The sequence below is a fragment of the Melitaea cinxia genome, chromosome 7 (genome assembly GCF_905220565.1).
Source record: "Melitaea cinxia chromosome 7, ilMelCinx1.1, whole genome shotgun sequence".
NCBI lineage: Eukaryota > Metazoa > Arthropoda > Insecta > Lepidoptera > Nymphalidae > Melitaea > Melitaea cinxia.
In genome coordinates, this window is record NC_059400.1 from 3,462,990 (window position 1) to 3,535,078 (window position 72,089).

Sequence of the window (72,089 nt, forward strand, 5' to 3'; positions counted from 1 at the left end):
AAATCTAAATTCTACAACTAATTAAAGCTAAGTAGTATACTTGTTGTACCTATATATAAAAGTAACTTCGTTATTTTTATATATCATATTAAATGTATATTGTAGTCATTGCACTTTATATTAGTCATTTTTTAAATATTGTGACATCAACAAGCAATAAAAAGTTAATGAAACAATTTATAAGTAGATTCTTAAAATATGAGGTATGAAATTAAGTATCTTTTGTATTGAGGCCGTAGACTACGTCAAACAAATATTGCCAAGAATAGGCACCCTTTTTTATATCTCCTCCAATCATTTATAGTCATACTAAGCTTTACCGAGGCCCATATAAAAATGATAAAGAGTCCTCCTTGTGCAACTGCTTTAAACTTGTTAAGTAAATTTACGTCATTTTATGTAATGTAAGGCTTTCTATAGCCCGATTGTTCTAAATTATTTACATATTTGATATTATATGTGTATTAATGTATCGTTATGGCTGGTTTTTGTGTTATCACTAGGTTTAATTATAGTTTTGTGTTATTACTAGATTTATGTTATAACTAGGTTGGTGTTTAAGATACACAATTTTCACGTACCTAATATTATTTCGATTAGACGTAATTTGATAGATTTATTTAGTAAATTCTTAAATTTAAATGCTTTCTTAGAAATATATACATGCATTAAATATATAAATATTATATATTATATATTAAAACGTTTAAAATGTATATTAGACGGTACATAGATAATACTTGGTTAGATATAATTTGTATTTTCTTAAAAATAAAAACTGTCTATGATCAGAATATCTCTATTAGTTTCATTTGTCAGTTCTGAAAATTTGAAATTTGACATTTAGTACTCTTGTATGACAAGTAAAAATGGAAGCAAGTGTGTTATGTGAAACTCCTGGCTGCAAGTCACTTGCTATGTTACAATGTCCAACCTGCATTAAGTTAGGCATACAGGGCTCGTTCTTTTGCAACCAGGAATGTTTCAAGAAGTCTTGGAAAGCACATAAGATCATACATTCATTGGCGAGTGAGTGTTTATAGGTTATGTTTGTAGCGGATTAAGTTTGAATATTTTATTCTGATTTTGTTGTAGAGGGTGAGAGTACAGATGGTACTGAAGGCGAATACAATCCGTGGCCGTCTTACACATTTTCGGGTAAGCTGAGAGCTTTTCCTCAAGGACCGAAGCGAACCGTGCCACCTCATATCGGCCGCCCAGATTACGCCGATCACCCTACCGGTTTTCCGGCATCAGAAAATGCCGCGAAAGGCTCTGGACAGATAAAAGTACTTGATGACGAGGAAATAGAAGGAATGCGTGTCGCTTGCCGTTTAGGCAGGGAGGTTCTGGATGAGGCTGCAAAGTGAGTACTATCACAATCTTTTATTTTATTGTTATTTTAAATTTAATTCGCCTTAAATTCATAAATAATCACTGCTCTAAGTATTGCAGTGAAACTAGAATAATAAAAAGTAACATTAACAACAAAATAAAGTTCTTAATAACATTCTTTTAATTGACTAGCCCAATGGCGCAGTTTGCTTGTTGCTCGGGGGTTGTGGGTTGCTGTTGTGCTTTCTGCTCCGGGGGTTGTGGGTTCGATTCCCACCCTGAGTCTGGGTGTAATATATATTTATTCACATATGTAGTATTTATATGTATGTGTATCGAAAAAAAATGTATATATAGCAGTCGGCTGTTACCAAAGGAACACAATGATTAAGTTGGTTACTTTAGGAACAGATGACCAGACTCAAATTAATAATCATCTTTAACAATTAAATCTACACTAAATCTACACTTTAGTGACTAAATTTTAAAATCGATCTTTTGATAAAAGTTACATTTAAAAGTTAGTTATTACATAGTTAAAGTGAAAGCATCAGTTTTTCTATCATGCAAATAAATACGAGTGAACCATACAAATAACTTCAATTTTGAATATGTCTTATGTACTTTTATTGTATTAATTGCTTAATACTGATATTATATATTTTATATGTGATAAAAACATACTTCAGTAAATATTTTTAATTTGCAGAGCTTGTGATGTAGGAGTAACCACAGATGAAATTGATCGTGTCGTCCACGAAGCCTGCATTGAGAGAGAATGCTATCCGAGCCCTCTCAATTATCACAAATTTCCTAAAAGTTGTTGCACATCTGTCAATGAGGTCATTTGTCACGGAATACCTGATTTACGTCCTTTAGAGGTAAAAACTATTTTGTTTTGCTTGGGCTTATCTAACTTGTGTGTTACAATTTTTGAAGAAAAATTTCTTTACACACGCTTGACTTAGGGAGTAAGCTGGTGAATGTGTGACGAGAGTGTTACAAAAAGTTACTGAAGATAGAAAGAGTTACATTTCGTAAGTTTTATTTTAGTCGTGTGGTCTAAAGCACACTCGTTTTTTCTCTAATTAGAAGTAAAGTAATGACTTTAAAACTTTCAAATTATTTTTAAATAGATTTAAAAAATAAGTATACAAAATTAGGACATTTAAATATTAATTAGGTTATATTAAGTTACTTAATGTCTAGTGCTAAGGGTACATGAAGTCATATAATTATTGATGTCTTTTATTTTAAATGATGTCACAAACAGTATTCATGTTTTACACTCAACCAAAGTTTGAGAATGTGAAAGAAAGTGCTGTGTGGCTACGGCACTAAAGAATTTAGCCACCCCCTCTCTTCCCGTGGGTGTCGTAAGAGGCGACTAAGGGATAACAAGGTTCCACAACCACCTTGGAACTTAAGAAGCCGACCGATGGCGGGATAACCATCCAACTGCTGGCTTTGAAATACACAGGCCGAAGACGGGCCGCAGCGTCTTCGGTGCGACAAAGCCAGTACTGCGGTCACCAACCCGCCTGCCCAGCGTGGTGACTATGGGCAAAACACATGAGTTCACGTTATTTTTGGCGTAAACTTGTGGAGGCCTATGTCCAGCAGTGGACTGTATAGGCTGTAATGATGAATGATGAAAGTTTGAGAATGAAGGTACGGATATCAAACTGAAAATACATTTCCCATACACAAGTACAGCAAACTTGTTATTTTGGCACAAAGTTGAGCTATAATCTCATCTACAACTGAATAGTTTTATTTCCATTTTGATTTTAAAGCATATGAAGGAAAAGGCCAATATAATATTATTAATTTACATAAGAGAATTGTGACTGTGTGTGTGACTGTGTGTGTGACTGTGTGTGTGTGTCTAGTGTTATATTTATTTCTATTACAGGATGGTGACATATGCAATGTAGATGTGACAGTCTACCACAGAGGCTTCCACGGCGATTTGAACGAGACATTTTTTGTTGGTAATGTTCCGGAATCGAGTAGAAAACTCGTGCAGGTCACGTATGAGTGCCTACAAAAGGCGATAGAGATTGTGAAACCAGGTGAAAAATATAGGGAAATAGGAAATGTCATACAGAAACACGCTCAAGCTAATCGCTTTAGTGTGGTCAGGTCATACTGTGGTCACGGAATACATAGACTATTTCACACAGCTCCGAATGTGCCACATTATGCAAGTAAGTGAATTTTTATAACTAACTTTGTTTGCAAATAAAAGAAAAAGAAACCATTTCAATTATTGTTAATACAGCATACAATATAGCAACATAGGTAGATTTAAAAAAAAATAGTCAAGTAAATATGCATTATTAGAGATAATTGAAAAAGCACTCCTCAGATCTCGATCAAATTTTGACTGGCATGTTGGTTCAGTTTGTAGTGACCCTGTTTTCTGCTCCGGCGGTTGTAGGTTCGATTCCATCCCTGAGTCTGGGTGTAATATATATTATTTATATGTATGTTTAACGAAAAAAAAAATGTAGCTATACCAGTCGGCTGTTACCTATAATACAAGCATTAAGTTGTGTATGTTGTAGATATTTATTTATTTATTATTATTATACTGAATGTCACTCCGCCCGCCCAATACATAATAGATACATATATTATAATAACTACTTATATAAATAATATAGTAAATTTACTTATACTTACATATATAAATATAAGCGGGTGGAGGAATACGCCCCGGCAGGGAGATCAAACGGCCGGGGGTTAGGGCTGTAGGCTGAGAAACCGGCGGACAATCCTAGCCGAGTCAAGTAACACCGCCTTCTGCATCCTGGCTGCGAGCGAACCGTCCCGGATCCCCAGTTGCCTCAGATGGTGAGCGAGGCTAACCGGGATCAAACCGTTGGCAGATATTACGATAGGGATTATTTCAGCAGACCCCACACCCCACATGTCGACAATCTCGTGCGCCAGATCCAGATATTTACGTTTTTTCTCAGTCTCGGCTTTCACGAGGTTCTCGTCATGCGGGACGGTGATGTCCACTAAAAATACCCTCGACCGTGCCCTGTCCATCACCACGATATCAGGCTTGTTCGCCAGTATCGTCCTGTCTGTGGCGATAGGCAGGTCCCAGTAGAGCCGGACTCCGTCGCGTTCGAGTACTGGCACCGGTGAGTATTGGTAATACGGCATCCTCTGTTCCAGGAGACCGTACATAAGAGCAAGCTCTTGGTGGAGAATCTTGGCCACTTGGTTGTGTCTGTGCAAGTACTCAGTATTAGCAAGCACGGAACAACCCGAAAGCACATGCCTGAGTGACTCACCGGGATGACGACAGGCTCGACAGAAGTCGGGAGTGCCATCCTTCAGGACGTGCTTTCGGTAGTTGTTCGTCTTGACCACCTGATCTTGTATTGCACAGACAAAACCTTCGGTTTCCCCAAAGAGGTCGCCGAATCGCAGCCACTGCACGGAGGCCTTACTGTCCACGTGTGGTGCGTGAAGCGCCTTGTAGAACCGTCCATGCAGTTCCTTCTCCATCCATACGGTCTCCCGGTCAGAGGTGCTCAGTACGACCGGTTTCTGCCAGTTCTCTTTGGCCAAGGCTAGGGGGGTTAGTCCTTTGTCACACATTGAAACGTCACCATGCAAAGCGCTGTCCCGTCTCGTTTCAAAGTAGGCCCTGAGGCTGCACACCTCGCGGTTATGCATAGTCTTAGCGCTTAACATGCCTCGACCACCACACTTCCGCGAGATGTACAGTCTCATGACCGACGACTTAGGGTGGTGCATGCGATGGTGCGTCATAGTTGTGCGGACTCTTCTGTCCAGGGCGTCAAGTTCGGTCTGAGTCCATCTGAGTATGCCAAAGGTGTACAAGAGAGTGGGCATGACCCAAGCGTTATAGGCTCGGACCTTGTTGGCTCCAGACAAGTAGCTCCGAAGAACTTTTGTCAGTCGTCCAAAAAAGATTTCACAAACTGCCTGTTTCATGTCCACTTCCTTCACCCCTATGCATTGTGACATACCCAGATACCGGTAAGATTCAGCTTCGGAAAGGGTCTTGAATGATGTTAATTCGAGACTAAGCTGCGACGATTGAGTCACCTGACCCCTGTCCACATGCACGACCGCACACTTATCTAATCCAAGCTGCATCCTGATGGAACTGCTGAACTCCGTAGTGATTTTCAGCAGTTCCTGCAAGCGTGCAGCGTTAGGTGCCAGCAACTTGAGGTCGTCCATGTAGAGAAGGTGGGAGACTTTAGTACCTCCTCTCCGAAACTGAAAGCCTGTCCCCGAACGCTCCAGCAGGGTGCTTAGAGGGTTCAAGGACAAGCAGAACCATAGTGGACTCAGGCAATCACCCTGGAAAATACCCCTCCGTATCCTGATTGGGTCATCCGCACCCGTCAGTCGCTCGCCCTGGAGAGATAGGATCGTGCTCCATTGCCCCATACATACTCCGAGGAAGTCTCGAACTGCCTGGTCAACCTTGTACAGCTCGAGGACCCTCAGGAGCCATGAATGAGGTACCGAGTCGAAAGCCTTTTTGTAGTCGATCCAGGCGGCCGAAAAGTTCCGACGGTTGCGTCTGACAAGCTGGCCCGCCACAGAGTCGATGAGAAGGAGCTCCTTTGTACCGCGACCGCCTCCACGACATCCGTTCTGAGCTGCAGACAAGATATTAAACTCACCAATATGTCGTGAGATCTTACAGCTCAGAACGGACGTCAGTGTCTTGTAGATGGAGGTCAGACACGTTATGGGGCGGTAGTTGGTGGGATCTGCGGTGTTGGTGGACTTAGGAGCTAAGTGAGTGATCCCGGTAGTGAAAAGGTTCGGGAGTGTCTTCCGATCTATTGCCTCTTGGTATTGTCGAGCCAAGGTCGCATGGCAGACCGAGAGCCCTTTCAGCCAGTAGTGATGCAGACCGTCGGCCCCCGGACTTTTCCAGTTCGGAGCCCGCCGGACCGCACCACTGACGTCCTCCGTAGAGATGGCGATTGGGTTCATCGGTTCGATTTTAGCACATGCGTCCTGAACCGCCGCAATCCAAGGGCCCTCCTCGTGCTCCACCTCCCCTGACCATATGTTGCGCCAGAAGGCGACGAGGTCAACCGTACTCGGTTTTAGGGAAGCAGAGCTCGATATCGGGTTCTCCAGCTTTCTATAGAACCTTTTCTGATCACTCACGAAGAGGCGATTTTGTCGAAAGCGCTCAACTCTCTCAGAGTACCTGCGAATGCGCTTTCCCCATGCCGCGATTCTCTGCTTCAGGCCGTCGATGCGCTCCGTTAGTTTATCGGCTATGTCAGGCTGATCGAGGCTGATGCCTAGCCCGTTGAAGGCCATTCTAACAGAGCGCACAATCCTTGGCCTTGTGTTGCCCGACCTGAAAGCTAGCAGCCTACCAATGAGGGCCCTGGCCAGGTTGATACGGCGTTCTATTCTCCTCTTCCAGGCTGGTACGTCGCTATTCTTATGAGTAGCGCGTCCAGACTCCTGGGTCTTGGCTCCGACAAGGCGGTGCACCGCTAGAGCGGCGCCGAAGAGAATAGAACCCGTATCCTCCAAGCTGAGGCTGCCTTCCAAATAGGGCGGCAACAGTCTTTTGGCTGCCTCAATGGCATTCCGCGTCGCGGCATTGAGGGGGAGGCGAGAGAGTCGCGGTCTCATTTCCAGAGGAGCGCCTCGAGTCTCGGAAATCGCCTCTTGCAAGATCCCTCTCATCTGTTCTACTTTTTGGGCGACTGCTCCCTCAGTGATCACCTCCACAGGCGCTTCGCTACGAACGCCTTCTTGTTGCGTTGACACTTCGTTGCGCACCGTGGACACGGGTTCGACTTCAGGAGCAGCCTCACGTCGAAATCGTTCGAGCTCGGCGGCGTCAAATATGCCCTTTCGTTGGATGTACCGAGCTCGATCTGCCAGGTTCTGTTCCGTAACAGTTAGCGTAGGCTCAAGCAGTAGGAACTCGCGGTGCATTACTGCCCGGTAGCCAGTCCGCCCGGTTTCACGTCCTACAGCCCTATAGTACGCACGCATGACACTCTCGTTCATTTTCGGTGTCCATCTCATGCGACGTACTCCACCAGCGGCGGGCAACGAATGCTGAGTCCCTTGGGACTCTGTCGTCGCCAAGCCAACTGGCGGGGATGGTGGATAACCCAACCGGTCAGGTGGTGGTGCCGGTCGGCGGGGTTGGCTGGCGGCCCGCATACTGCCACGTCCAGCGCCAGCTCCAGACGCGCCCTGGCGTCCCCCAGGCAGCGGCCCTATGCGCCTTTGTAAATCATCCTCCATCATAGTATTTTTTTGAGTGCTAATATACTCACTTGGAGAGGCACTCACGCTCTCCAAGGAGGCTGCGCGGGTGTTATGCAGCTTTTGTTGCCCTTAGTCGCCTTCTACGACACCCTAGGCGTAGGAAGGGGTGGTCCTATTCTACTCTGCCGGGAACCACACGGCATTATTATTATTATTATTATTATTATTATTATTATTATTATTATTATTTAAATTTGGTAGTCCCATGACAATCATCACCATAACAAAAAATACAGTCAAATTGAGAGCCTCTTCCTTTTTTTGAAGTTGGTTGTTAAAATAAAATAAAAGATACCTTACGCTCAATAAATTCCATCTGTAAGAAAAGAGTTGCGTTTGCATGTATGACTGATGTAGAGGAATAAAACTATAAAATAATACAATATTGCTGCCAGTATCAATTGGGATTGCCTAAAAAATTATTTCAAAAATTTTCATTGCAATTAATTTGATCTGTTGCAAGTCTTATTATAAATATAGATTAAAAAGTTAATAGAAAAATTAAGTTTTTTTCTAAGTTTTTTTTTGACATCCAACGTCTAATAAATCAATGAATGCCAGCTGCTTGCACGAGAGAGGATCACTCATTGTAGCGTTACGCTCATTGCACCGTTACGCTCATTGTACGCTTGTGCCACATCTATCTCTCTTCCACTCGATTGGCCTATGCGTCCGAAGAGATGTTTTGTTATGACGTTGTCACGTTTTAACGTGACAACGTCATAACAAAACAGTTTACTATTGTCCGTAAACCAACTTTACAGACAACATATTTAAAAAAAATAACTAACTCCGACGACCTCGACCTTTTTTAAAGTCAGTTAAAAAATGACAGATTTTAAATGATGATGACTTAAAAATTTATTTTCAGAGAACAAAGCAGTAGGTATAATGAAACCAGGACACTGTTTTACAATTGAACCCATGATCAATGAAGGTAGTTGGCGAGATGAACAGTGGCCCGATCAGTGGACTGCTGTTACCGCTGATGGTTCGAGATCTGCTCAAGTGAGATTTTTACTAATTTATACTACTAGGTCTGCAAACAAGCGTATAGCTAACATGATGCACAGCTTATAGGCACCTGTAACATCAGAATCATTGCAAGCTTGTTGCCAATCCTACTCCTGACCCTTCCCGGGAGCTCTGGCTAGCTTACTCGACACAGGATCACAATTTGAGAGCAGTGTTATTACAGCTAAATAGTTGTGATCTTCTGTAAGGCTGAAATTGTTACCCAGATGGGCTGCTCCAGATTTTGAGCAGGATATTTCCTGCTGTGCTCTACGTCAAAATTATATCCCCCCCTCTCTATATATATAATAAATAAAGACATTTTCTTTTTTGATATATCTTAATAACAACACCTTGAATATTGGAATAATTGAAGTTTGAAGATTAAGTTTTGAATTGTAGAACAATTTTTAGCTACCTTATTATATTTGAAGTGAAGTAAAAAGTTTTAGTTAAAACTTTTTACTTTTTTTTAACACACAAATAAAAGATAGACGTCAAACTTACTATATTGGAAAAAGTTTTTATCTTCTAATTTTTATGTAATGTCTTATATTAAAACTTTTTTTTTAAATTTATATTTTAATATTTTATTCAAAATCTTTAGTTAATAAATTATCTATTAACCATAATTTTACTTTGAAGTTTGACTTCTGTATCATTACATAATTTTTTTTTTTTTGGTTTCAGTTTGAACAAACATTACTAGTGACGGAGACTGGTTGTGACATTCTCACACAGAGGGCGTCCGGTCGTCCTTGGTTCATGGACCAACTTGAAAAATTTAATTAGTCTAATACAATAATTCATCCACTGAGATATACACTCAAAATATTGTTGTGCAGTATGAAATGAAAACTATGCAAGTTTTAAATTAAAGTATTTGAAATTATTATTTACAATTTTAATTTGACGTTGAATATCAAAAGTACAAATGTACAGATTTCTACAGATAAGTAGAACATGAATTTTCGCCTTTTTAGTCAATATAAACTCTAAAATTATTTATAAAAAAAATATCACTATCCTAGCACTTTGTCCGGCAGTTATACGATTACTGGTTTAATAGTTTATTTTTTCAATTAAGTTTCCTAATTAATTATTTCTTATTTAATTATTGGGTCGGCGAGAAGCAGTGGCGTGCATAAAGTTATTAGACAGGGTAAGCAGTCAAAAAAAAAAAAAAAAAATTTGAACAGCCACACTGCACTTACTTTCTCGCAATTTTTTCCTAATTTATTTTAATTTTGTTGGGAATAGAGGCTTTTAGATCATTTCAAGAATAGACAAGTAAATTATTGGACACGTAAAGTGCATTTATACTAATAATGAAGGCATACAAATACACGTACAGTAACCAACTGATACCTATTAGACTTGGGTAACTCATGAGTGAGTGATACAAATGAAACATCAAACAAATCAGTTACTGGATAGACTAAGCAACCTCATAAGGCCGGCACTCTGATAATTTCGTTTGTGTCAAACATAGGAAATCATTGATAACACTATTAATTAGTTACGAAATTGTATTCTTAATGAAAGTACTTTTTTATTTATTAATAAATGAAAAATTATAACGTCATTGTTATTTATGTGTTAAATTGATACGCCTGAACAATTTTTAATTTATCTGTACAATCGAACGTGTTTATTTCGATGCACTATTTAATTTCATCAAACACGTCTCCGTTACATATTTCACAAGTAAACTTATTCATAACTAATATATTAATATTTTCGCAAATAACAAGAACGCATAAACGAAAAATTAAAAGTGAATTGTCATAATATTACTCTGTGGAATGTTGCAATTACGCGACCGTGTCAAAAATCATATTTATTAGTACAAACAGTATCGAATTCAAGACAATTTAATTTGAAAGGTTATTCTTAGGCAGTGCCTAATTTCGTTGTTAAACCGACCAATGTTAAAAACACAATACTTTAATCGTATTCCATATGACGCGCGCGACATAAAATTGTAAGATTATATAATGTCTTACTGTCATTGCTAACATTTATTAAGCGATTATAGGCAGAAGTTTCATAAAAGGTTTTTTTTTTGTAGCGGATTTAAATTGCATTATGATTTGTCTTTTTCAAAAATATGTATTCAAAAATAATTTTAATGTTATTGTTTTATATACCATTTTTAGTAACATGCCAGGGTAGGCAGTGCCTTTCTGCCTATATGGAATGCACGCTACGGGCGAGAAGGTTATGTGCTTGCGATTTGTCCTTGCTGGGATCATTGTCATTTCGATGGGTCCTAAGTATACTGAGTCAACTAACAACTTTTGACTATTTCATTTTTTTAAGATATTAATAATATTTACTTCATTTCCTATCTACCTATGTAACAAAAAAATAAAGTTATTAGGAGTAGAGTTGACTCAGTATACTTAGGAGCCATCGATTTGAGCCATTAGATTGTAAAGACTAACATTGATTATGTTATCAATTTAGACGTGTAGTAGATATTATCTTGCATTTGAAGTAATTCTTCTCTTTCAAATTATCCTGTTAGTTTTATTACGTTTTTGTATACGCTTAAATTTTAAGCAATTGAATTTTTGTTTTTGTCGTTGGTCTTAATCAACTTTTTATATCTAATAAGAAAAATATATAGGTTGGGAAACAAGCGTACAGCTTATCGGATATTAAATTTTTACAGTAGCTTATAGACACCTGCAACGCCTGAAGCATGCCCGCCCTCCCACTGTGAACTCTGGTCACCCTACTCACCAACAGGAACACAACACTGCTTTGAGCAGTATTATTAAGCTGTGATCACATATTTATTTGTTATTACTAAATGATTAATAATTATTTAGATTTTTTTTAAACTAAAACTTCCTTACGCATGTTTGACTGGTAAATGCGTGACGAGAGCGTTACGAAATATGTGATCGGACGACGTGAACGGAAGTTGAGGAGATATATAAGTTAGTGATGATAGAAAGTTTTTCTTCAATTGTGTGGTCTAAAGCACATTCGTTTTTTTTTCATATAACGACATTAGAATTTTTATTGTCACTCAAGGTATGAGTAGTCTGGAAGAGATCACTATCTAGTGATAAGACCGTCCGTTGCATGCAACGTAATTTTTTTTTCCCTTTAAGCTTTATTCTTATGTAATTGTTATATGTTACTGTGTACAATAAAGTAAGTGTCCATAGTACCGTCCATAATAAACATGATACAAAAATGACAATTTTTAATGCCAAGTACAATAATATAGGAGCTAGTGATGCAATATAAAATATCGTATTTAACTACTAGCAGGTAATTGCAATTTTTCTGACTCAAATGTAAATTATTAAATATTTGTTTTGCTAATATAAATGCAAAAGTGTATTCAATTATTTTATTTACATTTTGTACAATAACTTTAAATGCTGTTTGATAGCAAGTTCCACAATCACAACAAATAGTAATTCTCAGTGGATGGATATTAGTGTAAATTTGTAATTTCGAAGGTGGTTTCGTTGATTTATTAATAAACATCACATGTTGATCTGTCGTGTTTTTTAATAAAATATTATTTATAATTATTATAACGTGTAAAAATAAAATCGTTTCAAATAAAAATGAGTGAAAGCCCCGTTTTCTCAAGTGTTTATATGTAGTTTGAACAATAGAAGAGGCTAGTTATTTTATCAAGGAAAGTCTTATGTTAATGCGCTGTGGTTTCTCTGAATATTATTTGGAGTTTTTCTATCAAGTCTCAATTTAAACATTTTCTTTGGTATTCCATAGACAAAATAAGATTTAGAATAAACTGTTAAAGAAGCAAAATTTATATTTATACGATTTAAAACATGACATTTCAATTAAATTTCCTTCATGAATGGGTATAAATAAAGCCACACGTTATTAGTTATTTTATTTAGTAAAAATGAACACAAATTTTGTAATTAATACTTAAAACTAAGATTTGAGTATTTACCTACGTTGTCATGCTTTTTGTAATTGATGTATCAACATTGCCGAAGTTATGGTGAAAATTTTCAAAAGTACATGTTTCTGTCAATCTTAATATAATCTAAGAATGTCAATTTTGATATTTTATTTATAGGCAAATCAAATGTTTTATTTTCTTTTTGTAATGTCTCAAAATACCTCACTATGGAGATGTTTTCTATTGAATATGGTTTTTAATTTGTGATAGTTAAATAAAAAATGAAATAAATTTTTGTCCGACACGTAATTATTTTTATTTAATACATTTGGCATTTAACAATATATATATTTATAAATAATTAAAAATTAATTCTCTAAATGCAAAAATAAATAAGTTAATATCTTAAACTAATATTAAAATTATTTACATTTAACATTGAAGTTGTTAGTAAAAAATCATACTCATTAAAAATAGACGACAGCTTATTATACAGCACTACTTTTTGTAAGAAGTAGCTTGGTCTATTTACCTTAAATGTCATTTTTCTTATTAGTCAACATTAATATTAGAATTGTAAAAATTGTTTCATGATATTTGGTTCACTCTTCATAATCCTCAAAAATTGGAATGTAATCATCACTTCTAGACCTCATTTTGAGTCCAAATTGACTGTTGTCACCTGTCATTAATTGTTCTATATTCTTTACAGCGTCTGTTTTCCAGTCAAAACTGTCTTGCTTTCTTGTGACTTCTTTTGTATGTCTCATATTTGTCAGTTTTGCTGTTAATATTTCTTTCTGAAAGAGTGAAATAAGTATTAAGCCTGTATAAAAATTTATATTCGGCTAAGATCCTTCTGAAGTTATTAAACATAGAAATACGAACCCTTACAGAACAAACTGTATTGTTTTTTTAAGTAAAACTTCTTTTCGCACGCTTGACTTATAAGATGGTGAATTCGTGACGAGAGCGTTACGAACAGTGTAATTGGGCGAGGCGAACAGAAGTTGAGAGGGAGGAGAAAGCGAGACAGAGAAAGTTACGTTTCGTATATTACTATAGGGGTAACTAAAGGGGTCGTCCATTAACCACGTGAGGCTCGAAGGAGGAAAAAGTTCATGAAACATCACAAGGAGGGAGGTGGGTTACATTGAGATATCACGTGTATTTATTTTTCGTTAAACGTGCGATTTCTAACAAAAAAACAACCAACAACCTCAATGACTGTCTAGAAATTTGTATTAAAATGCTTAATTTTTCAAAATTTAATCAAATTATACTTGTATTTAAATACAATATTCTGAGAATTACAATTTACTTAGCAGAAAAAAATACTCGTGATCTTGGTATGGGAAGGGTGGGGGTCGGGGGGTTAAAACCTCACCAAATATCACCAACGGATGTAGGGGGTCCGTGATTAATGGACGAGCCCAAAGAAGTTTTACTTCAGTCGTGTGGTCTAAAGCAGACTCGTATTTTTTTTCCTAGTTTCTTTTATTTTGACTAATTTGACTATACGTAATATTTATATTATTATGGAAAGTATATTGTCTAATTTAGGTATTTTCTATATGGCTCTGATAAAATGATTTGGGATATTTTAACCGACTTCAAAAAAAGGAGGAGGTTACTCAATTCGACCGTAATTTTTTTTTATGTATGTTCGGGGATAACTTCGTCGTTTATGAACCGATTTTGAAAAAAAAAATTGTTGGAAAGAAGATATCCCCGGGTGGGTGCCATGATAAGGAAACCAGGATCTGATGAAGAAATCCCAGAGAAATCGAGGGAAACCCAAAACTCTGCATAACTTTTTACTGGGTGTACCGATTTTAATGATTTTTAATATAATCGACAGCCGATGTTTATCATGTGGTCACATTTAAATTTCATCGAGTTCTGATTACAACTTTTGGAGTAATCTTTGATAATGCGTATTTACTTGACTATTTTTTAATTTACCTACGTTGTATTACTTGTCGATATAATTGAAGTCGGTTTTTTTCGTTTGCCTGAAAACACAATTATACTATTATATTCGATTCTTGATTTTTTTCATTTTGTATTTAATCTGATACGATTGTTTTATAATCAATTCACTATTGAAATAGAAATAAATATGAAGTAATAGATAATAAAACAAAGTTACAGCTCTAATGAGCCCCGTTCCAAGTAGGTACCTAATTTTAGTAAAAATATTTATTATATTCCTCTTTGCCAGATCAAAATTAAAATTTCAAATTTACTAGATGAATATATTACCTGAGCAGGATTGTCCACATAGCTAGCATATATTCTTAATACGGGTTCACCAGTTTTTTCGTCAAAGATAAGTTTACTTTTTGGTGGGATTTTTGCCTTGACCACGGTTTGCTGAGGAGTAGTTTCTGATACCCTCTTTTCTGTAACTGCAAATAGTCTCAACGGTGGGCGGCTGGCTAAAGTAGCTTTTTCTTTATTAAATTCTTGATCTTCACTAATTTTAGCTTCTACAAGTTGTCCAGCAAAAACTTCGCCATCTTGATTTACTTTCGGTTGTTTGTCACTAGCTCTTAGTAAAGTGTATGCAACATTTACTGATTCAGCCGGTTTTTCGAATGGAGAAGCTAACAAATTTGTCAAATCATCAATATTGCTATCTGTTTTTTCATCTACAAATAACGGTTGTGTTTCCCGTTCTGTCGTTGTGGATGTAGTAGTTGTTGTGATATTTTCACTTTGATTATTTTGAGCTTCCATAGAGGCCGCTCTGACATCATTTATCGCTGAATAGAAACCGTTGGCTATAACGTTACCCACACTTTGACCAATTTGAGCGTAATATATGGGAGTTGTTCTTTTATCATCTTTATTTATTTCAACAACATTTTTAACTGTTGTTGTCGGTGCTTGAATTTCAGTGGTTTCCGTTGTTACGTTCTGTACATTCTGTGGTAAAAATTCTGTTGTTACATCGATTTCAATTAAGTTTTCTGAAACGTTTTTAACAGAAAAACCTTGCGGGACTATAGAAGCAATAGAACTTTCTTGGGTTTCTCTTTGAACGATGTTTCTTTCATTGTTATTACTTGTGACGAACGACGAAGGAGCTTGCTTTATTATTTGTTCGTTTTGTAACAGGAATAGCGGTGTGTGGGTTTCTGGTATTTGTGTTTGTACTTGAGGCTGTACCTCTGGTGTGTAGGGTCGGAACTCAACTGAGGGATACTGTTCTATTATTTGACTTTGAAGATTATGTAAAAATATTGGATCCTGTTGGTAATATGCGCTTTGTGGTACTATAATATTTTCAGCTCCACTGTGGAAGAAGTCGTGATGATTCGTGAACCCGTGGAAGCCCTTAGATGAAAATAAAATCAACATTCAATATATATTTGATAATAGCATCTACAACTACAACAGTAAGATTTAATATCCATCGAACTTATAATATCTGATATTTTGTTCAAATTAACTAGTAGACCTTTTGGCCAATTAAACAATTACGAGTTTATTTTTTAATGCTAGATTAAAATAATTATAAGTATTAATATGTTAAACCTGTATTGCAAATTGCTGAGGAATAGTGGTAGGGTGCGGTAGTTGAAAACCGTATTCTGAAGCGAGCTGCAAAGCTGTGTTTTGTTTGACAATGTTTTGTAGATCAGCTGCTGACATGGACTGAAAATTTAAAGACAATTTTCGATTTTAAGGTCAAAACACTTAATATTATTTATACTTAATATTGTAAAGCGAATCCAGCGAATTTTATATTCAATATTCCGGAGAATGTAAATAATCTAACAAAGCCAGTATTTGCACGAGGTATATATATTGTATACTAATTTTGCGAAGCATAAGTTTAGTTAATAATAAGTTTTTCACAGATTCTTTTAATTATTAAATATCTTCACAACAAAGTTTTGACACAACTTATTTAAAACTGGCAGACGTCCTGCCCGGGCAATTTTTGTTATTATTATTATTTTTTATTAAAACCTTCCGTGGGCCATAAGGAACATTCGAAAAAATAAATTAGCCAATTTGGTCGAGCCATTCTCGAGTTATGTGCTTAACAACATCCATTTTTATTTATATAGATGTCTGTTTTAGTATCAAAACCGTGGATAAATAAAATACTCAAAATGACCGTAACTAAATAGCGTGTTTCTTGCGTCTGTATACTTACAGATGCTTTCGAAAATCCAACAGGCGCTTCAATTTTTGGATTAACTTGATAAACCGGCTGATCTGAATACTTTTCTGTCACCTCATATGTTGGTTTAGGCTGAAATATTTTTATATGTGGAAATATATTTCTTTTATTAGCAAAATATCTTCATATATGAATAAAGTTTTGTACTATATTCGGATAAACATTGTTTTTTATCATATTTAAAAAAATTATATCTAGACACCTTGAACTAATCTGATCTATGGCTAAACAGAAACAGAAAACAGATCTTAAATCCTGATCTTAAGCCCATTAAGACCTTAGGTAGATCCATGCCAATAAAGGACAGTTTGTTCGACGGTTTAAACTAAAATTATGTGTAAATAACGATGTTTGTAATAGCAAATTCAACTGAGGTAGGGCACAGCAGGAATTTCCTGCTCAAAATATGGAGCAGCCCGACTGGGGTAGTACCTCGACCTTACAGAAGATAACAGCTAAATAATACTGTTTTCAAGCAGTATTGTGTTCCTGTTGGTGAGTAAGGTGACCAGAGCTCCTGGGGGGATTGGGGATTGGGTCGGCAACGCGCTTGCGATGCTTCTGGTGTTGCAGGCGTCTATAAGCTACGGTAATCTCTTACCATCAGGTTAGCCGTACGCTTGTTTGCCGACCTAGTGACATAAAAAAAAGCACGGTACACAACATTCAGAACAGTAAAATGAGATATAACAGATTTTTTTTAAACATCGAACTTACCGCTTTTGAAGCGTCATTAGCACCAGTAATGTCAGACTCTGCGACTACTATAGGCTTCTCGGAGAGGCTGAGGTTGGGCGCTGGTATGGTGTGGATCGCACCTACATTCAAACAACTCTGAACCGAATTGTCTTTGTCCACAACTTGAGACGGATATTACTTTTACAATAATATGGTTTATTGAAATAAGTTTTTAAAAGTGAGATCTTATTAGAGCTACATAATATGCCATGGTAGGAGTAGATCATCCTGCTCTAAAAGAAATTGTATAGCGATGCTATTTTTTTTTTTAATGTTTAAGCTAGGTATATATATATTTTTATTAATTTTATTTGTTATTGAAAACGAGACACGTAATAAGTAATATCCGTTCATCTAAGTCGTGGACAATTAAATATTTACAAGTGCAATGTGCACAAAAGAAACTGAGAAAAAGGCGGCACTATGAGGACATACCTACCTTATGTTGTAAAAAAATGCAAGCTGTTTGAGGTCGTAAGAAACATTAGGCGAATTCGTTGCTTTTTTATGAATGCCGAACAATTATAGAAAGCATTGAGAAAGGAAGAATTTGTGAACTTATTTAACTACTGAAATATAATAATTACATATTTTTAAAATGAATATTTTTTTAAATAGTTTTTTTATTCATAATTATTTTCATCTTTTGTAAAGCTAATAAAAACCAAAAGTGTAAAATAGGAACGCAATGTATATACCCCTTTTCAATTTACCATCAATAGAATGTTCTAGAATGGAATCGAAATAGAAACCCTTACTTTTAAATACTAATTCAAAAATAAACAAGAATAAATATAACCCATGTAGCTGCTGAAAGGATAGTAAAGGGTGTTATTAGTGCAAGTGCGTTTTAGCCAGTCAACCTGTACCGTCAGGATGCACAATCGCTGGTGGAGAAGTCGGTCTCACGAATTCATACTCAGCTGTTGGACTAGGTAACGGTAGACGCGTTGTTTTCCAGTGGTTATAAACGTTGCGAGTCATTGCTGGGTTTATATTATGCTTTATTGTATATCTGGAAGAAAAATTCATCATAACTAATATTGTTTTTCGATCATTTAATGTAGACATTCTACTGTCACTGCTTATGTAATACTAATTTTGTGTTTTCCTTCTGTTAGCTTCTATTACTTGTGACTTAAGAGTCGCATGAATGGAATATTTTGATTATTATTAAGTTTGATAAATACCTACATTTAAGTATATCTTTTACAAAACCTATGTTGATATTGTGAATTTTATTTGAATTTCAATTTTTTTTAAATCTTATCTTTCTACTATTGGCTTAATGTCTTCTAATTGTGCTAAATGGTTGATTTAAGAGAATCAACTTATCTAATCTTTATCTATCAGACATGTAAGTATTACTTACCTAGGAGGTGTATTTCTGTATATTATGTACGGTGCTCGTCTCGAAGCAGCTGGAACGATTCGCTGTGGATATCCAGGTCTTTGGAAGATTATACCCGGCCGGAACGCAACTGGAGCTCTCATTCTGTTCATCATCGCCATGCGACTGATGTACGCCGCGTGTGAGAGTGTCCATAGCGTGATGAAGAATATACTTCTCTGAAAAACATGGAGAGAAAATAAAGTACAGTAGATAGATATGGCATATGAATGCTGAGTGATTGATCATCAACATCATCATCATCATTCCAGCCTATTGCAGTCCACTGCTGGACATAGGCCTCCACAAGTTCGCGCCAAAAATGCGTGAACTCATGTGTGTTGCCCATAGTCACCACGCTGGGCAGGCGGGTTGGTGACCGCAGGGCTGGCTTTTTCGCACCTAAGACGCTGCTGCCCGTCTTCGGCCTGTTGTTTCAAAGCCAGTGGTTAGATGGTTATCCCGCCATCGGTCGGCTCCTTAAGTTCCAAGGTGGTAGTGGAACTTTGTTATCCCTTAGTCGCCTCTTACGACACCCACGGGAATAAAGGGGGTGAAGAAGGGGGGAGTGATTGATACTGATACTTATTAAAGTAACATTTGACCAAATGTGTTACCTACTTAATAGTTAGCGTTCATTTACTGACTTAAAAATAGGATGAATCCGAGCGATATCTTTCATAGAATTTTGTGTATGTACACAAATTTTTGAAGATTTCTAATTAATTTACGTTTGTACACAAAGTGGTTAATCATCAAAGTGATAACAAATATTTTTAGAGTTTTAGCAACTATTAATAAGCACTTATATATACATACATAGATAAGTGCTTATTAATAGTTGCTAAAATTGCTATTAAAAAATAAACAGTTCTAGTGACAAGAATCAGTATCCATTTTATTGTATTTCTATCCACACTGATGTAGTTTCCTCCAATGACAACAAATAAAAAACTTTTTTGCTTCAGCCTGTAATATCCCACTACTGGGCGTAGGGCCCCATGTAGGAGAAGGATCAGAGCTTAATCCACCACGCTGCTCCAATGCGGGTTGGCGGATATATACCCTACTATGAGTAACGATCGCTATCAGGTGTATATGATAACAACCGGGACCGACGGCTTAACGTGCTCTCCGAGGCACGATGGGGAGACCCACAAGAACTGCACAAACACCCAGACCACGGCAAACACCTGTATGGCCAATACAAATGTTTGTTATGTGCGGGGATCAAACTCGCAACCGCCAGCACAACGGGTACAATCCATGGCTGTGACCGTTGCGCCAACGCGGCGCTTTAAAAAAACTTTTTAAATAATGTGATAATGATTCCGTTTTGGTAAGCAAAATTATAATCTCATATAAAAATAGAGTAGAAAATTATTAAGAATAAAAACTAAACAGAAACAAGTAGTTTATTCTCACACAATTCCTTCTACATACTCATAAGATAAGCTATAAAAGTCAGGAAAGACGCATTTACACGGCTTTCAACCGGTTTCGTTGTTTCTCTTAGAGGAGAGAACGCATTCTCAATTTTACAAAAAAGGTAAAGAGTCATATTGTTGAATTAGCGAACGCTGATTATTTATAACCGTATGTATGACACATACACGGAACAAGATATTTGATGAGGTTTCATTAATTTAAAATCTATATACATATACTAGCTGACCCCGTAAACGTTGTTTTGTCATATATGTTATTAACCGTCTTAAACCTCCCCCCTCCCTTGTAACTTAGAGCTATGAGAAATAGATGTTGGCCGACTCTTAAACCTACCAGATATGCACACAAAATTTCATAAAAATCGATCAAGCCGTTTCCGATGAGTATTGTAACTAACATTGTGACACGAGAATTTTATGTATAAGAATATATAAAAATAGTTTAGACTCTCACTGATCACGAAACCTCAAAAACGGTAGAGGTAGTTTAGAGTTAGTAGATGTCCGTTAGGACCGGATTTTTTGATAGGGCTGAATTAAGGGGTTCTAAGGGCTCTCAGGTTTGTATGAGAGTCCTTAATTTTTTGTGAAACAAGCTTAAATTTTGGCAGAGAGATAGTTAATATTTACCTAGTAGACGTCCTCTAAGGACGGATTTTTCTACTAGGGCCGCATTAAGAAGGTCTAAGGGCTCTCACAAGTTTTATCAAATTTCCTCCATTTACTATGCTACAAACTTTAAATTTGGCAGTGGGATAGTTAATAGATATTAGATATCCACTTAAACAGACCTCGCAACTAGGGCCGCATTGAAGAGGTCTAAAGGGCTATTGATATATTTTATGGACGTCCTTAATTTTTTGTGCTACAAACTTGAAATTTTGAGGGAGAGAGAACGAATTCTGCGATAGGACTGGATTTAGGTGGTTGTATAACAAGTCTTCAAATACAAATTAAAATAATTTGTAATTAGAAGCGTGAAATTTAATTATCAGACTACTGCTTAAAAACGAGTAAGAGCGTGTTTTAGCTTTTGTGAATTTTTTTAAGTTAAATGGGTAAAATAGGAGATGAAATTTGTATGGAAGTTCTTGGCCTTGAAACTGTCTTCACTTATCACTTACATCAACATCATTGATATTTGGTATGTAAGTGCGTCTTATTTTTGCATTGGTAAATCTTTATTTCTGAACTGCTTTTGAAATTGTAAATATTACTTTAACCGTTATTCTAAGACACGGTTAGGTATTGATTAAAATAAATAAACAAATAATTAGTCCAGTCTTAATGTATACTTTACACCTCAATATATCTTAAACTATTTTTAGTCATATCGGAAGTACTTAATTTTATAATAAGTAAATTTAAGACGCATGAATTGTTGAGTATTTTGATTGCATATAACATAAATAAATAGGTATTCAAGCATTTGTGATAATTCTGTATGGTTAAATAGGAGATAAGTTCCATTACTGTAAATTCATTAAAAATGGCTTAAGAAGAGAAGAGAAGACTGCTTTTCGCACGATTGTCCCATGAAGCTTGATCGCCAGCGAGTTCTGCCAGCAATCTAGTAGTTCTAGAACACGCAAAGTGAACAAAAAAATGTCCTAATTTGTTGTAATATAATGAGTATACTATACTATTTTAGGTTCTCTTTGTAAATATTATTAATATCTTTGCGAGCGAAGCCGCGGGCAAGTGCTAGTACATTACGAAATCAAAAATCCAAACTGAAAAGTACTTCACTAAAGTAGCCTTCGAAGGCGTTTTCGAATCTTCATTTTGGCAAGTAAAGTTATAAATTGTCTTAATAAATAAATTATTGTTAAAGTGAAGCTACCCTCAAATCGGGCTGTAGATTCTGAAAAGAATACATGCAAGACACTCCGAATTTTTTTTCCTTTATTAAAATATTTAAAAATATCGTTTTATTTCAGAAGTATTAGTTAAGATCTTGTCAACGACGAGCTTGATTTGGTTAGTGGCACAAAATTAAAAAAAAAAAATGTGTAGCTGCGTTTCGTATGGTTCTCAAATGGTTTCAATATCTTGGCTAATAATTTCAATCCTGCAAAAGTGTACAAATAATATTATCAGTGCAAGGCTGGTTGCCACTTTACTAAAAAAAGTACTCTATCCTCTATCGTCTCTCAATCATCGTTAGTCATCGTAAAGTCAAGTAAATATTTCAAGTTTATCGAACCTTTTACTGGCCAATAAATACTTAATATTGCTTACGATAATAAGCAATTACAAAAAAAAAAAACATTTTCATCAGTTCATCATTACTTCAGTTCACTTTCGTAAATCACAAACAGTTTGGTAGATATAATTGTTTCAATCATGCGACTATTGTAGTGAAACGAGGCACGACGACGCGCCGTATAGGCTTATTCCAAGCGTCCTTAACTTTAATAGTAACGTATGTTTTTCTTTTTACACGTATGATACGCTTCAGCTTCTAACATCCCACTACTGGGCATAGGCCTCTTTTCCCGTCTAGGAGAAGGATCAGAGCTTAATCCATTACGCTGCTCCAATCCGGGTTGGCGGATATATTCCCTACTATGTGTAACGATCGCTATCAGGTGTACATGGTAACAATGGGACCGACAGCTTAACGCGCTCTCCGACACAGGACAGGGAGACTCATAATTCCAGTATTTATATTATTTGAGTACTTCAGTCCTTCATTTGACTCCTAAAACATGTTTATTACGTTTTAAAGCGTATAAAATTCCTCAATAGAAAAAGCATTAGTCACAAAAAAATCATAATCTCTAATCGATCTTGAATTCGCAAAAGATAATTAATTTAGACGCATATACTTTTAGTGGTATGAGATTAGGATGTTTATCAATATCTATATATTATAATATACATTATAGTTTTATAAGTAGATGAATATGACTACTAACATGGTATTTATATAATAGTTCGATAAGTAGCAATAGTTTTAAGAGGCTACATGATTGACATGAGTAATCAATCATCATCACCAATACATATTAAAAAAATGTAAATGTAAATGTTTGTGCGCACTTATCTCAGAAACGGCTTATCCGATTTAGATGCAGTTTTCACTAATAATTGTCGTAAGCTTCACTTAACAGAGACACATTAGTGTTTGTTTCATGTCAGTCGGTTCATAAATAAAAAAAGTTATGCTAATTTAAAGAATCACGTTGCCATGTAAATACTGAAACGACGGTTTTTATAATCCAAAATAAACCAAGCGATATATCAAAAAATACTGTACAAAATTACTATTCAACGCGGGCGAGGTCGTGTGCACAGCTAATTATAAATATATAATCGCCTTCCATATTGTAGTATGCATCACTTAATTTAATATAATTGAATTGTTATTGATAGGTAAGTGTTTTATATACCTACCTTACTTGCCACAAATGAATCAATAGTATCATGCAAGGAACTTACGAAAATTTCGTTTGTTATTTTAATAATAATTGTAATAAAATAAATGTAGTTAGTAAAAAAAGTATTTTAGCAACTTTTCATTTCAACTCTTCAATAAGAAAAACCAACCCTGCCCAACGTGGTGACTATGGGCAACACACATGAGTTCACGCCATTTTTGGCGCGGACTTGTGGAGGTTTATGCTAAAGTGATGATGATTATGATGAATAAGAAAAACATTGATATTGTAAAAAGAAATAAACGAGAAATATTGTTCTGTTATTTTACTCATAACAGGAAAAATTAGTATTGTAAATTTATTCTCGCTTACACACTTAGTGCATCATTACAATAACATGTCAATGATCTTGTTAGTTATTACGAATGAATTACATAGAACACGTAACTGAAGAATTCTTTCACTGAAAAAAATATTTAAAAAAATTATGACCGCGTGCGAGGTGCGCTGCTTGCGTGCAACTCCGTCATACGCTTAATCTCATATTTTATATAATTCAGTTGTATGATAAATTATGAGTAATAGCTTTACGCTATGTACTTTCACTTGTGTCTTCCTTACATTGCTGCTAATTGTGATGTCACAAATTACACTGAACTTAAATTTTCGTTGAAAATTTAAGAGTTTTCAATGTATTATTAATAATTAGTATTGTTTATAATTAGTTTTAGCACTCACCCTCCTTATACGAGTCGCCGTGTGTAATATTAAATGCTCAAACTAACTCAGGTTCGATTTTGAAAGTAGTAGGAATTTTAGGCCTACAAAAATTTGTACGTTTTATTCGAAAAATATTTAGGGATCTAAATTTAATTCGAAAAATATTTAGGGATCTCCGGTCTTTTGTGGCCACAAAACTTATAAATGTAAAGGACCTGTAAACCTGAAAATCCGGCTCTGGGCTAGGTATTTTTATTAATAAGGTTTTAATAATGCAAGACGTGTTATTATGTGCACACATAAATTACTGGAATGTTTATGTTTTATAATGATATAGAATTATTTAGTTGATACCTTCATTAGTTTTTCAAATCTAATATACCGTGTGCTTTTTGTCGAGTTGTTTATCAAAACAGAATATTATTTTAATATTGCAAAAAATTCGTCAGAATGCACGTATATTCAATTACCCGTTACTAATTAATTCTACGGCGATACTAAAATCTGTTGCGAAGTTTAGAAGAAGAAATCGGAGAACTCTACAGTAGACTAACAGCTATTCGTTTTGTAATAATTATGTAGTAATTTTATATTCTAGAAACGACTAAATTATTTTTTAAATAATGTTCTATTACAGAATTTAAATATGTATATTATAGTCTAGTCCTCTTAAATGTTGTGACATTTAAAAACAGTTTCGTTACAGCAGTGATTCATTAATATTTGAACATGATAACCTTATAAATAAAAATATAACACCAATATAATTAAATATAGCTTTAGAACAACTCCATTAAATCGGATCCCTTTTTTATATTATTAAATGTTATTGTTGATACGTGTTTCTAGGACCAAAATTTAAACAAAAAATCGAATGCATCCACAAAAAAAAAAAAAACTGTTGACACGAAGTTCACCAGGTCAGCTAAAAAATATGGAAATATCATACCCAAGAAATACGTGTAATGTGTATGAAAATTGACTTTTGACAAATTTAAACCATTAACAATTGCTATATGAGCAGAACAATACTAAATTCAGAGCATTACGTGCAACAAATAAGGTAGAACGATAACGGTTTTCTTCAGTCTAATTGCTGGAGCCGCTAGAGAAATTACATACATGATGAATTCTCTGACCAACGGCTTACTGTTATTACAACTATAATTTTTTAATGTTTTCTTTACGTGTTGCATAGATAATATAATATTCAATAAGTTTTTTTTTACTTAGTCATTGTAGCTATGTGTTGACTATATAGTTTCTTAAAAAGTTTTTATATTTTTTTTGCATTTCTTGCATTTTTTTTTTCTAGTTTGTTTATTACTTACCTCGTTTTATATTTAAAATAAATAGCTCGCCTTAAAATGTTCATGTATTTCATTTGTTGCAATGGTTTTTGTAATCCTTGTTTTTTTTTTCTTTGATTTTGAGGCTGTCTTACAAGTTTTTCTTTTTTTAAATTACTTTTAAGGAGTTTCAATTACTTTGTAAATCAATCATAATCTATTAAATAACAAGACAAGTACGATTTTATATAATGATAAATATAAAAATTCACGTTGTCGTAGTTAGTTTTTTTTTTTTTTTTTTTTTTTTTTTTATGTCACTAGGTCGGCAAACAAGCGTACTCACCTGATGGTAAGCGATTACCGTAGCTTATAGACGCCTGCAACACCAGAAGCATCGCAAGTGCGTTACCGACCCAATCCCCAATCCCCCCAGGAGCTCTGGTCACCTTACTCACCAACAGGAACACAATAGTGCTTGAAAACAGTATTATTTTGCTGTGATCTTCTGTAAGGTCGAGGTACTACCCCAGTCTGGCTGCTCCAAATTCTGAGCAGGAAATTCCTGCTGTGCCCTACCTCAGTTAACAGTTAGTATTTAAAACTTAATGTTTTTATACTATTCACGAAGATAGCCGTTAGAATAATATTTAGTTATTAAATTTTACCAGAAATATCCATTCTAAGTATACAAGGATGGATTTAAACGAGTTTCTTAATAACTTGATAAAACGAGTACTTAATTTTTTTTTTTTGTTATGTATCTTTATATAATGTATTTAAAGGTCTCTACAACTTGCCTAAACTTTATTTTTAACCACCTAAGCGTGCGTGTACTGGACATGATCTCAGTTTTTCTCGAGATGTTTTGATAGGTATCCGATTTTTGAATGTTTTCTAGTCTAAGAACAAGCAGAACAACAGGTATGTACGTATGTAAAACTAGTTATATGAAAACAAGTAAAAATCCTCCTAAGACAATTTCTCCCATATAAAACCAAACTGTACTAACATAAAGAGAACGGAATACTGCTGTGTGGTTACGGCAGTAAAGAATATAGCCACCCTATCTGATCCCGTGGGTGTCGTAAGAGACGACTAAAGGATAACACAGTTCCGTGAGATTGAATAAATGTATTTTATTGACGATTGAAAAATTTAAACGAGGTATACATATGCCTACTATAAAGTGTGAACTAAGAGTACGAATTCAACAATCCGACAATCAATAGGTATTAACCTATCGTATGTAAACACGTTCACACAAACACGTCCTTAGCACATATTTGTTATAGATTTTGTTGAGAAAGTGAGTGTTTCTAATTATATATTTCAAGTTCAGTGTTATAGGATACGGGGACATTAGCGTAAACAGATAATTAGATGATGATAAATACTCGATGTGTGAATGCAATGTGAAATCTAGATGGACCGGTCTGCTCTCTACACTCGAACAGTATGAAAAAGAAAAGCTATTTCCCTGTTCTCTACTTTTTTTATACCTTAGGCTAGTATCTAAATATAATTGATATTTTAAGTCAATATTACTAGTGGTATTTTTATTATATTGATTAATTAATTATTTATTACTTATAAAACTAGTTTAATTAATTATATTTAAGTTATATTTATTTTAACAAACATATAATTTACTTAATTATATAGTTATAATTATTGTTACGTAAATTTAAATTACATCAATTTTATAAATAGAAATAGGTTTAAATGTCTAGTATACTTTATTTTTTGTACATGTATATTAAAAATTATCTAATTTGCCATAAGTTTTAAAGTGACACTTATTTCAATTAACAGATAATTACTGCTTTTTTTAAAAAAAAACATTTTTATAATATAACAGGTAAAACATAAGTTTCACTTTTCGTCATAAAAAAAACTGTCATAAAAAATCACTTACCTTAATCATTTTGAGTTTTAAATTGGCGCTAAAATTATAACTTATTAAATGTTTATCGCATGGTCATAGTCACAAAAAATATACACTTCAAACACAGTTTAAAAAAAAAAAGTTACGTCACTAGCAAAGGACAGTCAAGTTGTAATAAGGCATGAAATAGGTCACCTTTAGTTTTTATTACGCCCCCCTCAGCTCAATCCTACTACTTGACTGTAGCGTACAACTGACCGTCAGGTATCTGGTAGATTATGATCGTAGAATTTTCTATTTTTTTTCTTTTCTTAAATGTGGTTTATTGTTTGTCATGCAGCGAAAATGTGTTTTTTCATTTTATTTTTATTTCATAAACTTATTTAATGATCGTTTTACATTTAAATTATTTATATATTGACTACCTGTAGCAAACTAACGAATATGAATTTAATAAGTAAAATAGAATAATTTTAAATGTTAATTTGTAAATATTTTCAATTTTAGTTAAAAGTGACAAGTAGGTACCTATAAGTAGAAAAAAATATGACAAGCCAGTCGAGGGATAAATATTTCAATTATTATACACTATACCTATATAATATATTGTTTTATATATTTAATATTAAAAATATGATTATATGATAGTTTAAATAAAATACTTAGAAAAATATTTGTGAATTTACATAGATTCTTTAACTCTTTTTAACCGACTTCAAAAAAAGGAGGAGGGCACTCAATTCGACCGTATACATATATATATATATATATATATATATATATATATATTTTTTTTTTTTTTTTTTTTTTGTTGGAAAGGGGATATCCCTAGTTTGGTACCATGATAAGGAAACCAGGATCTGATGATGAAATCCCAGAGAAATCGAGGGAAACTCTCGAAAATTCGCATAACTTTTTAATGGATGTACCGATTTTGATGATTTTTAATTTAATCGAAAGCCGATGTTTATCAATGTGTCACAATGGTCAAATTTAAATTTCATCGAGATCTGATTACAACTTTTGAAGTAATCTTTGATAATGCGTATTTACTTGACAATTTTTTCGTCTACCTACGTTGTATTATTTGTCGATATAATTGAAGTCGTTTTTTTTTTCGTTTGCCTGCAAACACAATTATTCGTAGTAGATTATTTTATAATAATTATTTTACTACATAATTAACTTTTTTTAAGTTTCTGACGAATATATTATATATTCGTCAGAAATTCGTTAAAAAAAGTTAATTATTTAATATCTGTATTAATTTTGATATCTGATTATTTTAAATAATGAAATAGTCAGATACCGTGAGTAACATGGCATAGCAATTTATTGATTGATTGTGCGTACCATTGATGGATGAAGGGCCCTTTATCTGTTTAAGAGTAAAGTCGAAGCTTAATCCACGACGCTGATTTTTTGCGGGTAAGTGGATAATTTCACCACCACGAGTAATGATCGTCATTAGGTATTTGTGATAGCAATTGGCACCGACAGTTTTAGACACTCTCCAAGTCTCGGTGGAGAGACCCACAAGGACAGACACTCAGACCGGAATCAAATATTTTTACATATAATAATAATAATAATTACGAGCGGGAATCAAACCTGTGAGCTCCGGCGTTTAGGCGACTACATATACACTACAACACTAGGACGACTATCGTAGTCATTGCAATGTCAATAATTCGTGATTACACCCATGGGTGGAAAGTCTGTTATAAGGAAATGTTCTGATAGCAGGTTTGATCGGTTACATAAATCTGTGTTCCAGTACTTCCGGAATATAGTTAGGAAGTAAGAATTTATCAGCGCTAGATTATCGCCCTATTAATATTTAAATAAATTTATATCAGGTTCCGCGTGGTTACCTAACTCTACCGATATTGTACATGTTTGTCAGAATGGATGTTGTTTTCTTTCACGCTTAAAATATCGAACTTATTGTAATGCTGATCATTTTCTAATGCTTACGCAATTTCACTCATTATAATGAAACAATTTTTTCGGGTTTTATCGCGGTTTATTATCATCATCATTACAGCCTATACAGTCCACTGCTTGACATAGGCCTCCACAAGTTTACGCCAAAAATAACGTGAACTCATGTGTTTTGCCCATAGTCACCACGCTGGGCAGGCGGGTTGGTGACCGCAGGGCTGACTTTGTCACACTGAAGACGCTGCTGCCCGTCTTCGGTCTGTGTATTTCGAAGCCAGCGGTTCGATGGTTATCCCGCCATCGGTCGGCATTTTAAGTTCCAAGGTGGTAGTGGAACTGTGTTATCCCTTAGTCGCCTCTTACGACACCCACGGGAAGAGAGGAGGTGGCTGTATTCTTTAGTACGAAGTACGTTTATTAGGTTTTTTAATCCCCGACGTTTCGGATACTTTACAGTAACAATGGTCACAGGAGAACTGATAAAATGCGAAAAAGTTGTTTCATTGTAATTATTGTAATGCAACTGGATGTGTAAGATGACTGGAAAACCAGAACAACACAAAGTATATCTCATCGTATACGTATTGAAAAAATCGATTGTTAAACCTTCTCATGACAATGTAGAGTTGTTCTCATCTACTTAAGAATCCTATTTATTATTGTATAGGTGGTCAAATATTTATTATTGTATAATAAACATTTATTTATTCATATACATCTAAGCTTACAAACAAACAAAAAAAATCTAATTATCTCGGCTGTCTCTGTTGAGACGTAATGTTTGTGAGGGAGTCGCTGAACGTGTAACATAGCGTAACGAAAGAAAGGGAGGGATCCAAAATGGTAACATTTTGTGAGAGTTGTTTTATGGATGGTCAGCACTAAAAAGATTCAATTCGAACCATTTCGGTTCCTGATATTCGCGTGTTCGATCAAGCAAACTCTTAAGCTCTACAATATTTGTTTAGATTCAAGAAAGAGTGCCCTCTACTATGTACATAAGAATTTAATATAAGTAATACCTACAGATATACGGGTTAGACCTCTATAGAGTACTGACAGTTGTCAATAGATGGCGTTGCATTTTTAAGTTATATATCTTATTGTTATGTGTTTGTTACACAAAACTTTAAACTGATTTTGAAATCTTTGTACGGAATATGTTAATGCTCCGCTTTAAATTTAAATTTAATCATCAAAACTTTATTTGACTATTGATATTCAAGGAAAACACATATACAGGTATATTAATAGCGTAACAAACGAGAAGGTGATTCAATGATTTACATATCTTGAGTAATTACCATTGTCTTTAAAAAATATGCTGTTGCTGGATTTAAAGTATAAGGAGTGTGAAAGAAAATAAATAAAGGCAAAAAAGCAGGCAGAGATATTAACTTCTGGGTCTTTAGTTAGGTCTTTAGTTGGCCTGCGAGTATCGTAGAAGTGAAATTGGTGCACCGAGGATTTAGTACACAAACATAAAAAATATTTGTGTGTTTTACGAAAATAATTAAAAATTAATATGTCGCTTTAGTAATATGAAACGAAGATGTTCTCATTTGCGTGGTCTATTATTTCAATATTAATTGCCAGGGTCTGCCTCCTGACTAACACTCCACTACTTTGCTTGATGTTGTGCATTATTCGGTTTTGATCATTGGTTCTTTAGTCCTGCTTGCGACATCTAGCAATTGCTCTGTTGGATGTCCTAGAGGTCTATTTTCCAGGGCAGACATCTCAAGGCACATTTTTTCTGCGTAATCCTCGGACAAGCGCACGACATGGTCGTATTTTTTTTAACATCTATAGGTAACGGTGAGGCATCAGTTGAGCCGTACGCTTGTTTTCTGACGTAGTTCTATGAAAAAATAATATTCTAGAAACACAGTTCAGTATTAAACTGTACATTGTTCTATCTATAAGCTTATTTTTTATGTAACGGACCCCGAAACTGCCTCGAATGAAGGAGTTGCGTACGCGGTTAAGCCCCGATACGCGGCACATCCATCTCGACATCTTCATCTTCGCGACATGAAGCTCTTGAGTGTGCAGAGATATTGCTGGTCAGCACTCGCTTCTGTGTTCACGGACCTCAGATAATGCTCTTGTATATCTATCCCTTGTTCGTGAGCGGTATCTGTGATCACAGGCCACACTTGCGACCTTCTGCCATTTGGCCCAAGCAGCGAGCTATCGAGTTTGGAGGTTCTGATCAATACTCCAGGACTTTTGCAGGATGGAATAAACTAATATAACAAAGTTGAAGAAAATTGGAGAATATTCCTTATAATTGCCAAGTAATTTGTTACAATTAATTTTATTATATACTGCTCAGGGTGATCTACTATTCATTTCAACCAACATAATTATATTCTTAACTGCGTACTATTGAATAATATAAAAATAAATTATACTTTTTATTTTCACTATATGAAGATTGAAATTTATATGAGGGTTTTGACGAATATACATGAAATGTGAAGGTTTATTTGTTGGGCAGGTAAATTATTTTACCAAAAAATATTATATTAAAGTGACACTGTATATGGATATTATGGCCGAGGGGGCTTCTCTACTGTTGAGGATTTTGGGAGTGACTTGAGCGAGTCAGGAAAACGTAATGAGGACAGACTTGCACATTATAAAGCCAACTAAATCCTTAGGGTGACCAATCAGATTAGTAATAATTGATTGTTAGAAAAACTCAAGCTTGTCAGATTATTATGCTATACAGATATATTATAGCAGACAGATCGTCTAAAAGGATCAAATACAAGTTTGTTATGCGTTTAATAAGCCAATTTTTTAACTTTTATAAATTTTTCAAACATACACATAAATATATATATTTTTTTATTAACGATTAAAATAAAAACAAAAATTTTATGAAATATTTATTTACAAAGGTGTAAAAAACTTACACGTGACATATAAATTATTATTTGAGCGTAATTTATTTACAATAACACCAATTTAAGAACTAAATACATACAAAATTTACAAATAAGAAATACAAGTAGGTATTTAATACTGTTAAAAATAATCATTTGAATTATTTAATATTTCACAATTTAACTCGCTTGAGATATTGTTTTGCAATCCCGATTACAATAGCATAGATTAATTTCTTATTTGTCTTCCATTATTAAGACAAAACTTTCCAAAAAATAAATCAATTTATTATTTACATAAAGATAATGTTGACACTTCATTTATTTAACTTTTGCTCAGCCAATTTAGAATAGAATTCAAATTTTTACATTTATAATTTATATTTTAATTTATACACATAAATTAAAAATAAATTTTAAAAATATGAGTATAGTTGTACATTTTTATAATTAATGTAACTTATAAATTATGGACTAAGAGAGTTACAGCTTTAAAAATAGGTTTTGTTATATTAAACATCTAGGGAAGAGTAGGTAAATTAAAAAAGTATTAGAATAGTTATAAACATTCCCTATTATAGCTATACTTTTATCTGTAGTTATAGTGGAAAAACTTTTCCAGTTCAAGTATTGTCGGGGGAGTTGTTATACATACAATCGTGTAATTTTCTTTCTTAATACAAAAAGTTTTGACTTTTGAACATAGAAAATACATTCGAAAAATTGCAAATTTTTAGCCAATATTTCTTTAAATAAATAATTTTACAATCGAGTAAAATTTTTTAATTAATTGACTCTTTGATTAATTTGAGAAATTGCTTTTAATAAAAAAAAAAAATATAATTTTCTTATAATATTTTTGGTTTAGGTTTCGTTTTCATCGTCAACGGTCTTATTCTGTTTCATGAAAATGGATATATTAGAATTACAACTATTGAGGAATGTGTAAAATTAAATTTTTACACTCAGATCATGTTGAAAATAAAATCTGCATTGTTTTTATGCGTGGTAGTATTGTAAATTTTCGCCGGTGATAACCGATCCGTACACAGGAGTATCTGAAAACAGAAAAAAAGAAATATTATTACAATGTAATGATAAGAAAGCATCAGATCTCCAGAGCAGACCAGGGAAATAGTTTTGATTTGTTACCATTATTTTTCGACATTATTATATACACATTAAGTATGTTAAAATTTAGGTATATAAATAATGTAAATGGTAATAAATAAACGCTTCACACTCAACGGCCCTTGTAGGATTTTCTCCTGTGTCAGGGGTCCGGAAACACACAAACGCAAGCACAAACGCCCAGACCACGATAAACATCTGTATAGCCAATACAAATGTTTTTAGTGAGCGGGGATCGAACCCGCGACCCCCAGCGCAACAGCCAGTGCTGCGACCACTGCGCCAACGCGTCGTCAACAATTTTTGACATGTACATGAACAGGAAATGATATTTTTTTATGATGGTAACATATAGATTATTCAACGATTAGTAGAGTAGGATTTGAATCTTGTCCCATAAATCTCTTCAGTCACTCAAAACATGTGCTATTAAGGTAAGTTATATTTTCATAACTATTAAGGTAAGTTATATTTTCAGTGAAAAAAAAGTCCAGTCAAATTCTCTAGTCATATTAGTCGGTCTGAGTCAAGTCAACATACCTCTCCGTCAGTCAACAGTCAGTCGTCAAACTTGGACGATCCTGTTTCCTCGAAGAATAAATTTGGTGTCTTTTTTCCTTCTGGTATTCTCAGTTTCAGTAGAATTCTTCGGAGATTCGGTCGTGGTTGTGGTTGTTGTGGTCGTGGTCGTGGTGGAAGTCGTGGTGATCATAGGATCAGGAAGGAAGTCAGCTGGAAGTACACCGATCTCGTTGTCAGTGACAACGGGTGTCGGTAGAAGTGGCACCAGACCTTTCCGTACCATATCGGCAAAATCTTTATTCAATCTGGGCATTTCTTCCGACGACCTTTGATTCTCAGCTATATATTTGTTCAGTTTCTCCAAATTCGAATTAATCTTTTTGAGTTTTGATGGCGTAAGACCTTTTGTGTACTTGTGAATAGGTTGGGCAACGGATAGCTTTGATGAAGCGTAATTGTATGGAGGGTATCTTGGACCGTAGTCGGTGTAAGTGTCAACCATGGCTGGTTCGCCGTAGGAATTCACAGCACCCCATGTCATTGGTCTGAATGGGGGGACGGACTGCGGTGGTGGAGGTATATGATCAACGAACGCGTCATCGTGGATAGGGGGAGGAGTCGAAAAAACGTTCTTGATAGCGGAATATACTGAATTCAGGATAGACGGTGGAGGTTCTAATGGGGTACTTCCCGACGCCTGACTCTCGCTCGGTATTGCATCTCCCACCGGTGTCAGGATAACCAGACCAGCGTGGACCCCGCTCAGTTTACTTCGTCCTGTCTCAGAAAAATGTCTTAGTCGGACACAAGTTACGTCAAGTCTTACACAATGATATCAAATGATGGATGAGCTCCTTTCTAATGCAGTATTGATTGGTCAGTATAAAACACAACGAAGCCAATGAAAGGAGTGAATGCTTATGTAACGATTTGTATATTTATTATCAATACCTTTCTTTGGTAGTCACTTATGTTGGTGTAATCAGGTGTTAAATTATACGGTAGCAGTATGGAAATATCTAATAGGTAGCTCTACCGCATTACTATAATTTGATGTACTTCAGGTTTAATTTTAAATTGTATTAAATCAATTTAAATATAATAATGTAATATAGTAACGCCGTTTTATTATATGTATGTTCAAAAAAAGTGTATCATAAAATCGTAAATAGTTCAATCAAACTTAAGTTAAAAGGTTTGAAAAACTGTTAAAAAGGTTTTGGAAAACTACAAGTTAAGTTACAAGTTAAGTATTATAATAAATATTCTGTTTATCTATATAAATAAATAAAATTGGAGTGTCTGTTTGTAATATTAAAATAACATTTTTTTACAACTGAATTGATTTTTTTAGCTGAATGAACGGAACAATATTTTTTTTTTCTAATTTCCACGCGAATGAAGTCGCGGGCACAGCTAGTTTAAATATATAATGACAGTGTGAATTTTTATTCATTTAATGGACGTAAAGTAGTAACGTAGAAAGTAGTAATAAAATTGATCAAAATTACGTCAAACCAAAAACTAAAAACAAAAATGTAATAAAAGCAGCGATACTTATACAACTTCTTTTTAAATAATGTTCATTAAATACAACACAATCTGTTACATAAAATTGATAACAAGATTATTGACCTAGAAATACAGTTAATATATATATATATATAAGCTCTGAATCTGTCTTTACCTGAGACAAAATTACATAACTGACCTGACCTGCTATACAATTACCTAACTGATAATCTGATCGACTATTTCGTAATTTCATGTGTATAAAAAATACACAAGGAATAATGAGATACACATACATATGTAAAGTATCTTATGATTTCTTTAAAAGTAACAAACGTATAAAAATGCAATCGAGAACTCAATATTGTAATACAATGTATAAACGGCCTTATCTAACCTACCTACTGATTTTTTTTAATCTTTATATTATGTTCAATGTTATGTTAGGCATTTTGGTGGAGCAACGGAGAGCATGAAAATAGCGGATGCTATATCTCTTATAAACTGAACGTGTGTTACAAAGGAAAGCCATGATACTATTATATGCAATATTAAAAAATTTGAAATAAAGATTACAGTTCTATTATATTTCTTCTTTTTTGAAATTTAAATGTAATAGGAATTTATATTATCATGAGCATTCATTGGACAATTTTACGCAAAATGATAAAAGTTATGCTAGCGACAAACTTAAAACTTAAGCGAATTTCAGTCAAAATTTCGACACACATATCTTTGAGAATCTTTTTTTAGTAAAACGCCACTTAAATCAAAATACGCATGAATCCGCGAATGGAAGGTACTTTCCTATAATTTGCTATAAATGCTTTGTAACAATTATTAATGTTACGGCAGAGTGATTCTTACGACACTGATCCTTACAATTTGAATCAAAATGACACCTTTTTTAAAGACGTTTAAAAATAGTTCGACCGTATCGCTCGATTGCAATACCTATATTACGAATAATACGTAACATTGTAGGTCAATGGAATGAGTATTAATATTTATGTCCGTACGTATATTTGTTGAATTTTAATTTTTGTGACATAATTATTCTTTTTTTCGATCGTGACGTAATACGTGCATGTTGAATAATTCTGTTTGATACATTGATTTAAGCTGAAGTATTACTCAATATCATATATTCACATATAATATATGTAAACGTAAGCCGGTAAACGGCTACCCATAAAATACTTGACGCGAATTTTTACGATTCCGGACCCTTCCCACCCCGAAAGTGTGACGCTATGTCACACTTTCAGTGACCACCTGACAAATATGATGTCACAAAAGCCAAGGCTAAAGATAAGTTTACTACCTATAAATAATTTCGAAAGAATGATGCAATGACCAAAACGGCAATGTGAAAGAGATCTAGAAATTTGCAATACTTTCTATATAAATGACGTTAAGCAAATTGATGCAGAAAAGATTAAAGAAATGATATATTAATTAAATTATGATAATAATGAAACAAAATTTCATCACATTTGTATAATTTAAAGCGGAAAAGTTTGAATTGCCAAAAAAAGTGTCCCGCTTTTAAGTCCTCATTTAAATGTATTTTATCATGTCAAATAAGACATCACTTACCCTCGTAAATGATATAATTAAACTTAGATTCGTATGGTTTAAAACGATTTTTTATGTTTTTTAATGCCCAAAACAGTTTTAAATAAAATAATCCAATAATTTAGCAGTAAAGGATTGATTGGACAGATTTATGCATTTTTTCGCTTTACAGCGATAACATCTAGACAACACGGGTGTTATCTAGTTAACAATTAGGACTAATTAAAAGAACCGCCACATGAATATAGCACTTATGTCACAATGGCCTAAATGACATGATTTATAGTATATATAAACAATAGCCCAGTACCCTTCTGTGTATGATTATATCATTATACAATAACATAAGGCTTCCTGATGTTACGTAATGGTATTGTGTCAAACTGAACAGTATGTTTCCCTGATCTTAACGAATTCAAGCTCTATATAATCCTGTTTGAGGTCTTTGTAAGAGAGTTTATTCCGTGATGTAATCTTGTAAATAATACAAAAGGAAAGAACACATTTTGAGTTAAAAGGAGGAAGGTGTATATTTATTCACGCAATATTTTACTAATTTAATAATAAAACCCAGTTTTTTTTAAAGGGTAACTGCGGATTTTCTTGCCAGTTTGTCGCTGCAGAATCTACATTCATAATCTGTGGTAGCTTTACTTTTAACTATAAATTAATTAATTAAAATTAATATAATTTTGCTTTGTTAAATGGCGATTCTACGTTGATTTTAAAAACCTACTTGAATTACGTAATTCCTTAATTTGATTAATTATAATTCCGCCCCAACATAAATTTCTTGCATTAATGCAGAAAATACTTACAAGTATTCGTTTTAAATCAATCAATTTTCATACTTATTAAAATATATTTATTATTTTTTAATGATATCTTATAAAGTATATTTATAACTAATTTTTTAACCTAATTATCGCATTTATATCAAACACTCATCGTCAATACAATGGCGGTAATTATCTTGAACACTCACCATAAACAATAGTTTTCACTTTACAACACTGCAGTTTGACAATAACCTTTTCACTACTATCACAAAGTAACAATACAGAAACCATTTGTCTTCCAATAATTATTAACAAGAAGTCGAAGGTACTTCAACTCATTAACGTATATTAATTTTAATACTTAGAGTAAATTTAAAAATAGTCGTTTGTTAGACCCTACAAAAATCAATGATTATAAAAAAAAGACAATCAGTAGTGTGGCTTATGACTAATGTTAACTTTCTAATTATAGTTTGAGATATTTTTGAAATTTTTGATTGAAAATATCATCAATTTTGAGTTTTCGAAAAACCTACAAAATTTTTCCATACTAACTTTGGTCTGATAATTACTCATTCAGCAATAAAAGAATTAGCCGAACCTTTCGTGATTACGAAGAAAGGAGGAAACATTTGTCTATTTTTTAAACTTTAAACTGTGGAGTTATAGATTTTATTGATTCTGATTCTGATATCATTAGAAAACTGTGCCATATGTAAAACACTAGCTTTTAGCCGTGTCTTCACTCACATCAATTTTTTTTTAATAAAAAGTATACTATGTCACTTCTAATACCTCCAAAAATATGTGTACAAAGTTTCATAATGATCAGTTAAGTAATTTTCGCGTGAAAGCGTAACAAACAAACTTACATTCACATTTATTTATTAGTAGGGATAGGGATAAGCTAAGCTATAAGAAACATAAGTCAGTTAAAAATAGTTTAGGGTTACAAAGAGTACAAATAATTACTGACATCGAGCATTTGATTATGATTATGAGCATGTTATTATAAATAAAATGTTAAGGAATATTCAGTTATTGTATATTCATACACAGATATGACGTTGGCACAGTGGTCATAGCAGTGGCTTTTGCGCCCGTGGTCGCGGGCTCGTTTCCAAAAAAAAAAAAAAAAGAGTACAAATAATTACTGACATTGAGCATTTGATTATGATTATGAGCATGTTATTATAAATAAAATGTTAAGGAATATTCAGTTATTATATATTCATATAGAGATATGACGTTGGTACAGTGGTTACAGCAGTGGCTGTTCCGCCTGCGGTCGCGGCTGCGTTTCACACTTATAACAAAGATTTGTATAGGAATGCTGATGTGTGTGACTTGTGTATGGTGTGTGTTTCCGGATCCTTTAGAAAATCCTAGTGGGGGTCGTTGAGTGTGAAGCTTTCATTTATTTAATAATTGTGTTTGCTCGCAAACGAAAAAAAAACCGATTTCAATTACATCGACATGTAATACAACGTAGATCGACGAAAAAATAGTCAAGCAACTACGCGTTATCAAAGATTACTCAAAAAGTAGTTATCAGATCTCAATAAAATTTATATGTGACATGATAAACATCAGCTTTCGATTAAATTAAAAATTATCAAAATCGGTACACCCAGTAAAAAGTTATTACGGATTTTCGAGAGTTTCCCTCGATTTCTCTGGGATCCCATCATCAGATCCTGGTTTCCTTATCACGGTACTAAACTAGGGATATCCCCTTTCCAACAAAAAAATAATTATCAAAATCGGTACATCCAGTAGAAAGTTATGCGGTATAATACAACGTACGTAGGTCGACGAAAAAAGCGTCAAGTAAAAACGCATTATTAGATATAACTTGAAAAGTAGTTGTTAGATCTCAAATAAATTTAAATCGGTCTACCCGGTCAAAAGTTCTGATGTAACATACATAAAAAAAAAAATACAGTCGAATTGAGAACCTCCTCCTTTTTTGGAAGTCGGTTAAAAAGGTGTAGAAGATAGAAGATGTACTCGTAAGTAGACCATTCTATACAAACACAGACTTCCTCTTTTGAAACAATCGACCTACTAAATAATCGAAATAAATCTTCCACCGATGTCCACATATCAAAAATACCGGTTCGGTGATATAATTCACTTTCACTTAAGGGCGATATTTTGAACAGGTGTGCGTTCATTGTATGTCTTCCTGGACTTAACCCGCGGTCACAGAGCAGTGTGAAAGGAGGAAGGGTTATATAATTGATAATAATAATCTGGGTCGTGAGCCTGTGATCCTAATGATGACTAAATACTTGTATTTAGCCACAGTGTTATCTAAACAGTTACTTTTACTTTTGAATTTTGCAATTGACTTGTTTAATTTTGTAATTTTCGATTTGGTGTTACGACTTTCTTTTGAAATATGTAGTTAAATATTAATATGATTACTATTCTAACCCCCTCTCTTCCCGTGGGTGTCGTAAGAGGCGACTAAGGGATAACACAGTTCCACTACTACCTTGGAACTTAAAAAGCCGACCGAAGGCGAGATAACCAACCAACTGCTGGCTTTAAAATACACAGACCGAAGATGGGCAGCAGCGTCTTCGGTGCGACAAAGCCAGCCCTGCGGTCACCAACCCGTCTGCCCAGCGTAGTGCTTATGGGCAACACACATGAGTTCACGCCATTTTTGGCGTGAACTTGTCTAGGTCTATGTCCAGTAGTGGACTGCGAAAGGCTGATGTGATATTCTAACACTGTGACGTACGACATTAGACGTACAGACAAAAAATACTATAAATTCACCGCTTAGAAACTAATAAACAAGTAAAACTTTTTTTTTCATATAATGTTAGGAAACGGATACCTAATATAACAAATTTTTTCACAAACACGACATTAAATTATAGGAAATAATATAAACATAAGCTTCTGTATTCATTTATATTTTTCTATATAATTATATTTTACTATTAGTCACAATTCAAGAAGAAAAAAATAGATGTAGCACAATTTGTCATACCTTTGCTTCATTGAGATCATCGTAATAGTATGACGTAGTTGACTCTATGAAAAAGCAAACAACCCGTAACGTTCCTCTTTTTAATTTGAACGAAACGTAAACCTAAGGTTATTGAGAATAACCTCTTATTACGTATGGAGGTGAGTAAACAGTAAACAGTGAAGTCACTTCATAAGCCACACGTGTTACGTTATAGGACGCGGTTAAAAATGAAAGTTTTTATGCTAATCTGTGACCTACCCAGTTTTGGAAGTAACATTTTTTAAAGGTTTAGCGTAAAAAATTGTTATTTGTTAAAGTATTAAAATAAGTCAGTAAATTGATGTAAATTACGTGTAAATAATTTGATGTATTATTTTAATTTTGATATGACAAACGTTTTGACTGATAAATATTTAAGTTGTATTTCAAACTGTAAAGAAAAATGTGTACCCAAATAATTGTTTTCTTTATACCTCGAATAGAACTTGAAATTAATATTGATAAGGAACTTCGTTCCTATCTGGTGTTTTATTTTTCAATATATAAAGCTCTCATCGGGATGACGTCACAAACTACATACAAAACAAACTCCAGATTACAACTAACCTTTCTATGACATAAAATATTTGTCATAGCCAGGGCTCGCACCTGTGACGCAATACGTTAATACGAGTACATAACCCATATTAGTCATTACAAGAATGACGCGTTGAAACCTCTAGCTACCAACCTAGTCAATAGACTTATTCAATAATAATTGTTTGTTCTCAAACAAAAAAAGACTTAAATTCACATCGACAAGTACGACAAAAACACGCATTATTAGGTGTAACTTAAAACTTATTTGTCAGATATATGTATGTTTTATGAATAAGACCAGATGAAAAATCCCAGGTTTCGATTGAAATAGAGTCATTAAAATCACTATAACCAGTAGAAGCTATGAGGTATCATACATAAAAATACAGTCAGATTGAAGCCTTCTCCTTTTTTGGAATTTTGGTGCAGTTTTTAATTGAAACTCTAGATGTTAAAATAAGTATGTATAATATTCGTAACCCGCCTGGCCAGCGTGGTGACTATGGGCAACACACATGAGTTCGCGCATTTCTGGCGCGAACTTGTGGAGGCCTATGTCCAGCAGTGGACTGCAATAGGCTGGAATGATGATGGAATGATGATGATTCGTAAAGATTTACAAACAACGCAATTCAATTAATTTAATCAATTAGGTAATTTAAGTAATTGGATTACTTTAATTTGAAATTTATGTTTTTGTTAAAAGCTAATCATATTTAGAGCCTTTTTAATTTTTTCAGCGATGTCGATAATAGTTAGCTAGAGAAGCATCGGTTTAAGCAGCAGATTTTTTTTTAGTTTGAGACTTTTGGTTACCTTTATTTACTACCCTTATTGATTATGTTTCTCATTATTATTAAAATATATTTAGTTAATTATTAAATCGATTTAAGGTACAACAATTATTATAATCATACAAACTAAATTTTCCTGTCTTATTACAAAGAAGGCAAATCCTTTGTATACAATAATACTTAAATATATAAAATTCGTAAATTCAACAGCAACAATTATAGCGTTTCGGTTATAATAAAACATTAAAATAAACACGACGCACGTTTCTATTGAGTAGTTTACATAATTTTAGTCAAATAAGGCGATAATGAAGATATCATCTTTATCCACGTAACTCTTAAGATGTTTTATTGGTTTTTACACAAAGTATGGAGGAGAAAGTTTTATAATGGAAGATTCAAATGCGAGGTTATTGCGTTGTCATTTTTGCAGTTAGCGTTTGTTCAATTCAAGATAATGGATTATTTTTAAAGTGTTACTGTTGGTATTTTTTGACTTCGATAATCATCGGCGTGAAAGTATAAAGAATATGCTATAAAGGTGTGAAATGAGGATCGTATGAAAGAACTAAGACCCTATGTTTTATATAGGTGTATTTCATCCCAAACTTTATTAAATTACAGAACGCAGGATTGAAAAATCTATCGAAAACAAGAGAAAGCGGATGTAAGTAAATTTAGTTATTGAAATTTTAAGCAATTATAATAATTATGTTACGAAATATATGACGGGTGGTAAATGACAAATTAAGTCGGATTACACTGAGTAATTAGAGTTTCGCGTTATGTACCAGTTACATGTAACTGTACCAACCTACATTCTAAGCGTAACTAATTAGGTAGTTTGCTGATTTTTTTTTAAACAATCTTAAAAAGGTTTTTTTGAACCTTTCAAAATGTTTTCTCAAAAAAAAAAAGACAAAAAACTATTGTACACATTACAACACACATATATCAACAATGATACTAAAATTTTATAAAACCTCTTTTCATCGTAGTGTCATAATTATATTGTACACTGAGTATAAAAATAAAGCTACGTTAAAACCAATATTTTAAATTTTTCCCACAATTACCTACCTAACTTTCTTACTCTCTCGTAATGTTTTCTGTATTGCGTCACAACATCCGTCTGTCTCTACTTAATATGTGAATGACTTTTATAGTTCTAAATTATGAATTGGCAGAGTAACGTTACCACAAACTTTGCTTATAAGTACTGATATGTAATTAAGATATTTATATTTGGACTAGGCGTCCGACTTCTCGGCGATAAGCATTTTATTAATTTAGGAAAATAGACGATTGATATATTATATGTATTGATTGCTAGACATTTGTATTTGAACTGAACTAAACTGAATCAGCGTGTTACGTTACACTGTTGAGTAAAGGCCTTATCTCTTTAAATTTCATAGAGGAAAGGACGAGGATTGACGAGAGAGTTGTATTAAGACTAACGAGTTGTAAGCGCCATTGTCGTGGGTATGTAATGACAATGGTATTAACAATAATCGCATTAGTTAACATTATTATTCTACCTAATTGTATTGTTTTATTGATTTCTACTTTTCTAACGTATGCTCAATAAATTTTTGTTTATGAAAATTTACGATACCCAATTTTTATCACATATAAAACTAGTTTTCCGCCGAGCCTTCGCCCACGATTACACGATTTTTACTGTTTTAACAACTTTTTTTGTCTTTGGAATAAGATTTTTAAATCAACCATTTTATGTTGTTATTTAGGCTGCGAAATTAAAGACTGTCAATTAAATTTAATATCAATAATCGCCTGGCTGAATATTCTTATAGAAATCAAATATAATAACCTTTCTCCGTTCTCCTTTTGCTATATTATTTTGATTGAGCTAACATTCGTAAAAACTAAAATATAAATCATTATTAAACAGTTAATTTTTAGACAAACTTTTCTTCTATATTTTACGCTTTATTCTTTCTTCGATAAAATTAGTAGCTATAGTAACGCGACAAACAAACTTATATACATGTATTGAAATAGCTAGTGAGTCTAATTATGTAGACAATATTGTCTAAAATATGCAAAAATAACAATATAACGAAGAATCTCTTTGGCAGATCATGTCTGTATATAAGCTCTTACCGTCTAAATGCGATGGGTACTTTTGAGGCGCGAACCCTGTAGGGCCGGCGGGTCCTGTGTGCGAGTAGTGCGCGGGTGCAGTGGCTCCATACGCGCTTGGGGGTCCGTACTCTATGTGAGTCGTGGGAGGTGGGCCGTATACTACTGTTGCTGTAATTATTATATGAATTGATTAAATATTATAATAATAATAATATATAACTTTTTTTTTTTTTTATTTCACTAGGTCGGCAAACAAGCGTACGGCTCACCTGATGGTAAGCGATTACCGTAGCTTATAGACGCCTGCAACACCAGAAGCATCGCAAGCGCGTTGCCGACCCAATCCCCAATCCCCCCAGGAGCTCTGGTCACCTTACTCACCAACAGGAACACAACACTGCTTGAAAACAGTATTATTTTGCTGTGATCTTCTCTAAGGTCGACCTGTATTCTTTTCTCTCCCTTCTTTCTATATTTACAAGAAGAACTTTTAAGCAAATTAAGTAGGTCAACGTTACTATGTCAGATTTATACTCGCGGCGTTGTGGTTGATTTGAGATTGATTTCATAACAGTATATAGTATTAAAAAGTAATAGGTATTATCTAATTGTAATTAGGGAGATAGTAGAGTAGATACATGTTTATGGTATGTTTAAATAAAATTATGTAGATGAACGTACTATAATATTACGAACTTGTTCAAAAATCCTTCTCCTACATGGGAAAAGAGACCTATGCCCAGTAATGGGATATTACTGCCTGAAGCGTTCAAAAATGTGAGTTTTATTTTCGTTAGCCAAATTATTAAAATAAATTTGAAATATTTACAGTTTTTTTTTTTAAATTTTATTACTAGCCTTCTATCGCTTATCATATCTTTATAGTTGATAGGTTTTCGCTTTACGTCTAACACTTTCTATCTTGCCGGACGTATGGCGACAGCGAAGTCTAGTTCTGAATACATTTGCATGAGAAACGTCTCTTGATTACACTTTAGTTTTATTTTTATATTTTACATGACAATAAGATATATTTTAGGAATTTTAGTCATTTTTAGTGTACATTTTACTGCTGACGAAACCTTAGCTAAACTATTGTTATTTTTGAATGCTTTAACGGCAGATTTACGTGGGCAAGGGAGCTTATTACTAAACACATTACTTAGGTCATAAAATGATAGATCGTGAGCACGCATAATTATAGTTTTTAATATTTTGGTTCTATTATTTATGTCCAAATAGACATTAGCTCAAACAATTAAAATTTAGATTGTTAGATTGTTTTTTGTCCCATTTGAATGTTCGTATCAAATGTACTCACTGATTTTGTGATAATTACTGACTTTTTAAAAATTAGTAGATTAGATTTGATACTATGTTTTTGATACAGGAATCTTTCGGTTATTGTCAGAATTATCGAATCAGAATATTGTTCAGAATTAACTTTCAATAATATTTTCTATTACACAACACATTTTTTTTTACATGTATTATAATATCTGTCCTAATCCTAAATCTTAAGAAATTTATTACTATAAAATAGTATATACTTGGAGGACGATGGATGGATAAAAATACACAATATTGTCATACTTACATATTGGTTTCTTCTCACTAACAGCGGAACTAACGATCTTCTTTCCCAAGTTGCTGACCACATCGCCCTTAGATGATATCGCTTTACCAATGGTGGCAGCTAATGCACCACCGCCCTTGATGAGCTGACCCTTCAGAATGGTAACACCACCAGTAATAGCCTTAACGGCTTGGAACAGAGTGTGGAGGATAGATTTCTTTAAGCCCCAGTAGTCAACTTTTTCACCGTGCTGTAGAGAAATTTAAAGCATTTTAGAATCTATTAAATGATCTTTGTTTAGTTTTGCTACTCTGACAGAAATCTATGATCAAATTAGAACAAAAAAAAAAGATAAAAAGGCATAAATGTATTGGAAACAAAATCGTTTGTTTACTGAATTTTACTAAGAACACCACTGAAAGATCACTCCGTAATAAGGTTGCCTTAATACAAATCAGGTTGTCTTTTGACCGCTTTTTAGCAGTTCTGTATGTTTTCTTACTACATATGAGTACAAATTTTACTAGTAGGTAAATTAAATGCCATTACCAGTTCTTACTAATTATCTTTCTATAAATTCTTTATATTAATTTCACTATTAATAAAAATATCATTCTTACCGGTTCATACGAGTATCCCTGCTCATGTCCAGATTTACCCGAAGCAGACGTTATGAATGTTGACGCACCAGCTGACGCCTGACCAAGGAGGCCAACCTTACTCTGTAGACCAGATGAGGCTTTCGAAATCACTGCCGATGTTAGGGACTGTGCTGAAGATCGTTTTGTCCTAAAGAAAGTCAAAATATAAAGTGAAGAGTTGCTTATAAAGGTTAATTTATTTAAATTTATTGTTGTTTTTTTAATTTTGGTAAAGTGCTGAATAATGAATAAATAATAAAAGTAGTGATAATAATCAATATTCATAATAATAATAATTGCACTATCACTGCGCTACAAGAATTATTGATAGAAAATTAAAGATTTATTTTACCCCATAATAGTTCTAGGGTCTGACGAGCTTAAATAATATCGTTCAACTCGCGTTATTATTCCATGGTTAACATTGTTGAGGTAATAACATATTATTAAAACCTTTTATTTTAATTAGTCATAAGTATATTTGTAAAATACCAAATTATGAAACATAATTTTTTTTTAAATAGCTGAAAATTTCCGTCACAATAAGATTGTTATCGTATAATACAAGTATGGATGGAGTGAATACGAGTGAATCGTATTATTTTGTAAGAAATTCATGATTCAAATTCGACGAACCGAAGACAATAATATGTGGTTGGTTTACGTATATGAGTTAATACTGTTTTTTAGGGTTCCGTACCTCAAAAGGAAAGAACGGAACCCTTATAGGATCACTTTGTTGTCCGTCTGTCTGTCAAGATCCTTTTTCTCAGGAAGTTGTGGAGGTATCAAGCTGAAATTCATATCGAATAGACGGGTCTACTGTCCCTTAGAGCTGTGAAAAAATCAAACTTCTAAGCCAACGCAATCAAAAGATAAAGCCGTTTGTTGCGAATTTTCGACACTCGCAATGGAATCAAAACCTACAGGGCACTTCCATAAACTCAGAATCTTGAAATTTGGTAAGAAGCAACGTCTTATAGCACAGATAAAGGAAAAATTGCGAAAAGCATAAATTTTTAGTTACATCATTTAATAAAAATATTTTTAATAATATTGTTTGAACGGAACCCCGGTGCGCGAGTCCGACTCGCACATGGCCGGTTTTATTTTATTTTTTATTCCTTTAATAGTACTATTTCATAGTATTTTATATATATATTTTATTTATTTTTCGTGTTTAACACTTATTCATTATTGAATAATAATGAACAAGCATTGAACTGTTTGTAAACATTTAATAGTATACTGAAGATAAATAAATATATAGCGTAATGGTATTTACGTTTAAACATCCTTATATTATGCATTTTCAACAAACCAGGATTTTCGTAGGTTAGGTATAAATTGACAGCCCTGACAAATACATATACATATACTGAGGTAGGGCACAGAAGGAAATATACTGCTTAAAATCTGGATCAGCCCCACTGGGGAAATACCTCGACCTTACAATTATTAATAATACTCCTTTCAAGCAGTGTTTTTTCCTTTTGGTGAGTAAGGTGACCAGAGCTCCTGGTGGGAATGGGGGTAAGGTGGGTAAAGTGCTTGCGATGCTTATTGTTGTAGACGTCAATAAGCTACAGTAATCGCTTGCCATCAGGTGAGCCGTACACTTGTTTGTCGACTTAGTTATATATGGTAAAACCGGGAGAGATGTCGCAGTGGGATAGATGCCTCATGTTCTAAAAACCTAACATCCCGAACTCACAAATAAAAATTAATCGAATAAGTAGGAGTCGAAGACGCCCCGTACTTTAGATATCTATAGATATTCGTGTGGCAAGGACGCGTTTGGATCGTGTGTGTAATTTTCTCCGTGGCGAAATTTACAAACACGTCAAAGTTTTAAAGGTTAGTATTTAAGGTTGTATAATTTTATAAATAGTAATAAATTCTGTTATATTTTTTATCACGTCTATATACTGGGTCATTGAGTCTGCATATAGTTGTAAATAGATGCTATTTTGTTTATAATTTATTTAAAAAATACGTGGGCATCTATCCCAATCACAAAGGATAGTTGCCCTGATTTTTTGAGGTATAGGTGACCTTAGCTGGGAATCTATCCCTTCATTCACCATATACAGAGTAAGTTTATATGTATAATTTTTTTTGTGTCTGTTATATTTTTTATGTATTTAGGTATATTTATTTTTGGATGTTTCACTGATTCTAGCAGAACTATGCCACGAAAATATAAAAGAAAGGAAGAAGTGCGAGCTCGAGTATGTTCTTGGACTATAGAAAACCTACAGTCAGCTTTCGACGAGAAAGTATGATTGTGCAATGTGCATGTTGACTCACTCTCACATGTTGTGACATGTTGACGCACTCGATATGAATATTTTAGACCAAAAATTAAGAATTTTTATTTTTGTTGAATAAATGATTGTAAATATTTAATTAAATTTATATATATATATATATTATATATATATATATATATATATATATATATATATATATATATATATATATATATATATATATATATATATATATATAGTAATCTGTGTGATATAAAAATTATATTCTAATTATAACGATTAAAAGATATAAAAATCATAAAAAAAAATTCATTGCTATGGCCCATGTTTCTTGGAGACAATCGATGTTTTAGGAGTAGCCTAACCTAACATTTGGTTTTTAGTTTTTCGTTTACACGGTTTAAAGGGCATCTATCCTACTCACTATTTTCATGGTGAGGCAACTATCCATATAGGTAGGCATCTATCCTCAAAAAAAAGGGTTCACGAAAAGCTAATTTCTGCTCTGCATTGGCTAGGTTAAAAAAAAAGTCATAATTCAACATAAAGGATTGAGCTAGCTACATTAATAAAAATTATTCGTATAAAAATCATATTTTTAAAATTAGGTGGCTATTTCAAAAACTGAGGCATCTATCCCGGTTTTACCCTATATACTTATTGTTATTTCTATGGGGATTATATATTATTTTACCTCATGATTTCCTCTGCTGCTAAACCTTCAGCGAGCAATTCTAACTGCTGTGGCGTCATTCTGCTGATAGCTGCCATGTCGATGATGTCCAGCTTTAGCGGTGGTGCGGGCGCTGCCATCGAGGTGGCCATGCAGACCATGCAGATCCAGAACTGGAGGACAATGTTTAATTAAATTTATATTTAAATATGATGATTTTAAATACTGCAATTATATGAGTACATGTAGAAAAGGTTATGTATAATAAAAATGTTCAGATAAAGTAAAAAGTGAATGGAATGAATTATAACTTTGATTTACCTACTTAAAATAGTTTTAAGTTAGGCAATATAATAAGTAATTCAACAAAGAGCAGATATAAAAATATGATGTGATGTGAGTATTGATTTTTTATAAATTTTGGCGTAACAAAATAAATCAATTAAATAATTGTGTTTGCTTGCAAACGAAAAAAACCGACTTCAATTACATCGACGAGTAGTACAACGTAGATCGACGAAAAAATAGTCAAGTAACTGCGTGTTATCAAAGATTACTCAAAAAGTAGTTATCAGATCTCAATAAAATTTATATGTGACCACATGACAAACATCAGCTTTCGATTAAATTAAAAATTATTAAAATCGGTACATCCAGTAGAAAGTTATGTAGTATAATACAACGTAGGTCGACGAAAAAAGCGTCAAGTAAAAACGCATTATTAGATATAGCTCGAAAAGTAGTTGTTAGATCTCAAATAAATTTAAATGGGACAAATTGGCACACACCACCTTTCGATTAAAAGAAAATTTGTCGAAATCGCTCCACCCAGTCAAAAGTTCTGATGTAACATACATAAAAAAAAAACAGTCGAATTGAGAACCTCCTCCTTTTTTGGAAGTCGGTTAAAAAGAAAACAATTCGGTTAGTAATAAATTGGGTTATACCGGTAATACACATATGTTAGAGAAAATGAGTCGTAAGTGTAAAAATTAACATTTATATTCTGTTGTATGATTCAATATTGTAGCGACACTCATATTATTAGGTAATTTACATTAAAAAAATCAATAGAACACGCAACGCATACGCATTTTTATTGAAAGTCAATAAAGAATATCACAGATATGAACGAAGAAAACTAAAATAACAGTTATTTATTTAAAAAAAAATTCAATCATTACTAAAATCAGCTCCCAATGATTTCATAACATATAATAAAGTACAAGGCATAGATGGTGATAAAAATAAATAAAAAATAAATAAATTTCTACAGATTAAATATTAAAGAGAGAGTTCTTAATGTTACTAAGTAACGTAATCTTAATGTTACTAAGTTACTGATTACGAGCGTTTCATACTTTACTATGTATGAAAATGTGAATAAAAATTAGTTGCCGAAATTTATCTACGCGTATAATACTTCCAAACAACTGAACCAATAATTGAGTATTGCAGTTTGTACTAGTTAGTACAAAATAAGTTTTAAAAAGACAAACAATTTTTTTTTTTAAGTAACAAAGGACGATCGCTGGTTAGCTAGTCAATAATAAAATATTAAAACAAGACAATAATTTGGGGTGATATAATATTTTCTCCCTAAAACTCATTTTGTCTTTATAATGAATTTTGTATTCGTATTTTAAATAGTGGCATGCGTCTTCCGTATAATATTATCCGGTCACGTCCACAGGTAAAAATGAAAGTAATCGCCGACCGCCGAATGTAGTATGACAAATGTATGACGAATGTATGTAACATTCTTACTAATATAAGTATATCGGTCCAAATGACATCACTCGATATAAGAAATATTGTTATGTCTGTTTACTTTTTTAAAACTTTATTGATGAACGTGTTTTGCAAAAATTTAATTGTATGTGATGTTTATTTCGTTTGTTTCCCAAATAAATAAAATAAATATTTTTTTTAAATAACGTAACGTGCCATTAATAATCTATACTATAATTCTAGGTATCATTGGCAAAATATATCTGCTCTTTTAGCGCCATCCACAGCATTAACCCTTAATTAGGCGCATGGGGTCACGGCCATTTCAAATTGAAAAATATATATCTTTGAGAGATTTGAACGCGCCCACGCTCACTCTAGCTTCCTAACTTCCCTCAGGGTACGCAAATCAGTCGCTTCTAGAACATCTACGCATATGCACTGGTCGCTTTTCTCTAGAGCGCTGACCCCATGCGACCACTTACGTGATTTTTTTTTGCGGAGGTAAGTTTTTATTTTTATGTTTTTACTTCGTTTATATTCGTAAATTGGTAATTTTTTATATTATTATATATGTATTTATATACCGGCTATTTAATTTACCTATTTTTGTGTTTATTTGCACAGACTTTTTCTTTTATTTTCAGTTTATTGATTTTTTAAGTGGCTAATAATAGGCAGTTATTGGAATGGCTGGAGGTGGCCGACAATGAGCAAGATGTCGCTAGTTCTGCTTCGGAAGACAAATTAGTAAACGGCAACGCTGTGAATAGTTCCCATATGATTCTGGTAGTAAAATTGAAGAGTTCGCACATAGTCAAGTTATATCATCTGAATCATCGGTGGCAAAAGTGATGTCGATTGCAATGAACAACTTTGCACTAGTTATAATTTTGGAAGAGAAGTAGAAATCTGGCTATATTTTGTCATCTTCTAAAGTTATCTGGCATCAACGCATTTATCATACTCAGATCGAATGCTAATAAGAATATTACACATACAAGACAGATTTTTTTTTTAAATTGGCAGCAGCACTTATAGAAAGTCACAAAAAGCATCGTATTAGCAGCTTTCTGTCCCTGCGTCAGCAAAAAAATGGCTCCGTGAAGCACATGATATGAAAAAGACGGTGCATCAGTCAATATCTAAGCGCGGACGTTGCTCATTTTATCCTAGGAAGAACGACAAAAAAGTGCCAACCAAATGTCATAAGTGTTGTAAATTTGTTTCTCAACAACACTTTAGAGTATACTGCATCGATTGCAGATAAAAATAATCGGCTAATGAGACTAATTATTATTTTTTCAAATAAGCGCATCGGCTAAGTCAAATTTATGTAGTTTTAGGAGTAGTTAGAAGTTTGTCATTTTTTGTTTAAATTTTAAGTCAGAGCTATATTTGTGTTTATTAAACTTAAAGATAATAAAGAACACTAATAATTTATATAATCCAATCATTGTTTTATTTATTTCATACACTCCTTTTTCAATCTTGTTTTTGGGGCCACTCGAGACCCCATGCGACTAATTGTGTGATTTTCTTAATGCGCCTAATTAAGGGTTAAAAGACGAAGGGCGCGTTCCACCTAATGCCGACAACGCCATTGATCACGATCGCTGAAATTGCCATTTCACCAAGGTAAAATACGCCGCGGGCGTTATACTTGTGGGCGCTGTCAGGTGTCAGCTGTGTGCTCGCAATATGGCTGCATGGTGAAAACATGCAGCTGTAGGGGTTATGAGTGAATATTTCGCAAGAATTGGAGTAAAACTTAACTCAAGATGGATTCCCGGGAATTAATCGTTGCATTTTTGTATCGAATCGAATGAGTGAGAATATTAACAATTTGACATTGACAGTTGCTTTTTTAAAATTCCCGCCACGTTTTGATGAAAGCCAACTTTGACCTACCTATATTTTGTGGGCGATGTGATCGGGAACAGTGACGTCATCTATGATGTCGAGCGATCGCTCGCGACGACCACAAGCTTTCGGTGGAACGATAGATTGAGCTTTGCGGGCGTTGTGGACGCTTAATGGAACGCGGCCAATATTTTTAATATTAAATGATTCGTGATCAAAAGGAACTGAATTATTATTTTTAATTTATAGGTACCAAGGATCTTTTTAATTTATAAATACCGGGTTTAAATCCAATTAACGGATTTAAATTGCTCTTACAGTTGATGATATTAAAGCTCATTTTGTTTATAAACATGTTTATTGAGGAATGTTTGTAATTAAAAAAAGAAAAAACATTACAACTATAAAGAATAAGCCAAAAAGACACAAAATACAACACGTGCCATGTTAAAAACACTTGATGTTAAGTTGTAATGTTCTTTGTAAATTAATTAATGTTGTTGTAACTAGTTCTAGTCTAATTGTCCATCTTCTATATTCATGCTTAACATCTGCATGTAAGAACTTTATGGTGCACAAATTCTTAAATGCTACAGCTATTATAGTTTCAAATTATGTTAATTTTAAGCAGATGATGATTTACAATTGAGAAAAGAAGTACTGAATATGATGAATACGTTCACTATGAACCTATTTAGTGTGAAATAATTATGTAATAAAAAACAAACGAGTTTGAATCGTAACTTGAATTTAGAATTTACTTTAAAACTATTTTAACATATTTATTCTATAAATGATATAATATTTTTATTGCAGTAATTAGTTTATTGCACCAATTATTTTATTGCAACAATAATATTACATGACATTTCTTCTGAAAATGTTACCTACGTAAATTTTTTTTTTTTTAAATAAGCTTACAACGATTGTAAACTAATGGTTGTCTTCAGATTACGGCTGAACTGAAATATAAAGGTATATTTTTTTAATTGCAGTAGATTGGGATACTAAATTACTCCAAATTAACCCAACACATTATATATTATACCTGATAAAAATAGTAAAGTAATATTTTTGTTAAATTATATTTTCGAGACCATTTCAGTAATTGTAATTTCACCTGTCAAAATAATTTTTGATTCAATATTAAAGTTTTATTTTACACGATACATTTTTTAAAACCAATATAATTATAATTTGTGCGATCCTAATGTGGTTTTGAAGTCTACTTTTAGTAATTTTTCATTTTGATTTTAATGATTGAAAATATATAATTCATAGGTGACTGAGGTAGGGCACAGCAGGAATTTCCTGCTCAAAATATGGAGCAGCCCGACTGGGGTAGTACCTCGACCTTACAGAAGATCACAGCAAAATAATACTGTTTTCAAGCAGTATTGTGTTCCTGTTGGTGAGTAAGGTGACCAGAGCTCCTGGGGGGATTGGGGATTGGGTCGGCAACGCGCTTGCGATGCTTCTGGTGTTGCAGGCGTCTATAAGCTACGGTAATCGCTTACCATCAGGTGAGCCGTACGCTTGTTTGCCGACCTGTGACATAAAAAAAAAAAAAAAAGAGAAGAGCGTCTGCTTATTATAATTCTAACTGTGCGTCGCGGTTTCTTACTCGTCAATTTGAGGGAAAAAATTCCTATAGCCTTCCTCAGTAAATGGACTATCTAACACAATAAAAGACTTTCATTCGAACTAGTAGTTCCTAAGATTAGCGTGTTTAAAAACAAACAAACAAACTTTTCGGAACAATTAATGATCTGTATCTGCATTTGTGAGGTCAGGATTTTAATGGTTTTTATGTCATTTAATGTTTAATGCCAACATTAAATGTAATACTAGTCGGAACTTAGGAAGACGATGTCGTTAATTAGAGGAAGTGGTCTGTTACTTATATAAAATGTGATTTACGTCAACTGTTACATAATTGTTTGAAAACTTGCAAATTATTGAACATTGATAATAACTTAGTTGAGGGAAATATGTAACGGAATATGTGATTTCGTAACTTTAGTATTACATTAAATATACGTGAATTAGTTTGTAGTTGTGTATTATATTTAATGAATATTTACTCTGCTGTGTCAATAAAACATTTCTTAAAATGAGTAATCATTCTTGAAGAACTAGAATCCCCGTAAAAACAAGCTTATTATTACTTAGATGCACTTTAAAGTTATGTTTTATACAGATTCATTGTACATTCTATATATGTAAAACTTATATATTTTTTTTGCACTAAGAAAACATATTCTTAACTGCTTTGTTTTTCTATAAACATTCTTTATAAATAAAAATGAATGTTGCTAAGCGCATAACTCGAGAATGGCTCGTCCGATTTTGGCTAATTTCTTTTTTGTATGTTCCTTAAGGCCCGCCCACAGAAGGTTTTAATACAAAAAAAATTTAAAAAAAAAACAATTTTTACTATTAACTGTAGTATGTCCGCGCAGCTAGTAATAAATAAATATATAGTAGTTTATATACAAAACAATAAAAACATAAATAAACAACAGAATTTAAGTCGAAAACGAAAGAATGTTAAGTTATTTATATTTAACAGAAATATATTTAAAACGCATAAAGTTAGCGATGTCTGGCAAGTCGCCTTGGCAGTGAAAAGCGAAAGTTAAACGTGAGGCGCGACCACAACTCCTCGCCTTCCGCTAGAGTCGGTGTGGATTTTAAACGAGCGATTATATAAAATATATTCTGTACTAGTTGAAACGGCGAACTTCTTATATATATATATATATATATATATATATATATATGTGTGTATATATATTTATTTATTTATTTATTGCCATAAACATACTACCATTGCAGGTTGATTATACCTATAATTTAATGTATACTTACTTATATTAATTTTTGATTCTACAGAATTTACAGCGATTGTCATTTTGAAAATATTTCGGCGACGTTATAGACACTATGGTCACGGGTGACAATCACTATTTATCAACCTTTTTGTTTTTTTTCTAAATATACACAACTAAAACAAATATACACAAATAAAATTTAATTCTTCATTTCAATTATATTCAATTATATAAATTAATGATGTCAATAATAAGTATACATAAGAGTTATTGGTTAACCGCATTTCATGGCTTCATTCATAAATACCTTAAGACTAAAATTTCCTGTTTTGAATGAATGTTGATATTTTTTTTAAATGGTTTTCGGAAAATAATGCACTATTCTGTTCAAGCACATTGATTCTAATATTTACACTTATCAAATAACACAACTTTTCTACACATGCATTTATTATTATTTCATAGGCCTCTTTTCAGATGTAGGAGAATGATCAGAGCTTAATCTACCACGCTGCTTTAATGTTGAGGGATATATTCCCTACTATGGAGTAACGATCGCTATCAGGCGTACATGATAACAACCGGGACCCACAAGGACTGCACAAACACCCAGACCACGGCAAACATATTTCTGGCCTATACCAATGTTAGTCATGTGCGGGGATCGGACCCTCAACCGCCAGCGCAACAGCCACAAACCAGTGATGTGACCACTATTTCAACGCGTTATCTAAATACCTATGTTTGATTGTTTGATTGACTCGGATAATAACGTTTCACTAACATACGCTATATTTCTTTATTTAGAAGAAAGGTTTGAACTCAGAGTTAATCCACCACGCTGTTCCACCATGGTTTGCGAATATTCCCAACTGTTAGTAACGATCGTAATTTGGTGTAATCTCTGATAACAGCTTTAACGGTTCTCTAAGGGATGGTGGGCAGAAAATCTAGAAAAGTATTACGAAATGAAAAAATATCGTTAGCTAGTCCTTTATAGTTAAGTCATGTTTATTTAATTACTATGTATCGACATATATAGACTTTTATATGGAAAAAAGAATGAAACTTCATTTCTTGTTTTTATTTTGTTTATAAAAATTTTTTTTTTTTTAATAGATGTCGAGAATTTGTTTTGAATTCTTTTTTATAATTTTTGTTTATAATTTTTTAATTATATTTTATATTTTACTACGTGCACGTTGTTTTGGATTTATTTTGTATATTTTGCTACGTGAATATTGTTTTTTATATTATTATTATTATTCTTTAATAAAAAATCGGTGGAGATATCGAAGATCCTATCATTACTTCAACCGTTAAATAGCTCATTCGCTAAAACTATAAAAGTTCATATTTTAAAGTAATTTTTATTTTATTTTTTCAAATAAACTATAAACCATTGACACCGTAATCTCGCACATATTTTTTATTCGATTATTAACATTATGTAACTCGAACGAATGGATGTGCTTAATACATTCTCTTAACCTAAGAAAGAGTACATCGATATAATATAGCGTTTATGTAAAATATCACTATATGTATTAGTGATAAGACCATCTTTGGACTCTTTTTAAAGTTAGATTATTGTTATTTTCCTTAAGTAATTTTAAACCTGCAATAAAATGTTAAATTACTTACATGTTAATACAAATATCACATCGTAAACGCAGGTGTTAGATAAATATTTTACACAATTTTAGAACGTGTTAAGTAATTAAAATTTAAGCATTTTTGCACGTTTTAATTCTTTCTTCTAAATAATCATTAATTAGTAAAATGTATAATTTTATAATCAAATTTAAATTCTTAAATATCAGCCTGGCTTTTTAAAAAGGAGACGTATGTCAATTCAACTGTATTTTTTTTTTTTTGTATGTTATCTCAGAACTTTTTATTGGGTGGAGGACGGATCTATCAGAATCCACTAAAGTTACTTCGGTGAATATCGATCAAATAATGTTACATGGCCACATCTAATACAACGTAGTAAGCTGTATTATATATATCTACTATACTACACTATAGTACACTATAGTAGCTACACTATAGTACACTATAGTAGTATAGTAGCTATAGTATAGTACTACACTATAGTAGCAGTTTATTCTTTATAAATAATTTTGATGATTCTTTTTTAATCGAGAGCTGATGGTCTTTTGGTCCCATTTTCAATTTTATTACGATTTCATGACTACTTTTTGCGTATTTTTTGATAATGCGTATTCACTTAACTATTTGTACTTGTCGGTGTAATTAAAGTCGGTTTTTTTTTCGTTTGCAAGGAAACACATTTTTCTTAATACTGGAATCATTAAGTTAGTTTTAGTCTCATTTTATTATAACGTTACGTTACGTTTAATTATTTATTACTTACTTGAGTATTACTTGAGTAGCATCATTAACGCATGTTAAAAGCTTTTATCGTGATGCGGTATACTAAAAAAATATCCATTGAAGTTTAAAAATACATTTGCAGCACTTAAGAGTCTATCAAACTTTCTAAAATGTTTTTAATCTTATATATAAAATGCTCGTGTCACAATGTTAATTAAAATATTCCTCCGAAGCGACTGGACCGATTTTTATGAAATTTTGTGTGCATATCGGGTAGGTCTGATAATCGGCCAACATCTATTTTGCATACCTCTAATTTATTAGGGGGGGGGGGATTAAGGGAGTTATTAACATATATGGCAAAACAACGTTTGCAGAGTCTGCTAGAATTTTCTAAAATGTTTTTATCTACTTATTATAATTTATTTTTATAAGCTTGACATCAATATTCATCCGGTATCTAGTACCTATGTTTAAAATGAAATAATACGGTCCTAAATTATATATACAGTTATCAGAGCCTCGTCTAGCTATAATGACACTTGTTCTATTCAATTGATTAGAAAAATTTAAGCTTGAAATATTTTGTTTGTTATAAAGACTAATTATATAACTGAATGACTTGCTAAGCCGGCTGTTTGCGATATATTAGTAATCCAATAACTGTACAATAATTAATATGTATAAGTTTTAATTATAATTTATTCACGTATCAAATCAATCAATCAATCAATGCGTATCAAAGAACTTTGGAAGGAGCGTTTTTTCTACGTGCCATAATTTTAAGTAATTCTACAAATAGAGTGCAGTATACATTGCAACTTACGTCTCGAATCTATTACTAGTAGCACAGTAAAAAACTAAAAAGATACACTGTTACATACACTTTCGAACATCGTATTTAATGAATTACTGCTACGTCAAATTATAGTTCCAATTTAAAATACCTCAAATATTATTGCTAAATAATATTACGAAAACCAAGGCCGCCAGTGGTACTCAAGGTGATTTTTTTCTCTAACGGAAGTAACCAATAGAGCCTGTCAAGTGAAATGCACGCTCGCTCGCATCACTTGATTGTTGGGTGTTACCATTGTATTACTGACTTGAAGTTTGTTGACATACAGGTAAATTGGTATTGGTACACATACATGTATATTGTACAAACGAGATTTTATACAAAAAAAAAAAAAAAAAAATAAACAAATCTGTTTTCATTTCTTTTTTTTTTTTTGGTAAACTAAGTACTCATTGGTTTTTTTTTTCTTTCGCTTTTAGATTTAGAATGAATGAATTTTATTTATTTCAATGCATAGATCCCGAATAAACTCATTAATTTATAATTTATTAAATAGCTTGATCGATAAAAGGCTGTTGTTATGTTAGCGAGTGCGAATTCGATTCCCGATCATAACACTAGTTATAGGCCCTATAGATATTTGTTCTATTATGTGTGTTTAACTGTTTAACGGTGCTAAAATTCTTATTATAAATGTTTCACACTTAACGATCCCCATAAGGATTCTCTTCTGTTTCAGATTCCAAAAACACACACAATATAACAACTCTTATGTATGGTAATACAAAAGACGCTTTATATGTAAACATTGAAATAAATATATACTTCGTTTTATATTTAGTAACTTAGTTATGTAAACAAAACGCAGATCCGGTGAGAGTAAGCTTTTGTAATACGGAATTCCCACATAATCCTCTTTCGCAACATAATGTGCCAATGTGGTCAGTGGGACACGATCTTCTGATACATAATAATCTTGAATTAATGTATTACTACTTTTATTTATCCAAGTTTTCAAAATATATAGAAATAGCAGATTTTAACAGTCGAGGAAAAACGGGATTTTTTTTATACGGCGATTTACGTTTTGTTGAAAATCTAGTATATAAAATTCTTGTGTCGCGGTGTTTGTAATTAAACTCCTCCGAATCGGCTTGACCGATTCTCATGAAATTTTGTGTGCATATCGGGTAGATCTGAGAATCGATTAACATCTATTTTTCATCCCCCTAAGTTATGCGGGGGGGGGGTTAGAAGGTTAATAAAATATATGGCAAAACAACGTTTACGGGGTCAGCTAGTTATTATATAATTTACAAAGAATCTGTTTTAAAAATTTAAAATTGTGATTATTTTTGTTTCATGTGAAGTGTGAAATTATTACATCAAATAAAAATGACAGCTAAAGTAAGCTTTAAAAGTATAATATAAATCGTCTTTTTACAAAGTATAAAAACATTACTTCCTAATAATTATTTCTAGATAATGTGAAGTTAGTACTACCACTATTAGTAGATTCTAGACGTACATCACTGAGAATTACCGGCAAGAAACTCAACAATTACTCTTTTTAATATATATTTGATCTCTGAATCTTTGATCTTGATTTTTAAGCAATGTGCTCAACCATTGCTAATTCTGTCATGTCCAACGTAAAGGCCAATTTTACTAAAACATATTTTTTATTAATATAAACATAACTTTGTATCGAATAGGTTTTGGGTATTAAAAACATTTTTAAAAACTTCATAGCTTACAGTTATAATGTTGTATATGGGATTCTGTTCTGATTATTGAGTATATCATCATCATCTTCCTGCCCTTATCCCACTTATGTAGGGTCCGCACAACATGTTTTCCTCTTCCATTCCTCTCTATTGTTCATTACTTCAGCCCTTTCTCCTTTCTTTCTCATATCCTCACTCACACAATCTATCCATCGCTCTTTCAGTCTGCCGATCGCTCTTCGTCTTTCCGCATTCAACATTCAACCCTGCTAATTGATTATTGAGTATATACATATAGATAAATGTACAAATTTAAGTTCTATTTGTTGTTCCCGTTTTTGTATCATTTGTTATCAATAATCATTTAACATAATAAAAGATATCTTCCAAATTCTCGTCGGTTACATTAATTTGATCTTACTTTTAAACGTCAAGTTTAATACGATATTAAATTGAATGTCGTTCCAAGCCCTGTTCCGAGAAATATCAGTAATTATCGCTTTCTTTAGACCACTCCCGTGAAGAAATTTTCTGACATTTCTGTGTGATATACGAATTATCATTTTGAAATTGAGTTTAAATATACATTGAAGACATTTCGTGTGACTTAGGTTTATGATCATGATCAAATATATTTACAATCTAATTTTTATAAACAAATAATAAAATAATAAACATAGGTAATAAATTCAAAAAGGTAAAAAATTCAAGTGAGTTTTTAAATTGTACTGAATTTTATTATATACTAGCTGACCCGGCGAACTTCGTATCGCCTAACACAAACTTTATCGTATGGTATTAAAGTTCAAATTGACTTTTAAGTATTATCACAAATTTTTTGTATGGGAGTATAGAAAAGTGTTGTTTTTAGACTTTTTCAGGAAATTTAATTTTCTTTTTAGAATTTTTCTCTCCTAAGAACTATCCTCGTACTTCAAGGAATATTTAAAAAAAAGAATTAGCGAAATCGGTCCAACCGTTCTCGGTTTTGCGCTTAGCAACACATTCAGCGACTCATTTTTATATTATAGATATATCGAAATAGCATTCGTCATGATAATGGTGACGACTGACGAGTAAACCCTTATGGGTTATAAGAGTATGAATCATACTAATTGAGAAACTTGAAAAACCCAAATCTACTGACTATAATCAGAGTGACAAAAATATTATTTATTTCCTCTTACTTTAAAACTATCTAAACTCGATAACAATACTGTGTGCATATCTATATCAAGCTTGTGTTTGCTTGCAAATGAAACATAACAGACATCTATCATTTAACATTGGCAAGTAACAAACGTTGGAAGTTGAAATTGATTATTGATTATTCGTCAATTTAATGCACGTCATTAGGAATAACTGAAAAACTATTTATCAGACCTTGATAAAATTTAAATAGGGTCACATAGCAAGCACCACCTGTCATTTTGAAATATCATCAAAATCGGTACACGCATTAAAAAGTTATGAGGTAGCACACATATAAAATAGAGTCGAATTCTCCTTTATTTGAAGTCGGTTAAATCACATCAACCAAAAACCAACGTCCTAAGAAATGTGGCATCGGACGCTGTGTTCACATTTCCACTGCGAACATCGACAGAGTTCCGTTTTAACCTTTTTTGACACGTAACAGTTATCCGACATCTCGCCGTTTGTATGCTCTTACATAACCCGTCCTCATTATGTACGTCCGACGTATTATGAGTCGGAAGTGGAATTAACTGACATAAGAACATTTAATAACCCTGTTGTAATTGCTTTAAACTTTATTACTAATAAAAACATATTGATATTGTATAGCCAAAATGATTTAAGGATATAAATAATTACAGACTATAAAAACAAGCGTATACCCAAGAAAATTATCTGAAAATATACAACAAACAATTCCAGTATGAAATCATTTGATTATTATTAGGTCAACGTCATTTTAATTTGAACGGGCTTAGTTATAAAACCATAGATGATATAATTAAAAAATACCTTCACACAATATATCCACTAAAGTATTTACTAAAGTAGGCTACAGATTTCATCATTCAACTACCCATAGTAATAGAGTCCTAAATAATTTAACTTATTATAGGTTTACTTTGGCTATAATAATGCTATGTGGAGGCCTATGTCCAGTAGTGGACTGCAAAAGGCTGCTATGATAATAATACTAAATTTTATGTGCTACTTTAAAAGTTCATTGGCTTTCGCCGCTCAGAAAGCTCTTCAGAAATATTGAAATATACTTTTTGTCAGTAGCTGGACACTTAAGGCACAGTTTAAAGGTTATGCATGTATCACACAGTGTATTAAAAGTTCATTACACGAACTGGTGTAGTGATGCCAGCAACTGATTGTTGCTTCGTGATTACACTTTGACTTTCGTTTTCTCTTCCAAGGTCGTAAAGGATTTAGGACAAAAGGTCTCCTATCTCGTTGTTATATCTGTAGAATGGACTTAAAACATCCTAATAACAGATACAGAAAATAAAAAATGTATTTTTACTTTAGTTTCAAGTGTCAGCAAAAAAATTAATATATTTTCTATGTACGAAATTGGTCCTATTATAGTTTTACCATAAGTTCAGATATGACACAAGTTGGTCTTATTGTATTTCAATCTATTGCGAAGTCTAGAAACCCGCTTGATCCTTTAACACAATCAAGAGAATTATGTTACCATAATATTCTGAAATGTCATATTTCAACAGTATATCGGTTTTGCGGTCGAAATAATAAACAAGAGTTCATGTATCCGAATCTCAATTCCGGTAAGGCCTTTCTAACCACATTACGTAATTTCTGTGTAATGCTTAGATGTGTTACTTAGAATTTTCGGAATTAGGTATTAAACTATAATTAAAGTAATTTTTTCTTCCTGTTTTAGGAAAGAAACTTTCAATAGTCACACTATAAAATAATATTAAATGCGTAGGTAACTTTTAATGTTAAAATGTTTTAATTTTAGTAACGATTTTACTATAATTGTACAACTAATAAATCAAAACAAAATAAACTCAGTATAATATCATAACTAATAGTGATGGACAGTAAAACTTTCCATCGATAATATGATAAGTTAGCAAATATGACAAATGTCGATAATTTGTTAAACGACGGCGATATTCAGAAAGCAAAACGGATTCACTTTCGTTCGACGGTTACGTTACATGTCGATGGCCGAGGTTACCTGACCTATCCGGAATGAGGTTTGTAAAGCTGCTATAAACCGCTTCACACTAGTCCGACGTGTTATCGTAGCTTTTTATTTGTTGCAACTGCAACACTATTTCATGAATTTTATGACCCGTCATTAGTTATGCTGCAAAATGCTTTGTACGAATAGGAGTTGTTTGTGTTTTAATGACAAATTAAATATTGTTATGTTGATTATTTTAATTTTATCTGTTTTTTATGACTTAACCTATGTCTTCGCATAATTTTTGGGTTATCACTAAAGAATATTTATGCCCTCGATATATTCCGACTTTCGACTGACATGATCAAATGCATAGTGTAGCCCGACTAAAAACAGAGAGTGTGGAACAGAGACCCAACCACACTCTCATCATCTCGTCCCGGAACCCGCAGGAGACCAGCGAGCAAGTGCTTACCAAGGTCAAAGACTCGCTGGACTTAAAGAAGTCTGGGGCAAGGATGGAAAGGGTCCGTAAGGCTCGCGACCAGAAAGTCGTGGTGAGGTGCGCCTCAAAAGAGGACATGGCTAAAATCAGGGGCCAGGTCCAGAAAAATACAGAGCTGACGGTGCGGGAGCCCACAAACCAGGACCCCCTGGTCTGCGTGCGGGGAGTGCTGTCAAATTACACCAACGAGGAGATTGTAGACCTTATCAAGGCCCAAAATAGTCATATCCTCGAAGGAGTAGACAAGGCGGCACTTAAAATGAAGGTGCGGTTTAGGAAGCGCGCCCGAAACCCCCACGAATGTCACCCTGTGATCGAGCTTTCCCCGTCGCTCTGGGGAAAGTTTATAGACAAGGGCAAGATCTATGTAGGATTCAGTAGATGCACGGTCGAGGATCAGTCCCCCCTCGTCCAGTGCATGAGGTGCCTTGGCTTCGGACATACCAAGGCACTTTGCAAACAGGACAAAAACACATGTAACTACTGCGCCGGAGAACACACGGGGGGGACCTGTCCCTCGAAAGCGAAAAGTGACTTGCCCAAGTGTATAAACTGTCTCAGAGCTAAAAGATCCGGTCCTGACCTGGAACACACCGCGTACAGCGCGGAGTGCCCAGAGAGAATAAAATGGGACAACATAGCGAGATCACGGGTGCAATATTGCTAAGGGCGACCCGGAGACCAAAGTTGTGGTCCCTAACAGAAAGGCGGACGGTGCAGGATGCGCTTTGCGCTTTATACAAGCAAACCTGCAGCGCTCAAGGTTGGCAACGAGCGAACTGCTTCAGGTGGCCCAGAAAAAGGGGATCTCTTTCGCCCTAGTGCAAGAACCGTATACCGGAAGAACGGGTGAAATGAGGCAATACCCTGGCACGAAGATCATCCAGTGCTCCCTGGGCCGCCAGAAACCAGTAAAGGCGGCGATTATCGTGTTCGGTGACAACGTGGAAGTCATTCATGACCCCCAAATTGTCACCGAGAACGTGGCCGCCGTCTTCGTAAAGGCCGGCCGACTCGAGCTTGGCATACTGTCCGTCTACTTCGAACCAAGGGACCAAGATATAGAACCATATCTCAAACAGGTGAGAACGGCTACCACGAAGTTTCCCACACACCATCACATAGTGGCCGGTGACGTCAATGCCTGGAGTCACTGGTGGGGCAGCAGCTCAGAAGACCATCGCGGAGCACAACTCCACGGTTTTATCACCGAAATGGACCTCCACATTCATAACAACGGGGAAGTTCCTACATTCGAGACTTACAGAGGAGACAGGCTATACTCGAGTTGCGTAGACCTGACTCTAACCAGTCAATCCCTTCTCGCGAGACTGGAAACCTGGCGAGTGGAACGAAATCTGATCACATCTGATCACAACGCCATTACGTTTAGTCTGCGCACCGAGGGGCCCTTGAAACCATTGGACCCAATCTCGACGCGTAGATACAACACCAAAAAAGCGCGATGGACAGATTTCTCCGCTACCCTAACAACCGGCCTCGCGGAAGAAAGCATCACTCTGGAAGCCGTCCGAAATGTCTCGAACAAGGACGATCTCACAAAAACACTCAAATACTCAAGGGCAAGATGTCGGGTAGGTATATGGCAGCATATAACAGCACAGCAGGCTTCGTGAGCGCAGTCGAGTCGGAGGGGAATGTCGAGGAGCCACAAACCTTCGAAACACCTGAAGGGGACCCAGTGGTGGTAGTGGCCAGATGCACGAAAGTAATGCTGGGGGACCGGATGCTACGGATGGCGAAAACCATCTCGGGCGACCGGGACGGCTTACCGACCGTGCCCTGGGAACTGCCATCACTGGAGTGGATAAACGGGGTACCGGGATGCGGCAAGACAACTCGCATAGTCGGGGACTTCGATGAGGACACGGAGGTCGTGATTACGACCACAGTCGAGGCGGCCAAAGACTTAAAAGAAAAACTGGCGCACCGCTACGGCAACAAAGCCAAGCAAAAGGTGCGCACTATGGCCTCCGTTCTAGTTAATGGGTTCAACGAGGGCTCAAAAATCAACCGCCTAACGGTGGACGAGGCCCTCATGAACCACTTCGGAGCCATAGTAATGGCCGCCCGACTATCGGGAGCTCAGAAGGTAGTCCTTATCGGAGACATAAACCAGCTGCCGTACATCGACAGGGACAACCTGTTCGAAATGCGGTACTGCAGACCAACCCGGATAACAACCATCTCGTGCGAGTTGTCATGCACGCATCGAAATCCCAAAGACGTCGCCCTTGCCATCAGCGAAGTTTATAAAGACGTATACAGCTCAAGCCCAAAGATCCGATCTTTGCGAGTGGAGAGCCTCACGGGCGCGCGTATTCCTGCAAGAAGAGACCGAACCTTATACCTGGTCTTTACGCAAGAGGAGAAGAGGTTGCTGACTGACCAGGGATACGGATCCGGGGAGGGATCGCGCGTCTTAACCATCCACGAGGCGCAGGGCCAGACCTACGAGGACGTCATTGTCCTCCAGACGAAGGCGAGGAGGCTCAGGATCCACGACAGCGTTTCGCACGCTGTAGTCGCGGTGACTAGACACACCAACACCTGTGTCTATTACACCGACGACCGTGACGACGCAATTGGTCGCTTTGTGGCGAGGGCAGCGGAGACCGCGGATAAGAAAATACTCGAGCACAGTCTCAAGATGGCGATTCATCACAGAGATGCCGCCGTCACTGAGAGTGTGCTTGACATGTTGAAAACTATTGGCGGGTGAAGACACTTGTTTGAATGAATAAATAGTGTGTATATAAACATAAGTACTAAGTGCTAAATTAAATAGGATTAATTGTATAAATATAAATACTAATTACTAAATTAAATAGGATTAATTACATATAACATAACGTGTACAAATTATTTATATTTAACATGTGTAACAAATTAACTAAGATTAATTATATAATATTAATTTAAAAAAAAATTACATATATGGTGATAAATATATAAGAATATATATAAAAAAAAGAAACAAAAAACGAAAAAAAAAAAAAATATCTTACTAACAGTAACCTAGGCTAAGTGTATATTGTAAGTAGGCCAGTAGGCCATAAGTGTATATATAAGGTAACTAGGAAATAAGTGTACATATATGATAACTAGCATATAAGTGTAAATATAAACCTCGATAATAAAAATAACAGTATAAATACAAAAATGTCAAGAAATGTACACAGCTTCTACCCCTGGATAATTGTAAGATAAAAGTGAAGAAAAGGAAAAAGTAATAATAAATAGTAGTAATTATATATATAAGTAAATTAAGTTAGCATAACTTTAAATTTTGGTCGGTGGACTCACGTAGGATTAGAGATACTAAGCTTAGTTTAACTAGTCTCTAAGTTGCATATGTAGGTGCCAAGGTAATCGAGAGTAACAAAAAAAATAATTGGAATAACAAGAGCACGGGCATTATAAGCCCGTGGATATATATTGTAATTAAAAAAAAAAAAAAAAAAAAAATGCATAGTGTAAGATTACATACGAAAATACAAGGACATACAAACAACCATATATATATATATATATATATATATATATATATATATATATATATATAATATTTATTTCCAAGTAAATACGACTTACTTATTACATAATTTAAGACCAAGTTTGGTTACATATTTATATATCTTTTTTGATAATTTTGTTACGAGTGCTTTTATTATAAGGTTAAATCACGGTAATGATATATTTTTGATGTTACTATATTTAAAAAAAAATTAATACATGTATAATCTTGCCATTAAATGCAAATCTATATTCACCGTTAGATCTTTATCTTTTTCACCCATTAGGTTTAGATCGTACCGTTAGGTTGTTTCAAGATGAACTTTTTTGTAGTTATAAATGACATGCACACACACACAACACTAATTGACTTAATTAGTGTTGTGTGTGTGTGCATGTTAATTAACACTATTAATTGACTTTTAATAAACATTTACTAATATTGCGTTAAGTATAAAAAAAAATTAACTGTGCGAATCGTTGGCTGACTTGTAAACTTACAAAATAACAGTTTTTCTTCTGGAATTCCTTATAATTTAGAGTTCTTCCTCTTATGAAGTTTTACGATATTACATAATTGTATACCAAATACTGAATGGTGTAAATTTGGGAATACGAGTGGTCGGTATTGATCTAAAACCATTTTATGCCAAGCCTGGAAAAATCACTACAATGTATTATGATTAAGAAGTACCTCGATCGGTGCGTCGTCGTTGTTAGAGACTTATTAAAGCAAGTAAAAGTATAACTAACTGAAATGCATTTTAAGGAATAAAGCACATTAAATATTCTGGTTGTGGATTTTTTACAAATATTTTTGATATGTGTCAAATATGAAGACATATTTTAAAGATTCAAATTTTTTTTTTTTCGTTTGCTTGGAATACAATATATATATTAGTAAGCGTTACTAGAAGGCACTATTGTAGTGTATTGTATATATTGTAAATACTTGTAACTCACTTCTTGTCATTATAAATAAGATGCCGTCACTTAGTCGGATATTTTTAGCATTAAACAGCTACAATAAATTATTAAGTATCCTGGGGTATCAGTACCACAAGGATTCGTAAAATCCTATTTAATTTCTATTATTATATTTAGGGACATACCCTAGAAGTATTACGTGTTAATGTTTATGTTGTGTGTCGTACTAAATATTCTATCTTGTTTCAGCTGTGTCGTGTACTTCTGATATTGTATGCCTATGGTACTTCGAGATAGTATAATTATGTAGTTAATTACAAAATCATTATTCAAGTTGTTTCAACGTTAAAGTTCCATGAGCGAAGATAAAAAAATACATATTAATAAACAACAAATACCTAATATATCGTTTAAAATTCTAGAAATCTGGAATATTTATTCAAAGAATTTATATTTATATTGAAAATATTCTTACAATATTTTAACTAGAGTAATTTCTATAACCCTCTAGAACGATGATCAAAATGTGAAAGTAGCACAAATCAATGTTTGTACGAGAACACGTATGCAGCTTAGTTATTATGTTATATTAAAACGTACACATAAATATTAAAACGCGTCTTTACGTGCAGTCAATAATCAGGTTATTATTATTGGATATGTTTACAGTTATTACATTTGTTTTCGATATGAAAAGATTTTATAGCATTGTCTAAAATTATATTTAATTGATTATTGCATGCAGAAAATAATAATGTTTATGTGTGAATGGAATTTTTTATTCAGTAATAGACGCGTACTGTGATTTGATGTTGCAAAACTTTGATCACTACATTTTTTTTCCTTGAATTTTTATTAGTCTTAGTATTAGTCTATAGTGACGTTTACCCATTTTCGATAAAAAGGTTATGTACAAAAATAAGTTTTAAATTGAACTATTGATTACAAAATAGGTACGTTTAAACAAACATCTCTTCGATACTCGAAAAAACTCTTTGATATAGCGTCTTTAGACTGAAACAATATGAAAGTGTATAATATCGGGAGAATCTTGTTATCCAGTGCGACATTGACATATATAAGATTTTATTTTTTGATTATCAACAATTCGAAAAAAAAAATAAGATTATTAAAAAGTTATTGACCTCGTGTTCGACTTATTTTTATAACTCAATACGTTAATAACATATTCTATAATATTTGTTTCCTCACATAAATATATTTTTAATAAACATTAACATTACAGACCCGAATATAGTGCCTGCTGCTATTTAAAAGCTGAATAAGTCACAATAACTAGAAAAATGTACAATATACCTAATGTGATATAATGAAATGACACATACATATAAACTAAAATTAATGTCGGTATGGCTTAAGCCATGGGAGCTATAGATATTATTAGATTATTAGAAAAATTAGTTACAATATAAAAATATATAAGTTTAAAGTTAAAATGTACATATTTAAGTGATTCATATTGAAGTTTCCTAACATTTTAGACTGAAAAAGTAATTATGCAATTGCAAAAAAATAAAAATAATTTCGCAACTTTAAAAGATTAAGAGGAAAATAATTAATTTCAACGTTTGCAATTTACTTTCGCAACGAAATCACACTAATTCTACTTTCAAATTACATCCTTCAAAACATATAACATTCTCTCGATAGTAATAAAATTTAATAAATATGTTTTCACATATTTCTTAATAGCCTTATAGATTTCCCAATAGGTTATAGGTTAAAAATTAAAGTTACTGCTGTACGTAACAGTTATTAACAGCAAGATATTACAATCATAATTGTATACATTTTAAATTTTGATTTATCTGAAAACTAGCGACCCATCCCTGCTTCGCACGGTTGCAAAAACTATAAGTGTTCCTCTGCTTATGCGTGTCTTACATATAAACTTTCCCCTGGAATGACTCTATTTATAAAGAAAATCGCATCAAAATCCGTTGCGTAGTTTTAATGATACATACAGACAGCGGGAAGCAACTTTGTTTTATACTATGTATTGATTACCAAAAATTTGCTCTATTAACGATTACATGTATAAATAACGGGTGGTAATTATAAATGTATGAATATTATCCAAAAGAAAATGGCATTAAAATATATCAAACATAATTAGAGAAGTATAAAAGTTTTTAACAGACTGCTACTGCTAAGCACATGCATTAGCAATGCTTGTCATTAAAGTTTGTGTCATAATCGGTGAAGATGATGATATTGTGAAAAAAACCTTCATGCAATTTTTAAACATGAGTATTACCCAATTGGAAGTAGAGCAGGTTAAACTTCAAACCTTTCTCCTCTATAGGAAAAGAGGCCTTCACTCAGCAATGGAATATTTTCGTGCATCTATATACAGTGCAACAATATTTAAATTATGTAATCAGATTTGTGTTTACACAAACAAGTTTTGAAATTTAGTTTATAGGTTTTTTTAGACAGTGTTGAGTGTGATTGGCAGTCTTAGTTTATTACTTTTGTACGATAAGTAGTTCTCGTAATTACTACAAGAAGTTTTTATTGGATTATCAGAAATTAGTATAACGCAGTTTGCAAATGTTGAACATTTTAATTGTAAGGCAATTTTATTCAGTTTATATTTTACGTAGTTAGCTGGTCTAAGTACGTATTTATGAACTACAAAAAATAGATCAGGTCACAAAGGATCACCTCGCGTGAGTCCTTTTTTAGTGAAACGTGTTCATTTTCTTTATATAACTGTATATTGTATTTTCTTGTATTTTCTAGATATTTTTTGCGATTTATGAAGTGATATTATGAAATGTAATAATAAAAAGTAAATTGTTATGTTAATGGATGTATTTTTGCGTGAAAATTTTTATTATCTGAATATAGAATTTACTGTTGATAAATTTGTGTGCCGATTTTACGAAATTTAATAATTTTGTCATTAAAAGGGTCTCAAGAAATATTTTTAAACATTAGAGATCGGCCTGATGATTTTTGTTTCCTTTTTTTAACCGTCTTCAAAAAAAGGAGGAGGTTACTCAATTCGACCGTATATATATATTTTTTTATGTATGTTCGGG

General features: G+C 33.5%; 4 protein-coding genes across 4 annotated transcripts; 2 read left to right on the forward strand and 2 right to left on the reverse strand.

Moving 5' to 3' along the window:
* The first annotated feature begins 851 nt into the window (after nt 1-851).
* Nucleotides 852-9,562, forward strand: LOC123655214 (methionine aminopeptidase 1). Its single transcript, XM_045591046.1, has 6 exons — nt 852-1,025; nt 1,098-1,366; nt 2,045-2,216; nt 3,251-3,545; nt 8,525-8,661; nt 9,358-9,562. The coding sequence occupies exons 1-6, from the start codon at nt 870-872 to the stop codon at nt 9,457-9,459; spliced, it is 1,131 nt and encodes a 376-aa protein (XP_045447002.1). The 5' UTR covers nt 852-869; the 3' UTR covers nt 9,460-9,562.
* A 3,370-nt stretch (nt 9,563-12,932) lies between these two features.
* LOC123655097 lies at nt 12,933-27,664 on the reverse strand. Its single transcript, XM_045590935.1, has 8 exons — nt 27,656-27,664; nt 18,880-19,076; nt 18,377-18,522; nt 17,490-17,629; nt 16,743-16,841; nt 16,115-16,234; nt 14,837-15,913; nt 12,933-13,371 (listed from the first exon to the last, which is right to left on the reverse strand). The coding sequence occupies exons 1-8, from the start codon at nt 27,662-27,664 to the stop codon at nt 13,174-13,176; spliced, it is 1,986 nt and encodes a 661-aa protein (XP_045446891.1). The 3' UTR covers nt 12,933-13,173.
* A 6,495-nt stretch (nt 27,665-34,159) lies between these two features.
* On the reverse strand, nt 34,160-62,600 carry LOC123655098. Its single transcript, XM_045590936.1, has 6 exons — nt 62,586-62,600; nt 49,641-49,792; nt 46,653-46,821; nt 46,054-46,282; nt 44,475-44,624; nt 34,160-34,893 (listed from the first exon to the last, which is right to left on the reverse strand). The coding sequence occupies exons 1-6, from the start codon at nt 62,598-62,600 to the stop codon at nt 34,160-34,162; spliced, it is 1,449 nt and encodes a 482-aa protein (XP_045446892.1).
* Nucleotides 62,601-64,420: 1,820 nt separating this feature from the next.
* Nucleotides 64,421-65,224, forward strand: LOC123655099. The gene has a single exon (XM_045590937.1). It carries the CDS (start codon nt 64,421-64,423, stop codon nt 65,222-65,224), a length of 804 nt encoding a protein of 267 aa, XP_045446893.1.
* Nucleotides 65,225-72,089: the final 6,865 nt, after the last annotated feature.

Coding starts and splice junctions, on each gene's coding strand:
- LOC123655214 (XM_045591046.1), top strand. CDS start 870: ATGGAAGCAAGTGTGTTATGTGAAACTCCTGGCTGCAAGTCACTTGCT. Junction 1,367..2,044: donor GTTCTGGATGAGGCTGCAAA/GTGAGTACTATC, acceptor TTTAATTTGCAG/AGCTTGTGATGTAGGAGTAA. Junction 2,217..3,250: donor CTGATTTACGTCCTTTAGAG/GTAAAAACTATT, acceptor TTTCTATTACAG/GATGGTGACATATGCAATGT.
- LOC123655097 (XM_045590935.1), bottom strand. Junction 17,630..18,376: donor AGCGATTGTGCATCCTGACG/GTACAGGTTGAC, acceptor ATCCGTCTCAAG/TTGTGGACAAAGACAATTCG. Junction 13,372..14,836: donor ATGTGGACAATCCTGCTCAG/GTAATATATTCA, acceptor TCACTCTTTCAG/AAAGAAATATTAACAGCAAA.
- LOC123655098 (XM_045590936.1), bottom strand. Junction 46,283..46,652: donor AGGGATACTCGTATGAACCG/GTAAGAATGATA, acceptor ATTTCTCTACAG/CACGGTGAAAAAGTTGACTA. Junction 44,625..46,053: donor TAGTGAGAAGAAACCAATAT/GTAAGTATGACA, acceptor TAATAATTACAG/CAACAGTAGTATACGGCCCA.
- LOC123655099 (XM_045590937.1), top strand. CDS start 64,421: ATGCATAGTGTAGCCCGACTAAAAACAGAGAGTGTGGAACAGAGACCC.